General features: G+C 41.6%; 5 protein-coding genes across 8 annotated transcripts; all 5 read left to right on the top strand.

Moving 5' to 3' along the window:
- Nucleotides 1-21,428: 21,428 nt before the first annotated feature.
- On the top strand, nt 21,429-32,538 carry csf3r (colony stimulating factor 3 receptor). Its single transcript, XM_083988932.1, has 17 exons — nt 21,429-21,610; nt 23,642-23,730; nt 24,568-24,642; nt 25,566-25,862; nt 27,071-27,200; nt 27,344-27,510; nt 28,109-28,278; nt 28,444-28,594; nt 28,889-28,971; nt 29,096-29,303; nt 29,382-29,570; nt 29,797-29,898; nt 30,176-30,322; nt 30,457-30,597; nt 30,684-30,780; nt 30,874-30,952; nt 31,132-32,538. Exons 3-17 carry the CDS (start codon nt 24,579-24,581, stop codon nt 31,612-31,614), a joined length of 2,508 nt encoding a protein of 835 aa, XP_083845058.1. The 5' UTR covers nt 21,429-21,610; nt 23,642-23,730; nt 24,568-24,578; the 3' UTR covers nt 31,615-32,538.
- A 1,288-nt stretch (nt 32,539-33,826) lies between these two features.
- On the top strand, nt 33,827-38,431 carry mrps15 (mitochondrial ribosomal protein S15). The gene is made up of 8 exons (XM_083989259.1): nt 33,827-34,053; nt 36,587-36,655; nt 36,751-36,826; nt 36,947-36,995; nt 37,129-37,213; nt 37,335-37,393; nt 37,851-38,042; nt 38,164-38,431. Exons 1-8 carry the CDS (start codon nt 33,921-33,923, stop codon nt 38,257-38,259), a joined length of 759 nt encoding a protein of 252 aa, XP_083845385.1. The 5' UTR covers nt 33,827-33,920; the 3' UTR covers nt 38,260-38,431.
- Nucleotides 38,432-39,339: 908 nt separating this feature from the next.
- LOC310998699 (cornifelin homolog) lies at nt 39,340-41,528 on the top strand. Its single transcript, XM_083988865.1, has 4 exons — nt 39,340-39,604; nt 40,410-40,562; nt 40,694-40,830; nt 41,054-41,528. Exons 2-4 carry the CDS (start codon nt 40,451-40,453, stop codon nt 41,156-41,158), a joined length of 354 nt encoding a protein of 117 aa, XP_083844991.1. The 5' UTR covers nt 39,340-39,604; nt 40,410-40,450; the 3' UTR covers nt 41,159-41,528.
- Nucleotides 41,529-41,839: 311 nt separating this feature from the next.
- On the top strand, nt 41,840-48,461 carry oscp1b (organic solute carrier partner 1b). Its single transcript, XM_083988969.1, has 10 exons — nt 41,840-42,018; nt 43,466-43,620; nt 44,026-44,193; nt 44,696-44,776; nt 44,896-44,999; nt 45,357-45,485; nt 46,094-46,163; nt 46,413-46,552; nt 46,663-46,726; nt 47,465-48,461. Exons 1-10 carry the CDS (start codon nt 41,907-41,909, stop codon nt 47,582-47,584), a joined length of 1,143 nt encoding a protein of 380 aa, XP_083845095.1. The 5' UTR covers nt 41,840-41,906; the 3' UTR covers nt 47,585-48,461.
- Nucleotides 48,462-50,722: 2,261 nt separating this feature from the next.
- Nucleotides 50,723-68,421, top strand: stk40 (serine/threonine kinase 40). Of its 4 annotated transcripts, none has more exons than XM_083989905.1 (11): nt 50,723-50,933; nt 54,431-54,557; nt 55,084-55,169; nt 55,851-55,994; nt 57,065-57,289; nt 57,580-57,632; nt 61,280-61,395; nt 62,773-62,917; nt 63,329-63,448; nt 63,598-63,682; nt 64,699-68,421. In XM_083989905.1, exons 2-11 carry the CDS (start codon nt 54,440-54,442, stop codon nt 64,915-64,917), a joined length of 1,311 nt encoding a protein of 436 aa, XP_083846031.1. In that variant the 5' UTR covers nt 50,723-50,933; nt 54,431-54,439; the 3' UTR covers nt 64,918-68,421. The 4 variants fall into 4 exon arrangements, with proteins under 4 accessions (XP_083846031.1, XP_083846034.1, XP_083846033.1 ...); XM_083989908.1 differs by lacking the exon at nt 50,723-50,933 and adding an exon at nt 51,230-51,287; XM_083989907.1 differs by lacking the exon at nt 50,723-50,933 and adding an exon at nt 51,769-51,791.
- Nucleotides 68,422-70,541: the final 2,120 nt, after the last annotated feature.

Below are 70,541 nucleotides of genomic sequence, written 5' to 3'. Positions count from 1 at the left end.
ATAAAATAAATAAATAATAATAATACAATTTAATGCAGACTGTGTTCATTGTAAAACATTTATTTATTGATATAAATGTGGTGATTTCTGTACAGAGCCCCGAGGCGCTGCTCTTCTGTCCAATACACACAGGAAGCTTCACTTTTAATTCAAACAAACTAATGCTACTGCCACAATTGTTAGATTTCATCAATGAGACCAACGTTTATCTCCTAAAAATAATTTAACCAGCCGGTGGTAAACCTCTAAAAACCTGCAGGTAAGTTAATTAGTGATCGTTTTGTTCCCCGGGATGACGACGGAGGTTGGCCGGCCGAGCAGCTCAGGGGACGGGGTTGCTACCTCTGTGATGTCTCGGTCGTTGCTCCCACAGGTGAAGCTTCACTTCTCCGAAAAACATCGGAGCAGACTTCTAAACAGTCGTCATTTGGATAAACTGGACGTATATTTGAGATCTAAACAGTTACTTTCTCGCATGAAAAAATATTAAAACTTTACACAGAAGGAGGGCAAGTGACGTTGTTGTTGTTGCTATGCGGGATTCTGATTGGCTAATGTGGGCGTGAGCTTCTCGCTACACTGCCACCTACAGGTTTGGCATGCTCTTGACGGTGAAAACTTTTCTGAAAACGGACTGGTGTGCACGCAGTTTTTTTTGTAAATGGAAAGGGTGAAATGTCCGTTTATGAAAATAGCCGGGCACGTGTAAACGTAGTCTCAGGGACATGAGGTAGAAACGCAGGCATGAAGGACATGGGACTGATGCAGAACAACAGACATTCTGACAGGGACAAACACACAGGTTAAGGGAACGAGACTCAGGTGGTAAAATCAACACAGGTGAAACACATTGGGTAATCACAAGTGGGTGAACGCAGGAAGACAAGACAGACACCCTAACCCTAGTTAAACAATGGGGGTGCATTGTGCTCCACAGCATTTTGCACCAGGGGCAACAGAGAGCCCAAAATATTTAGAGTCAACAGTTAGGCTAAAACTTGATATTGGTTTCCCAATGAAGACGTCGTCAAATAAATGATGTCTTCTCCATGTCTGAACCCTAACAGTAATCATTTTTCATTGAGCACATACAAGCCCATTCAAATTACCCATAGTCGTGCTTTTCTGAATGAGGAGTTGTGGTCTGCAATACTGTTGAATGATGGCAATATTTTTTTTCCCATTCTGAGGTAATTTGAAATGCTTTATCATACAATGGCTGTGAAAATGACAGCATTGTACAGAAGGTGTTCGCTCAGTAATCAAGATCTGTGCCCTCTGATTGTCTGTTTTTGTCCTTTTGTTCACCTTGACTGGTCTCTTTTGTTTATTTCTACAAATGCGAGCCTGTCGTGAACAAGTTATTATATTGAAGTACTGATTTGAAATGGTTTTGTTCAGTTTTTTTTTTTCAGGTGGTTGTGTGTTTTTTATTTAAGTCTGAAGCAATTTACAACAACAAACACCTGATCGCAAATGAGAGAGCAATGTGGGAGGACTGTAGTAGTCACTTGTCGTGGCCATTTAGAGTTAATTAATGCCATTATGTTTTCCACAGTTGTTTAACTGGTGGACTGTAGCCAGGCACGTTTTGTGTCACTATTTATATCTGTAGGCTGTGACTCCACAGGTTCTCACGTTTCATTTTCCCTATATGGTAATTCAGATAGTCCATAATGCTTCAGTTGGTTTTTTGAGGTAGCGTGAGTTTGGCTGTAGTAACCCAATACGATGGATACGATGAATGCTTTGATTTACATTTTTGATTAACACACTCAGGAAACATTATTTATCAACGTACAGTATCTGACATATCACCAAGTGTTCTTTAAAATCATCACTGGCATCATACTGCATTTGTTTTTTCTACAATATCCCTGCAATCCCATATTTAACATCTAAAGTAAAATGAAACCACATGTTCAGGCATGTCAAAAGTGACTGAAGCAGGGCACACGTGCAGCCATACTCATGAATGTGAAGAAGTAGCCTAGTAGTGTGCCATGCACAAGAACAAATGTGGCCAGTTATTATCTACAGCAATCACATTTCCCATCAAAATGTAAATAGCAAAACAAATTAGTAGAGCGCAAACTTAATTTTTAGAAAGCAAGGATGCAGGAAATGAAGTTGTCCTCCATTTAGATGACCTCATAGTTGTGGCCAGCTTTCCTGAGCGGACCATGTTTCACACAGTTTGGTCGACCTTGCACCTGCTGCCTCACCTGGAGGAGAGCTATTCATGCACAGTTTGCTAGACTGAGGTGAGGTGGAGTTTGACCCACGGGGGTGAGTGATTTAGAGACTCTCCATTTGAAATCTCCACATCATTATAAGCAGCAGACATTTATGTTTTTATGCCTGAGTGATGTTTATACTGTAGTAGTGTTGTTTTCCATCAGAGCTGTGTTTAGTGCAGATCTCTCAACATCATTGACTTTTCCTGTCAGTGCAGATAAGACATGGCCCCACGCGAAGCTGCAGCCCAGTACATTTCCGCTGTATTTGCAGTACTGTCTCCTTTCACCGGGAGGACGCTGGCCAATTAAAAACTAAAAATCTGTGTATTTCAGCAGAAGCAAATGACTGTTGACTGCTGTGCAGAAGCCTACAGTGTGGAGGACAGAACCTCCTCTGAAAAGTTTAAGGCCTGGCTTCCAGATGGTCGACAGATCTGTTTAATGCACCGTGGGGGAGGATGTGACTACTGCTGCAACAAAATTACACTAGTCACATATGTCACTTACCAGGCATTGCTATGCAGTTATTCCTATAGAAAGCATGAACAGGAAATCTATTAAAGGTGTCTGATGACCTTAAAATGTCCTTGTAGAATTTAATATTTTAACATCTTTATTCTTTAGCCGATCCCTTATAGCAACAGAGAGGTTCACCATCAGTGAGAATGAAGCTTAGTCTTTGATGGACCACTTGTGTCATTCAGACAGCTCCAGCATACTTCAGATATTGGAAAATTACATTTACTTGCAGAAAGTGTGCAGTGAAAAAATAAAAGGTTACACACTGGAGGAAGAGCAAGACTGGCATTTGGTGTAAAACTGGTATTAAATACATAAGGGCTCTACATTATTCAAAAAACATTGTATTGTGATTATATGGGCTGACATTGCTATTATGCAATTGCGATTTCAGTCTGAGTGGTAATTTTTGGTTTTCATTTTCACCTACAAAAATGTCAAATTAATAATTGTGATATTTGCTGGGTATCGTGCCTAGCAAGTGTTGTCCCGTTACTTAATGAGATTATGGTTTGTTGTAGCAACACCTGTAGTGCTAACAAAGCAGAAGAATGTGACACAGTTTAACTTGACCAAAAAAAGAAGAGCTCCTGCAATTTGGATATCGCATTTGGCCATATTGTGATTTTATATGATAACACTGTGATAAATTGTGCAGCCCAACACTCAAGGGAAGCAAGTGTACAACATGGATGTGAGGAAAATCATGCCAGTTGCAATGTTGAGTTGCTAAGTTTATCTAATAACAATAATAAAGAGCTAAAAACGATTATCCTGCCTCTAACTTTCCACCAGGCGCATGATGTTAAAGGGAAATTGTCATTTGTGACCTTGCGTGATCCCCAGTATTTACAAAATCTTATCGTGTGCGACTAAAATCTCTGTGATTCAGTGACACATTGTCTTTAGATATGTGGGAGGGGGGGGGGTCAATCATGCTTTGGTCTTTTCAAAGTCTACCAATACATTATTGGCATGAAAAAGACTGAAATCTTGCGTAAACTAATTATTAGTTGACACAACATTTCTACATTTCAAGTTTGTTTCCTTTTCACGGTGTCTAAGCAGTAAAGCAGCGTTTGTTGCCAGGTCTGGAGGCAGAGAGGGGCAGGTGGGTGCTGACAGAGACGGGTGCACAGACACCATGAGCAGAGGGAAGGAGCCAAGACCTGCCAAGCATACACAGACACCAGCGAGCCCCCAAATGACACAACATATGGAGTACAGCTGAAAAAAAAAAAAAAATCCCCTCCACCCTTCTCCACCCTCCACCATCTCATCCTGCTTCCCTGCCGCACAGCAGCTTTGTGAAAAACAGGCACTGGAGCTGTGATAGCAAGTGGAGAATTTCAATATCTATTTCTGTTACAATGGCAAACATGTTAGGCATTCTCAGAAGACGTGCTAAATCGTATCCTGATTCATACTGAGAGTGCCTCCTGTTGAAAACATCTAATTCTGTATAATAAGTGAATCACTGAAGCTTGTTAGGCAATAACGTTCTCCCTGCAGTCCTGACGAGGATGAGCTGATGGCTGCATACCGCCGTCTTTTGAAAATAGAGCTTATATTAGAAATCAAAAGGGCAGCCTGTGATTGTTTATTTGTGGGCGTGCGTTTCTCTTGACATGAGCAATACAGCCGATGTGTTGCCCTCAACAACGACTGTCCGGCTCTCATTAATGAGGCAGAGGCCAATTACCACCTAGAGCACCTCTCACCCCTTCATTAAACCCATGACCCTTGTCTACAGGCCAAACAATAGACAGTGGAAGGAGCTCTTGACCTTGACTTTCCATCTCTCCACTTGTGTCAGGGCAGGTTTCAGCAAGAGAGAGAGAGAGAAAAAACTTTGCAGCCTTTATTTGCCAGCAGAAGAAATATTTGTCAGGTTTTCAGTGAGATAGATATGATGGAGGAATCAAGGCATGGCAGCAATCTCTGGGATCAGCCATCAGAGCCTAAGAGCTCTCCGTCTGTTTCTCTCCTCCTTTCTTAGGCTTATTTTTTTCCTTTAGAGACCCACCCCTGCTTCCCTCACTGTGCCACTTGGTGCAGTTTCATCGTAAAAGCCCCCAGAACTTTTTTTCCACCTACCAGCAGCATAGCTACGCCTGCAGGGCATGTCCAGATGTGCAGAGTATCAGACTGGCATTACCACCAGGCTCTACACCCACTGACACTTTTCTGATTCACTGGGTGTCACAGCCAGCCGGCGCCTGCTCCTGGCTCCTCAGTGGCGAGGCATTGGAAAGCTGATCCAGGTCTAAGTAACTCCTGCACTGCTGACTTGCTAACATGACTTCATCACCTCTTCCACTCAATCAAAACTGGTACACCAGTTGTTGTTGGGTTTTTTTGCCTCAACCCAAAAACTAAGTTTTACAGATGGTAAGTTACATAACCATGGAGGTGCTCACGGCAGTTGATGCAGTCAGTGTCCAGACATGACGCCATGACCAATTACACTATTCATCACTGCTGTCTTTTGTGCAGAACCACCGTCTGTAAGCCCCCACAAACACAAAGATTGAATGGTTTAGGATGGTAGGTACATGAAAACAGTGACCATGCAGACCAAGGTTCTCCAGTATGAGGCCTGTGAGCTCTACAGTGTATATTTAAGCAATATTGATTGATAAGATATATTGCTTTTATAAAACGGTTACCAATAATGACAATATGAAAGAGGAATACGCAATCAATTTCATGTAGTTTTATTCAACCAGAAATACATATTATCCAATAAAATAGCCTCACTGTGAAAAAATAGTCCCACCTCTCCAGACATTAGCTCCAAGTTAGCTCTGCATCTCGTCTTTTCCTCCGCTTTTTTTCAGATGAATCATTCATCTACCATTGTTAACCCTCCCCGGAGGTGAAAGTTCACATTAAACATGTGAATTCAACTACTTTGGTCCATTTTTTAACATCGTAAAAACATCAACTGTCTTTTGCTACGGACTGCAACAGTCCGTTGTCATGGATACATGACAACAACTTCCATTCATACTAGTCATACGTGCCTGACGCGGAGTGATAGCCTACGCTGTGATAAGGCTTTAGAATAGTAGCCGTGGTATATGCTCATTATACCACGGTTAACAACCAATCAGATTGCCGGATTTCACCTTTCCGTTTTATAATCACTGCAGAATTCACAGGCCTCATACATGTAGTATACATGAACACTTGTTGATCTAATGGCCTACAGTTAAGGCAATTGGCTGGTGTACACTCAATGTAAGCCAATAGACGGCATTAGCTAGGAATACCTGACATATTAATAGTGCCATAACAATTCCCCTTGTTAAGCCACACCCTGCTCTACCCAGCAGCATTATAGTCAGGTACAAATATGACTTGACCCTAAAAAAATTCTAACAAAAGGTTTCTCAGCTGTTTTTTATAGTATTAGATTTCCTTAATAACATACTAAAAGTTTACCAAAATTTGACCACTAGAAAGGTGTTATTTTCAAGATGGCGTCCAAGATGGATAGGAAGCCTGAGGAGACACCACAGGTGAATAGGGTAAAAATTTTAACTAACAGATATCACCATGAAACTTCCCAAGTTTATCACTTACATTAAGACAAATATTTTTTGTATTACAAGTTTTGTCAAATTGTATGTTTAAATATGTAAATTAGGCAATATCTAATTAAATATGCGCTAATTTGCATATCCGAAATCTGAACAATGGATAAAAGCCACTTTCAAAATTCTTGTTTTATTTTGTTGACATACTAGAGTCAGAAGTTTTTACAGAGGGGATTTTGGATATCTCTCTTTATCACTCTGTAAATGAGAAAATACTGTCACCAGCCCTAAAAATTCAAGTTGGTCGTGTTTTTAGGAGTAAAATGTTGTATAAATCAGGCTATGAATGATATATCAACAATCCCCTCTGTAAAAACCTTCAGAATATAGAAAGGGATCAAACTGGAAGGTTTGGTGTCTGTAAGTGCTGCTGAAGTGGAGATTACGGGCTCTTATACAACATTTTACTCCTAAAAACACGACGATATTTGAATTTTTAGGGCTATAGTATTTTCTCATTTACAGAGTGATAAAGAGAGATATCCAAAATCCCCTCTGTAAAAACTTCTGACTCTAGTATGTCAACAAAATAAAACAAGAATTTTGAAAGTGGCTTTTATCCATTGTTCAGATTTCGGATATGCAAATTAGCGCATATTTAATTAGATATTGCCTAATTTACATATTTAAACATACAATTTGACAAAACTTGTAATACAAAAAATATTTGTCTTAATGTAAGTGATAAACTTGGGAAGTTTCATGGTGATATCTGTTGGTTAAAAATTTTACCCTATTCACCTGTGGTGTCTCCTCAGGCTTCCTATCCATCTTGGACGCCATCTTGAAAATAACACCTTTCTAGTGGTCACATTTTGGTAAACTTTTAGTATGTTATTAAGGACATCTAATACAATAAAAAACAGCTGAGAAACCTTTTGTTAGAATTTTTTTAGGGTTAGGTGGGTTTTTTTCATATATGTACCCGCCTATTATGAAATCACACATGGATGGACAGGACCTGTCTATGGTGTAGGTATAGTTTGTTAGAGGAAGCCACCTCCGTGGCGTTACACCCTGCCGCCGCCGACTCAAACTGCAGAATCCTGACATCGCCAGATGGCAGACACAGCAGCAACTGCTCACTGTCTGATAGCACCTTTAATTCCCAGAGGAGCTCCAATTTAAGTCTTTAGTCTTGCCTGTATAAAACACTACGAGGAGGTGTGACAAGACAGCTGAAATATATCATTCCACTTATCTTGAAGTGACCAATTTTAGTTAATTATACCTGATTGCACAAATATATCTTTCATCTGCAAGACAACATGAAGACAGCAAAAAGTAATCATGAAAGGTAGTGCTCATGGTCTTAAGTTGCTTTGAAATCATATTTGTTCCATGCCTATCTGTTATTGCCTGCAGCAGTCAAAACACAAATGGTGTTGGCCTGTCAGTCTGCTTCTGAAATTGCTTGCTTGCTAGCATTTACTGTGCGTTCACACCAAAAGCTTCCAAAGCGTCAAAAACGCCGGAAGTCAATTCATTTTCAATGAGCGCCCGGCGACACCGAGCGTCCAAAGCGTCAACAGGCGTTGCCGCGCTTCCAGAGCGTCCAAAGCTTCCAAAGCGTCCAAAGCGTCACCAGATGAGAAGTTGAGCCAGGTTTAACTTTAGGGTAATTAGCTATGACGCGGTCAAGCGGCAACCGGCGGCAGCCTGTCAGAATAGAGATGTCCGTCGGCTGCCTTTTTTTTTCTTTTTTTGTATTTTCGGCTCCCCAATGACCAGCGCGATCGAACTTTGACATCAGTCACGTGACGAGCGGCCAAAGCGGCTGCAAATATTTCCCGTTTTGGGAGCTGTCTTGTCTGACGCCCACCCCCGAGCGTTTTTGACGCTTTGGAAGCTTTTGGTGTGAACGCACAGTTAGCCAGCTAGTGCTACAAAACTGGAAAAGCTTTTGACAAGGAAAAGCAAGTATATAATTCTAATTGTATTCATAAAAAGAGAAACATTTAGTAAAAAGTTGTTGAATATTTTGTAAAATTTGCTGTAGTATTGTCAGGAGGGGGGTGTAAAAGGGGCCCCCAGCCAGAGGCTAATGCTATTCAAGAGCCCTTCACATGGAAAAGTGCAGGAACCCATCCTGTAGCATATTAAAATAAAGAGTGAAAAAAAAACCTAAAATGAAATCCTGTTAGAGCAGAAAATGTCTACAACATTAAGGAAGGAGAGCTGAAATTACCTTGCTGCCCTATTTCCCATTACTGTTATTATTATCATTAATATTGTTATGGCAATAATGAGAGAGCTGCTATATTTATGAAACAATGAGAGGCTCAGACAAAGGCAGGTGACTCAGTCTGATTCTGCCTTCAAGCTAAAGTAATTGGATTCCTGACGTACACGGCATACCTTGAATACATAGATTCGGTGTGTGCTGTTGAAACTGTCATGCAGTGTGTTGGTAACACGCTGTAGGGAGGTACACAAATATTTTTAATTGACAAAATTATACAGTGGAGACTTGCACAACTATGAAATGACTTGCATAATTAGTTTGTCAGACTTTAACCATACGAAGGAGTTGCATATGGATTTGTCAGAATCTGCTGCCAAGCATCATGGGAATTAGGGTGATGCCTTTTGCTTGGATAGCAAAAAAAAAAAGAGACACTATGAGAAAGACACCGCTGTTTATTCATCATCACTTGTTTCTTTTCTTCCTCTGACCAGCTTGCTTGGGTGTCCCGGCCTCTGTACAGCCAGACATAGCTAATTAATCCCTGACGCTGAGCTGAGCGTGGGGAGATGGCGTGGGACAGCGCCATGCAAAGTGGAATCCACAACATGGAAATGAGGCCTGACAGGTGACTGTGTCCCTGATGCAAGCCACTGCGCGCATGCTGGAAACCGCCACAAGAGGCCTTTGTTTATGGATATCACAAGCAATATTTGCTGACTGCTCCTTTTCCTAATTAGTATGAAATTTAAAGGAGCCATCCTGGAGGTGTCATTCTTAATTATACTTTAGGCCTTACAGCATTTTGTAGTTGTTTTTTTCTCTCCTGTTTTGGAAAGCCTGGAGAGAGGGACAGATTGCAAGCAACAGTCTGTGTTCAGTTAGTTAAAAGATGAGAAAGGCAGGCTCCAAAAAAAGCCCAAATTAATTGTTGTCTCAAATCGCAGGCTCAGCATGCCTGGTGCAGGCAACACTCTATAATGAATGTTGTATGAACAGGAGATGGATTGGAGGGTTTACTAATTTGGTAACGTGGAAACGAACGCTTTGCTTCCTCCTGTATACAATAATACTCTGTCTTTTTCTTGTATATCTCACTATTTGTGCATTTTGACTGTTTCTTTCTCACAGAAAGCGCTGTTCTTTGTGTGTTTGTACTGCTCCTCTTCTTTCCCATGCTCCCTCAGCTGATTGGTATTTGTTGCTTTTGCCTGAGCCAGAGAGCTCAAAGAAGAGCTCTTCAGTGCCTGCTGTCCACCGTAGTGAGAGGGAGAATGAAGCAGTAAAAGAGAAAAACGAGACGGAAAACAAGCCTGAAATTCAGTGAAACAGTCACCACCTGCCAGTTTATGTCTCTAATAATGGGCCATTTTCATTAACATGGAGGTCGCCCTAATCGTGTGTTCTTATCCGTGAGGTTGAGAACATGAGGTTGTTAAAGGGAACAAGGTAAAAAAAAAAAAAAAAGAAAGATTGATGATGTCATTGTTAAGCTGCCATTGTCTTCGTAGGGCTTTATTACACGCATGATTTGCATATTTTTTTCTTAAACAGCATTATGTGTCACTATTTCTGTGTCAGTTGCATGATGCTTTACAGCCTTGTGCGCTTTATCTGAGCGATTCATCCTCCTCATCCTTTACAGTATGAGGTGTCGCATACACCACTTGGCACCTGCTGGCTGTCCAATGAGAATCATGTTGCATTATATTACGAGCCTAACAAATTTTTCGAGGCTTTATCATATGCTTATGTGCCTGAGATGAGAAACATTCTCTGGTACCAGTATATGTCCTTCGCCTTTAGCTGTGTTTGACTCCTAGAAAATTCATTGTATCACTGTTATGCACTTAAAAATAGCAAATCAAATGTCTGTAATTCCAGATTACCAGTTCTCTTGTGGTTTGCAACCTTCGTATCGGGGATGGGTGTCCTGGAGATACACTGACACGCAAAGGAAATGCACAAAAAGGTATTAAAGATTGCAAGGCTGCATACACTCTCACTGTTTATCTCTCTTGACTCGTACATGAAAACATGCGCACACGCACACACACACGCACGCACGCACAAACGCCCACACACAACCACTGGAAAAGATACTCTGGCAAATACTGTTTACTGATATGCGGATTGGGTTTAAGAGCGGAACGCTGAGCATTTCAATCTAAACAGTAAACACTCTTAATTGGATTGTGTGCTTATGTGCTTTGATGTGAATCCTCTAAGGACTGTATATTATTAGGCCTAATTGATTCTGATACATATTTACATGAGTTTAGAAAATTAGCCCAAAACAAATGTGAGTGGTTTCATCACGATTCTAATAGCGCTGCATTACGCACTGCTTCTTTGGTTGAAATGATCATTACAGGCGCATCGGGCCGTTGCCGGTGTCAGAGTTCACCGGTCATTTGGCGGTCCGGTGAGGCTGCCGAGTCCGTGTCAACATCCTGTGGAAGTGACACCACAGACTTCCCACTCGTCGCAAATGAGGCCCAGAGGGGGTGATGGGAACCTAGCGATGGGGCTCAGCATCACCCTGAGGTTGAGAGGTGGAGCACTGATCCTCTGTTGCTGACCTCATATACTATCACCACCGCCCCTAGAGGGTGCGTGTCAAGCGATTCAACCTTGTCCATGTGGTATATAGATCTGCTTTGGAGTCCTGAGAAATGTCAGCCAGTGCAAGGCGAATACAGTCCCTTTGCTAATGGACAAGCCACCACCACAGAGTGTATTAGACAGTTTGTGTGAAATCCACAAGTCAAATAGCAAAGTTCAAGACATGTCTAACGGCAACAATGTACAGTACTGAGGGTCTGGAGCGGAGGATTGGGACACAAGAATGGGTCTCTTTCTGGCATGGCTCCCTCCTGGGTGACAGTGTGGATGGAGAATAACATGAGTTGCTTGGTCAAGCAGGAATTCACTTCTTTGGTTTCACATCACCTGCAATTTGAATTCCATTACTTGCTGTGCCACACTTCAAATAAAGCCCGGGCCTATTAATTACCAAAGTATGGGTTCAGGGTAAAGGTGAACGTGCAATTACAGAATTAAATCAAGCCCCCGTTTAGCTTGTCAGTCCTGACAGAAATAATTTGGGTGAATTATTAAATGCTTCCACTGCTCTTGGTTGCATCACTGTCGGCTCAGACATACCCCTAGCTGCAGGAATCCAAGCTGTAGTGCTCCTTTATCCCTCAAATAAAACGATTAATTATATTTCTTTAAAAAAAAAAAAAAATTAACCTAAGTGTACATTTTCATGATAATCAACTGAAGAATTATCCACTGTTACTACTGGAAGTCTCCTAATGTTTCCTGTGCTCTTTGAACCGCTTAATAAAGGAGGTCAAGCTTAATGGGATCATTATGAATTTGTGGTGGTTGCGGTAATCAAGCGGAAATTGTTGATCATTTTCTCGGTTTTAGGTTGAGTGAACGAAAAGTTTTAATTAGCTACCTGTTCAGGTAATTTAAAGTTCTAAGGTGATGTTATTAATTATGCTGTGAGTGTAAAATAGATCATATTTGAATTTTTGCACATTTTCTGACTATGCAAACTTCTGCATAGCACATTTCAGAATCACGATTCAGCCCAATATTGCACCGAGCCACCACTATCTGCGTGACCATTATCTCTGCTGCGCACACTGCCATGTTTTAAATGTGTTTCACTTCACTAAAATGACATGTAAAGAAAATGTCTTGTTTTGTCGAATTCTGCTGCTAGCAAGCATTTTAACTAATTGCTTGTAATGAAGCAATTTGCCAGTGGCTGACTGGTTTCAGTGGTTGAGTTTCGGTCCCCATGACAACCAGCTGTCTGTAATTAGTAAATCAAGCCAGGCTGAGGTTTTTTTAGGGGGACTGCGTCAGAGTGGCTGCAAAAGGAGTCAAGAGTGGCAAGTATCTCAGTAATTGCCTTGCAATGAAGCTCGTGCTGACATGACTGCAGGGATGTATGTGCCACTGATGGTTTTTCTCAGGTATATTAAACTTGAATGTTTCCTGTGAAATATTAAAACACATACACACACCAGTGCTGCTCAGCATTGTGCTGCTTATTGTGCTACAGTGTTTGTTGTCTCTCTTCCAGCGCCACTGTGCTTCACTCTGTGTCAGCTGGAGGTGTGTATTGTGCTAAAACAGCGAGAGGTGCGTTGTGCGCTTTGATTGATGTCACTGCTTTCTTATAATTACCAATTAGCGGGTGTATTTGACATTTCACAGCGATGAAACTGCAAACAGGATAAATACAGTTTGTTAATGTTGCTTAAACAGAATGTTTTTGTTCTCTCCGTAGCCCGTGCTGCTGCCTTGGGTTTGCCGTATCCTGGGGTCCACGGAGCCCCTGATTTTCAGACGCCGGCTCACCATGTGATCCACCCCGCCGCACCGCTGTCAAGGCCTCAGCCGTATAAAAACAATCATCTGAAACCGGGTGAGACTGAATCTGACATGGTCCTCTACAGACGAAATCAGCCAGCGGTGAGAACCCTAGATGACAGAGCACACGCACAAGCTCACACCAGGAGCTCTGAATCCACATTTCTACTGAACCGTGGCACTCACAACCCAGTTCAAAGTGAATACACCATCAACCGAATGCCCAGCCTTCCCAGAGAACGCTCAGTCGGTGACCGCACGTCTGATTTTGAAGAGGTCAAGCATGTTGCCCCGTCCACACGGGTTGAAGCCCCCGGCCGGTCTGACCTTGTGAATAGGGATCCACAAGGTCGCAGTAAGCCGCTCTCATTTGTCTACAATAAGCTTGACCTTGTTGTTGATGAGTCTGTCCCAAATAGACGTGGCATGTCCCTGAGTGGACTCTCCCTGCCCCCAAGCAGGGGTCACAGCACTTACCAGAGGGGTCCAACTGGATTTGGCCTGGGAAGAGAAGTTCCTGTCCTTGCTTCATCTCGTTTCCCCGGCAAAGGCCACTTTAGACCGACGACTGGCCGGAGTCCTGTGTTCGGTGGATGGGAAAGGATGCGTTTCCCTCAACATGTCATTCAGCCCCGGCACAGAAATCTCAATGTCAAACCATTTGTTCAAGGAAACCCTATTCCCAGACGTCGAGTATGAGACCAAAATCAGACTGAATAAGTCATTGAACTAGAGGGTTTCACACAGAGTTCAACTGTCTTGTTGAATATTGTCCCTGTGAGGAGTTATTAAAGTTAACATCCAGCCTTCTGTGAAGGAGAATAATATGATTTTTGGTCTGGTTTTCTTTAACTTATCAACGGACAAGCTTCTACATTGCCATTGAACTCTTGAACAAGACACCTCATATATGCCTCATTGAATATAAAGGTGTACAAATGGTTATAATTCTCGCTGTTTCTCTTTTCCTCTTTCTCCACCTCACTCTAAATGTCTCACTGAGGCCGTAGTGTTACCAGAGTGCCATCTGTTGGTCTGAATGGGTACATATCCTTTTTGGCTCAGTGTTTGAACACAGGTGCTGCTTAACAGAAGGTCAGCCTTTGACAAATCCCATAATCTGTTTACAATCTGTTGTATGCAAGTACTACTACTGGTTATGTTAATTTCTCCAAATAGCCATGGTCTTTTAGTGACAGCATGTTTCACTGGTGGTCTGGCATTTTTAATAGAGATAATGAGGTGTTAAAATGCAGCTTCAGAGTTTGGATTTTGGGGCAACTGTCAGCAAATATGAAACATTTATCTTTGCATGGATTTTCTCTGAGACAAGCAAGATGCAAAACGCAAGATTAATTAAAGGAAAAACATTGTGTGTCAACAATTGGCTTTGATTTTGCACTGATGGGAGAGTTTGAGTGTGTTGGGCGGTAGGCGGGTAAGGTTATCCACTGATCGACCCATAAATCAATCAGTCAGGAGCCAGAAAGTGAGTCGGTTATGAGCACTCATCCGCAACGTGAATAAGGAAATGAGTGACAGAACAAAGTGAAGCAATCAGCTGTTTATGGGGAGCGGGGAGGAAGGCAGTCAAAAGTGGCCATACATCATACAAGATGTCAGGTTGGGAAGGAAAAAAGCAGCAGCAACAGCAGGAGAGAGTGAGTTTGAAGCCCCTACGGAGGCCACACATACAGTGATGTCAGGCTGAATTTAAAACCCACGTAATGGAGCGTATATGTTGCATGAATTATGTTGATCTCAGAACCACAAAGTGAAGGGAAGAACACCTCTAAAACAGGTTTCCATGCAGCTTTAACTGTTGTTATTGTAATACACACACACTGGCTGCGATACCCTGCTGTTGTTCCCCTCTTTACCCTCGATCAATGACTTAATGACCCTGTGTACAGTTTGAAAAATTGAGGCAAAACTTAGAGGGTAGGAGAATCAACAGTGCATAAACATCTTGAAGTCACAGGACAAGAGGTTTATTAGCATAACGTCAGCGAGAAATAAATCTGACTTATCAGGATTGTTCCCTTGAGATACGGTTTTAACTAATTTTAGGTGTGTTTAAGCTAGTTATTCAAATCTAGTGAACGGACAGGTTCAGTTAAACTCTCACGGTGTAATCTGAGTCATTTGGGGTCTGATAATCAAACAGTAGCAATAGGAAAAGATGTATTTTGATGACAGCATAAAACAGTGTCATGGTAGTTGTCTTCACCATCAGAGCTAATGAAAATCAATCTCACTTGATTGGAGCAATGTTCACAGATGAGTTAGCGTATTAAAATTGTATTCATTTGTTCTTTTCTGTTGCGCTTGGATGGCAAAACATGCAGGTAATGAGAAACTGTGATCACAAGTGACCCATACAAACAACAGAATGACACAAGCAAGAGTTCAAGTTCAAGTCTACTTTATGGTCACATATAATTACAAGTAATTACAGTGAAATTCTTATCCTTGCTCATTTGCATAACATAAATAGAGATACAAGAAAAAGAACGGAAGAAAAAGAGAAGGACTGTTGGGTTATGTGCTGGTAGTCCACCGACTTCTACTTTACTTCTGCACTGTGTCAAGTTGTGGGGAGATGCAGGACCCAAACACTTCACACATGAAATACAAATACTGTCATAAAATAAAAGCCATTTTAATGTTGAAAACATACATTTATAACTCCAAAAATGAACGTATTACTTCAAAAACATTAAAAACTAATTGTTGAGAGTGACATAAGAATCTAATGTAGTTACTGCACAGTAGTGTTACTGTGGAGTTTATGTTGTAAACCATTTGTTGAGAGATTTCAGTTCAACTTTGTGATGGCGTGCTACTATATATTGTTGTTTTTCCTTATTTTCCAGTAAATCACCACCACAAACTACTATTTTTCCCACCTGTTGGACTATTCTGTCGCTTTTTCAAGATGCTGAGGCCCCAAGACAGAGTTAAATCAACACCTCCTTGACAGTCTGAACAAAAATTGATCAAGTATCATCTGTTGCAGGGCTCTTGTATTGAGTTTTATTTCACACGTTTTCATTTCTGCACCTTCTGTAATTATATTGCAAGTTGTTCCTGGCTGCCTGTACCACTATCCATCGTGTGTGAGGTTGTGTGTGTGTATAGCTCAGCCTGAAAAGTGAGTGTGTTTACCTGGCAGTGAGTCTGTGCTCTTTGTCACGTCTGGCCACAAAATGCATCTCTCCTTGGCTGAAAAATGTGCAGACACTGAGGCACTGCATTTTCCCTTACAGGACCTGAACAATGGCTGCTTCTGTGCTTTTGAGAGAGAAGAGGAAGGTTAAACAATGAACACCACAAGAATAGTTCTGCAGCTATACTGGGCACATCTCGCAATGAGCAGAAAAAAAGAAAGAAAAGATAAATAACTGCAGACCAAAACGAACGCCGGTCACATCCACCAGGTTTCTGTTTATTGTTTGCAGTTTATCATTGGATAAAGTTTTAAGTTATCTGGTTTCATATGTTGGCACCGGCTGCGTGCGCTGGCATCCCCAACAAAACGCTCCACAGACGGGTTGTGTTTTTATTGCAGTCGGATTATTGTTCACAGACCAACACACAGTAAAAGTTTATAGAGCCTTCGGAGAAAGTCGTGCCACTCAACTTGGTAGCCAGTGGAGCTTGTATTTGCTTGTGTTGTCGGCTTTAAGGCTGTAAAGTTTCAGAAGTGTTTTCTCAAAAAATCGTCTTTAAAAAGTCAAAACACTGTACGTAAGCAGCTTTAATGTAATCCATGCATACTTGTCCTACTGTTGAGAACACAGGCTGTTCTGGGATGCTGTGTTCAGGTATTAATCGATATTATTGATGTTTACTTTTTACACCATAAAGAGGAGGAGTCCTGTTGCAAAGGGACGTACACGTAATCAGCCAATATTATAATGACTCATCACCGAGTTCAACATCCATTGCAACAAATTTGCTAGAGTTAGATTTGTCAGATTGACCACAGTTTGACCTCTTCTATAATGTGATGTATTTCACTGTGCTCAGGACACATATGCAAATTCTTATGTTGGTTCTGAATCTCATTGTATTCAAGACAGCAGTAATCTGAGTGGGCATGGGTTCCCCCAGCACTAATTTCTGAGTTCTGCACTGTAAATATTATATATCACACAACTCTAACATGTTCTTAGGGGCAGAAAAATGCTCTTGTCAGTTTAAAAATCGAATTCACCATCTGTTGATGTCAGAGTGTTTCAGAACTGAACGGGGCTGCCACAGCAAGAATGCACGTGGCGTTTTCTATAATGTGCGTGGCAAAAGCAGCATGTCAGCAGCAGCATCACAACATCTTCAGTCTTCTGTCTGTCACCGCGCAAAATGCACTCAGGCACGGCGTGTTGAGTGTAGGCTGCCCACATTTTGGCGATGCAAAAAGCTCAACACACAATCCCCAGCAGTTACATTCATAAAGAGGACAGAAATACATTTATACATGTGGCATGGGTAAAACATAAGCCCTCATGCAGCCTCTGTAGACAGTGTATTGATTATCACCATAGACATGACTTACCTCAAGCTTTTTTTTTTTTGTCTTCTGTTGAAGTACTGCACACTTTCACTTCTTCAAGCCACTTAAAGAGTTCCTATGAAACAGTCCAGGAAAGCACGCTCAGAAGTAGACATTATATTCAAGGGTGCACAGTGCACACACAAAAAAAGATTGAAAATCTGGGATACCTTCTCTAACTTGATCTTTTCTGGTTCACAAAACAAATCCCAGTGTAATTTAAGAGTGTAACGCACCAGGAATCACCTGCAGAGGTCACTGTGTCTGTGCTTTGATGTAGACCTGCCATAGACCTGGCTTAACTGATGTTTGAGGTCATAAAATACAACAGAAGGACAGACACTCTCTGATCATTTTTCATTCAAACTTGTTCTTTTGTAGGCTGCGCTATAATCAAGTGTGAATTTTATAATACAATTTCAGTTAAAAGCCTTGCTGGTTCTCCAATTACATTTTGATTCCAGAGAAAACTCACTTATTAGTTGACCAAACATAATAACCAGCTGTTAATTGCACCACCATCAGTGCGAGGCCTAAAGGGAGAGGGGTGTGTAGTCAGTTTGCCAGCAATGCTCTACACACACATGCTGAAGGAGATTTCTTTGTCTTCCTCCTTTACCCAAACCCAGACAACACGGTGGTTAATAAGAACATGTGCGTGTGCTTGTGTGTTTTGTAATGTGTGTGTTTCCCCCTCGTGTTCCGCTCCTCTCCTCTTGTTGTCCCGCGCGGGCCTCTCAGTGAGCCCACTATAGCCTGCCAGCACAACTGACCTGTGGTAAGGGGGAAATCAATAGTCAATTCCATTTTGCAGCCAGCGTGTGACAGGTACTAGATAGGAGTGGATTGGGTGCGTGTAGGGAGCAGGAGCGTGGGTTGGAGATTGTCTGACCCCCCTCTTCTCTCTCTCTCTCTCTCTCCCTCTGACAGTGCCTCGCTGGCTCGCTCGACCAACCCTCTTGGTAGAAGCAGAAGTGCAAGAGGCCATACTCCTTGGTGTACAACAACTCAGGGGTATGTAGACGAATTAAGCGTCATCCAGTGTGAAAGCTGAATATGACCAATGATTGTATCGGTTACAGGATCAATCTTAAATGCCAAGTAGCATGAGTGTGCAAGAGAATCTAACTTGTTAAACTGATCCAGACACTTTGCAAGAGAAACACGCAATAACATGACCAGGATTCACTCAAATTAAATACATCTGCCTGGACATGTTCTGTGCTATGCAAATATGATACATACAGATGTTAGGATTACAACAGTGATGGTGGGAACAAGAAGATAAGCCAATGCACCTTCCACACTGCCACTTTTCAGGACATATGTTTCTCAATCTGGGAGTTATAGTGATACTGTTGGCAGCTGGTAGAGCACACATGCTTCAGGCTACATGTCAGTCTCAGAGCTAGATATACATTTTTAGACATGTGAGCCAGTGTGGCCCAAGGGATTGCAGTGTATGTCAGACGACTCAGTCAGATGGTTCACCACTTTGGTCCTGACTGAAACGTCTGACTGGCTTCCTCTGAGGCTGACATGTTTGTTTGTATTGCAAAACATCTTGACAATTATCACACGGAAAGCCACAATGATAGGCTACACACAATATCCATGATCACAAATTGTTACTTTTTCAGTACTTTGATTTATGTCCAAATACATGCAGTGTATTTCTGTCACTAATGACATGCTCAGCTGTACTTTGTGTTTTAGTCAAAGAATTTCCCTGATAAACAGCAGCTAAATTCAGATTAACATCAACTTTATATCCGCTTAGCAGTTTAGCCTTGTACTTATCAGTGTTAGCATGCTGAGAATAGCATTATTTATTTTATTCAGCTAAGCCAGGCCAGCTCATACCGCTTCTTATACCTGCTATTGGCTGTAGTATTTAGAAAGAAAAAAAAAATACAACTCACTTACTATTTTTTTTTCCTTACAGATATGATCTCCTCAGTTGTCCAGGAGACGGATGATTTAATGGTCTGAAACTGGTAAAAAAAAAAAAAAAAAAAATCAAACAAGGACACTTGAGTGAAGATTTTCTTTTTTATGACAGCTGAATCTTTAAAAACATTTTTAAATGTATTCAGATTACAAGTTATAAAGTTAATTTAGTTTTTACATGACATGACATATTTCTCACTTAAACAAGTTGGTAAAACACGTAATGCCGTTTTAGACCTGAAACTATATGACCCAGCTTTAATAGGATTCTTACTGAATACATTAGACAAACACAGTCCAGTGATCGGTGACTCAATTTTGTGGTTGTAGGGCTGATTTCACAACAGTTTCAGGCGCTGTTTGTGAGTATTCAGGGTACAGTTTGTTCATGTTTGACACAGCAGGGTTGGGCAGAATAGTGGGAATTGCAATTGCTCAACAAAAGGGGGCAATTGAAAAACAATATATTTTTAGAAGTGATTGTAGCCGTGCATCTATGATGAGCAGAGGCCTTGATTGCTGCAGTTGTGATTGCAGTTAACTACTGTAATTCTCTGTGTAACATTGGATAGATATGGAAGGATATATCCAGCAGTGACTAATTTGAGGTTAGTCACATCTCTAATGTGAATAAGAATCTAAAGAGGAGACAGCGTTATATTAAGTACAGAACAAGGGCCGTAATCAAACCTAGCAAAGCTTCATCAGTTCAGCTTAGCTTCGGGGCCCTCAGCTAATTTTACTGCTCACTGAAACGTAGCATGTAATACCCAGTGGATGGAAAACACTTTGTTCATTACTGCTGATTAGGAAAAAGATCAAGCAAAATATGTCAATGCATGATAACCAGTTAATGTAATTTTAATTAGTGCTTGCGTTTTCCCTTCCTCCTGTTGCTACCTATTTAGAAACCTACCGCCGTGCGCCTCTTGATGAACAGTTAGCTTCCATTATCTGTTTGAGGGTGGCAGAGTGACCGGGCAGGGATAGCTACAGCTGTTAGATTAAAAGTTGAGTGGGTGAGCTCACTGACTCACCTCGCACACCATTTGAATTGAAGCGTCAGCCAGAGAATCATTTTACAATTTAATAAGCTAATAAACGTGATATGGCAAGTAGTTTCAAGTGCCCTTGGGGGGTCAAAGCACAGTTTACAATCCTATTTAAAAGCTTGTTCTATTACCATGCTCACAAAGGCTTGGACAGACGCAGAGAGGGAGATGGCAGCTTTTTGAGGCAGGCTGAGTGATACAGCAGATCCACTATTTAAAAGGTCACATTCAACACAGAGGGGTCAGGCCAAACCAGACTTACTGCGTTACTCTGGACGGCTCTTCAGAGTCAAATTGAAGGGCATTTGACAGCCCCCATAATAACACCTTGTGGAGAAAGACCATAAAATAAAGTCCCTTTGTAGTCACAGCAGCTCAGAGAGTTGTATAAGTCAGCCTCCATCAGCAACTACAATCCCACAAAGCCAATATCACTGAATATTTGGTCAGAGCTGACTAATTTTCATATATAGTTATAAAATGATGGACAACAAAACATTGAAAATTTACAGTACCTACAAAATAGACTGCTGTGAGAGTGCTCTTTATCTAGCTAGCTTTAATTAGCTATCACACTGTCAGCAAACCTTGGAGTTAAAGCTAATTCACCAACTTTTCATCATCCAAATCAGTCCTGCTAAAAGCTAATAGGCTACTAACTAGCCAGGCTTAGATAGGATACACTTTGCGTTGCCAAAAAACTAGACTGACTAAGAAGCCATTCTTAATTTCATTGTTGTTACCTATGTGAGTCTTTAAATTACAGAATATCTGAAGTGACATGTCCAATGTCATTTGTAGAATTGTGGAATTTAGATTTGATTGATTTTCCTGAACTACTCAATGATCCTCTTTCGAGAAAACCAAAACGACGCATGTTTCTCTCCTATAACTGGGCCCCATCAGTCATGTGTTCCTTCCTGGAAAATAGTGAAGTTTCACCAATTCAAAACAAGGATGTAGCTGCTGCTGCTGCTGCTGCTCTGGCTGCTTGGCTAACATACACATATGCCCTTACAATCTGAACCTCTCTGAGCTCCACCGTTTCATCTTCTGCTATCAGGACTGATGAGAGCCACTCGTCCTTCTGGGTCTGCTGCAGCTGCTGTGTGGTGAGTGGCAGCCCTCTCTGATGGCTCCTTTATCTTCACATCAAGCCTTTTGCTGCTTCTTTCATTTTGATCCTTGAGACAGATTGAAAAGAGAAACTTTGCAAAACTTATTCCTGGGTGACACAGGTTCAGGCTGGAGAGTTGTATCCTGATCCAGCTGAAGGACAGATCAACTTAATTTAATTTAAAACGCTTGCTTAATCAGATTTTTTTTTAGCCGTTCTCTATTGTACGTGTGCCATTTATCATCTTTTGAAGTTTCCTGTCTAATGAGGCCAGCGTTTTCTTTTCTTCTTCTTCTTTTTAAACAAACATGACACCCTAAAGCAAAAGATAATTAGGATTTAAAGATAAAATTATCCTTTTAAAATAATGATGCTTGAAATTCAATGGTAAAAGTGTAATTTAAACATACTTAAAATGTTCCATAACAGCATTTGTTATTTCTAAATTATTACAAATAATTTGTTCACTTTGTTTTTGTACATATGATTCACGTCATATAAGTTATGTCAGCTGCAGTCATTATGGCACAGCTACTGCGTCACTATGGCAGTATTATTAGTGTGTTAAAATATGCTAAACATGTTTATGGTGTGACTATCCCTTTGAAAAGCGGATGTGAAACTGATTTCTTTCCTCCTCTCTAGATTTTGGGAGTTTTACAACTGCTGACACAAAATGTCTCTGTGCCATAGCTTCAAGGAACTGTTCTTTCATTAATAACTGTCTTAATACACAAACAGCTCTCTTTAACCCTTTTTGAAATCCATATTTAAACACACAGTGCTTAGTGTGTGAAATAAGACCAAAAAAAGGGGAAACAGTGGCAAGTTTGTCATTGCACTCTGTGTCAAGGATATTGCCAAATCCTGATAGTGGGTGTTTTGTAACCTCCAACGGGAAAGGAAACAGCGGCTATAGCAAAATACATGTTTTTCTTTTCACTTGGTGACATGACTCACTGAGAGAAAAAAAAATGAATCTAGGAAACATCTTAATGTCAATAGATCTGCAACATGATTGGCCAATACACTGAAAATAGCAACTCTTAATTCACGCAATTCTTATTTTTAAAGAAGGCAAATTTTGTTTGTTGACAAAATACTCTCCAAATTTAATAGCATATCTACTCTCCCCTCACCACCACCCCCTCGCTCCTTCTCCTTTTCCCAGTTGCCTTTTGTCAGAGCCACAGGCAATTACCTATTAGTAGTAAGCAGAAACCGTATAAAAAAGAGAAAAAGAGGGAAAGCAGAGGAAAATGGAGGCCTTTATGCACACTGCTGATAAGAAGGAGGCAGAAATTCCATTTCCCTCACATCGCTAAACACAGACTTCACCAAATAGTTGGTTATTGTGGACTGAGGGCAGCGATCGGTCTGCGAGTTTGAGTGATAGTTACAAATTATTCAAGTAATACCTCCTCGTCTCATGGGGTCGCTTGCAATTTGACAGTCCAGACATAAAATTTCTGCTCAAAAGTGGAAGGTTATTCTGTACCAGAAATAAGCTGAATTGAACTCTCGAGAGTCTGTTGACAACATGAATTTAGATGTGGCCCACATGTTTTAGCCTCAGGAATACGTAATGTCCTTCAGGTTCTTCGACTTCTCGTCAGTAGACAAGGAGACAAAAATCACAGGAAGTTTCTCAATGCTGTGGTCGCACTTACTGGCACGACTGTTCTCAAACATGTTCATGACAGAAACAAATGACTGAAACGACTGAAGAAATTAATTAATCTTACCAAAAAACATGTTTCCATGTCTAAGTAATGTCTAGTGGATGTAATATTATGCAAAATGTCAAGTTTCACATGTGAAATCTTCCTCTTCACGTCATGTCTTGCTTGCGAAATGTCTTAAAACCACATCTGCTCATATGTGGCACCGTGGTGTCACGTAGCCTATCTCTAAGTGTTATTGTTCAGGCAACATTGTTGTCCAGTAATTTACTGTTGCTCAATTGAAAAGTCCCAGCCCTGCTTCAGACTTATCACTGCTTTGTCTCTCCTCTTGTTCGACACAGAGACACAGTGGAGCTGTGAAGGCATGTCTGTGTGTTATTGGTGGAGCTTTGTGAACCAACAAGTTTTAAACGTTCATGTTTGTGTAATGGTGAGTAATTCAAAAACAACACAGTCCTCAATATCCATTTGAACTTCCCTCACACCTGTACTTGTTGTACTTGTTTTACATTTTAAGAAGCAGGTTGTTGACTTAATATCAGACGTTTAATATGCCAGAAAATTGCTTCCATCTGCTTAGTGTACAAGCCCCCCCACCTCCCCTTCTGATCATGATACATGACCAATAAGCTATGGAGCACATGCCCAATGTGGATGATTACCTTTTAACAACTGGCAGTTACAATGTTCCTGTCTGCTTGGTGGGTTTATCCCTCTAATAGAAGAGTGCAGGTGGAAAGATTTGCTGTGCGTGAACAAAATACTTATTTTTTTTACTGTCGGCAGAGAATTGAAATTTAATTTTGTCACAACTTCGAAAGCTTTAATTTTAAAATATGTGTAATCATGCTACATAATTTTGGAGTCAAGCTGTCATGAATGTCGAATTATCATTATTCATGAGTGTGTCATGTATCGTTGCACGGGTTGGTTTTATTCTGCTCTGCAAACAGCTTACACAGGCAGCCCTGCAGATTCTCCTCCACTGTTTCGGTGAAGCACCGAATTCATCCTCCAGGTGTCTGTTTGTACTGAGATATTATGCATTATGGAGATCACATACTTGCTCACATCAGCCTGCCATACCAAACAGTTTGAAACACTGCACTGATGGTGTCTTTAGAAGCGACAGACGGTATCACTCTCAATTCCTCCTTCACACAATGTAGCGTGTCGCTGGGAAGGGACAGTAATTCAAATATTGTTTTGATAGGGCATGAAAGTTTGTAATTTAAGAATAATGCATTTCATTTTGGCTCCCTAACAGGTTTTATCACCATGATATCCATATGGGTGTTGGTGATTGTCATGCTGGCGGCATTTGTGAACGGAGCGAGGGCCGGTGAGTGTCGCTCTCAGAATGAAATAACAAATCTAAATGGAAATACCCAACCAGCAGTTACAAGGACAATTGCTATTACACCTGCTCTTCCTCTGACTCAGGGTCTGTCAAAACTCAATATAAAGCTGTTGATTTTTTTCATAACAGTAATAATTTATAAAAGGTGAGATGACTCGCATAACAAATTTGAGAACTTGGCACTTGCTTGATGACCACTGATAAAAGATTCAACCTGACTTTGACTTGTTATTCATGACTTTTTAACTTTAGACTTTGCTTAGAGTTCTGATAAAGGACTTTTTTGATCAAGTGTTTGCATTTTTCTTGATATTTTTTTTTAGATCAATCAGAGTTTGTCTTTGAAGCATAATTGAGTGTTCGTTTATGCACGGCCTGTGAACAGGCAATCATAACAAAGAGCTAAGTGTAAAAGTAGTGAAACTCGGATTGCAAGAGGAAAGAGAACGTAGTATTGCATTGCATAATGCAAGAGTAAGATTTTAATAGAAAAGACTGGAATAGCATTCAGCAGAGTGCATTCCTCCACCAAGGCCAAAAACTGACACATGAATGATTAAAATATTCAGCATTTATTGCTAATAAATAATGATAGCAGTGAAAAACATGACCTCCTTGGTGCAGGTAATAATAAGACTAAAAATATTAATTGTAGCAGTGAATGGATTAACATTACTACTGTCAAATGTCAAATATCATTCAAATTTACAAGTTGTAAAACCAGTTTTCACTCATTTTTAAAAGTAAGATAAACCTAAAAAAAAAAAAAAAAGGGGTTGATTATTGTGATTTATTTATTTATTTCGTCTTATTTGAAGGACTTGACTTGCCTGTGACTTACACTCCTAATTCTGCCACTGTATATCTTCAACATGGCTCATTCAAATGAATTTTGTTATTGTCAGAGAACGTCACACAACCATGTGCGGACATCCGGACCTCCAGCTCAGTGGTGCCTTTGGGGTCACCCGTCACTGCCACCTGTGTCATCAGAGAAGACTGCCTTCCTGTCACTGGGCAAGCTGTTCAGATAGAGTGGCGCCTTGCCGATCGCTTCGTTCCCAGCAGCCCCGTGGCCAACGAGAGCAGCAGGGTATCGGAGGTTGTTATACCAAGCTTTAATCACACAAGGGCGTTCCTCACCTGCTGTTTACAGACCTCTACTGTTCAAGTAGCAGGAGGAGTGGAGATCAAAGCTGGATGTGAGATCTATTTCTTCTTTTACATGTGTTCATTGCTAATTAAATGAAGCTGCCAATTTCACCAGCAGACAAAGAATTGTGAACATTGAACAATAAATTTTTTGGGACAGAAATTGAATTGGTGAGTTAAAGTCAACATCAGAAATGAGAGGTCAAAAATATTGTCATTAAATTAAATGTAACTAATCACTTTTTTCTAAACCACAGATCTGACATGTTCTAATAGATCTATGGATCAAAACATACATTTCAAGTTTATAGAAAAATAACAACTTTGTACAGTATCAATCCACGACATTGAAGAGAAGCTGTACTTTCCATTTGGAACAATTTTAAACTTTTCATCTGAACGTCATTTACGCAGATATGCAATGTGTTCCAGAAACTGCACTGCTAAACTTTTATTTCCAAAAATTGCATAAAACCATAGGAATTGCAGTTTTCTTGCATTTGTTTGTGAAGGACCAAGTACAAGAAACATTAAAGGGATACTTCACCCAAAATCGATAATTCACCAATTTTCTACTCACCGTCATGCCAAGGAAGGGTTTGGAGAACGTTCAGAATCATCAGAACATTTTTGGAGTTCCAGGGACGGTCCGGCTGGCAATGGATTTTCATATAATGGCGGCAGATAGTGCTCACTTTTGAATCGTCCAAAACAAACACTATGAAATGTTTGTCGTTGTAAACTATTGGAAGTATGATGTAAACAAACATCAACAGAGCCACTGGGAGATGCAACAAGGCTAAAAACAGAGATCAAATTCATTTTTTCCGAACAACTTTTTCATGTTGTGGCTTCAGGACACTTGGGTCAGTACGGACGAGCAGTATGGAGGTATTTGAATGTTTTATAGTGTGTGTGTTTTGGATGATTCAAAAGTGAGCTCTATCCGCCGCCATTATATGAAAATCCGTTGCCAGCCGGACCCCCTCTGGAACTCCAAAAGAGTTTTGATGACTCTGAAAGTTCTCCAAACCTTTCCTTGCCATGACATTGATTGGAAAATTGGTGAATTATTGATTTTGGGTGAAGTATCCCTTTAATCTCACATAGACATAGCACTAGTCCCACAGAGCCTCAGATGCCAGTTGGTCAGATCCACATGATAAAATGTGGTCGTTGAATGTACATTGATTTGTCACTTTCATTTTCAACTCTATTAAAAAAAAAAAACATGGTCACTTTGTTTTTCCATCTCTAGATGCACCAGAAGCACCACAAAACCTGAGCTGTCAGACAAACCTCACCACTGACACGCTGACTTGTAGCTGGGACCCTGGGCAGCTGGAGACGCACCTCCTCACAACCTACACCCTCCACACCAAGATAAGGTAATACTCAGACATACACTGAAAGAACTTACCAGAAAGAAGAAACATCATTTTGGTGTCATGGATGTCTAAAGTGTCATTTACAAAATATGTCTGCGAGGTTGCGCAACTGTGTTTCCCACAATATGATTTCTTCATTTCAGGGATTTAAACAAGAACTATACATACAAGTTACCGACAGGAGTCAACCACCATACCATCCCTCGTTCTCACTTCGGCCTCTTCTCTGAAATGGAAATATATGTGAAGGCGGTGAATGAACTCGGAGAGGCAGCTTCAGTACTCATTGGTTTGGAGCCCATCAGTGCAGGTGAAAATAATAGAGTATTTAGTTGTTGAAACACTTCACAGATTGTTTCTATTGTGTTGAAACAGTAACCTCCATTGAAAGGTCAAAAGAGGTGACCACTGGAACAGTGTTCGACAACAGTTACAGCTGTTGAAGTTATTTTCAGGATCCTCAAAGACACTTCTAACCATCTGTATGAAAAAGAATATCCATCTGTTGCATATAAAAAAAAGATGTATGACCTGTTTACCAACTTGCAACACACTTACTTTCCTTAAAAAATAGACCCAGTATTTTGCATAAAAATACAACAAAACTTTCTTTTATAGAGGAATGCGACAGAAAATACAATGCCCAACTGCCATCTTTCTTCAGGTTGAAACATTTTTTTCATCCATAAGATTAGAGGTGTCTCTGGGGATTGTAGGGTTACTGTCAGAGCAGCTGTAAGTGTTGTAGAAGGACTGTTTGGTTTTGATTTAAAAAAAGAAAAAAAAAAGAAAAGAAAATACTGAGTAGTAAGTGGTAATACCTAAACCAGGCTAAATTTAATGTGAAAATGCTTGAACTAAAATCCAAATAACATGGAGTGCATGCTTTCTTGACTGTTTAATTTCAGCCAAGTTTGACCCACCAAAGATCCTGACACTTGAGGCCGTGCCTAGGAGGTTCGGCTGCTTGAAGCTGAGCTGGAGCTTATCACAGCACCAGGCCTGGACGAGTAACCTCCGCCTGAACCTTGAGGTCCAATTGAAGACAGCTGACAGCAGTCAATGGAGTGAACAACCAGTGAGTGTAAATCAATCCACTGTCAATATCAACTGAAGGTTTAGTTGATTAACTTTGGATGTAGTAGCTACAAGCACCCTGTACATGTATCAGCTCTGAAGTTCATAATGTGGGCGCTGGGAGTCTCAACTCTGTATGGTTTGTGTGATCTTGTGTGCATGTTAGATGCTGGTGAACAAGACAAAACCGAGCAGATCAGTGTACCAGTGTCGCCTGCTTCATGGGACTCGGTATTTTGCCCAGATAAGAGTCAGATACCAGCAGAGCCCTTGGAGTGAATGGAGCGGCAGCCAGCCTGGTGTCACCTTGGAGAGTGGTAGGGTTCAGATCAATTCAGTGACACAATCAGTCACTCAAACATTTTCCAATCTATTGCCTTTTCTTCCATTTTCTGCCCTTTTCAATATATGCTAATGTCATGTTCTACATCTCCCATTGCTCTGCTCTATAGCCCAAGCTGAATTGATGTATTGAGTTCTTTTCCACACACTGTGGCAGTGAATCCATAGACCTGTCTTGTATGGAAAAGTTTTACTTTCTAAAAGAGTGAGGGGAGAAATGCAGGCTTTTGACGAGACTCAAAGCTGACAGCCGTCTCTTTTGTTTTCAGCTCCCACTGGACGCCTAGACTCGTGGGTGAAACTATCAGGGGATCACATGCACAAACAAATCAGGATACACTTGTTTTGGAAGGTGCACACATCACACACAGTGCTTGACACCTGCCATAAGCTGATGGTATTTTCTGTTATAGCTCTAGTTGGGTGTGTGAGGTCTGCCTTTAAAATGCCTTCTCCCTTTTTTTTCTCCATTTTAGCCATCAAAACAATTCCGCGGCAACAGCCGGAATGTGTCATATATCGTCTCGGTGCTAAAACTGCCAGGTGAAAAGGGAAAGGTGTGCTCCACAGCTGGGAATTACTGTACTTTCCAGCTTCCCAGGAAAGCAAAGAGAGTCTATCTGAGCGCTGTAAATGCAGCAGGGAGATCCTCCCCCACTGAAGTGCGGATTTACCAACCTAAAGGTAAAACTGACATCTTTGAAAGTGCTTCAACTTGTTTAGAAAAGGCCTCGGATATGAAATATATTTTTGTCCCCGTAGCTCTTAGGGTGATATCGGACGTCACAGTCCTTCCTCGTGATGACCAAGCCCTTGTGGTCCAGTGGAAAAACACAAACACATCAAGTGTCATCGGTTACGTGGTTGAATGGAGACCTTTGTTAATGACAGACCTCTCCTTCACCCAGTTTGAGATTGCAGACAGAAACGAGTCCAGCCTTATTGTAACAGGTATGTTTTATAGTATTTGTATTGCAGGTCTCAAGGTCTGTGTGCTTATAATGTTACCCACCTTTTATTTGGTTTTCCTACTCTGTCTCATCCTTTACCACAGAAAAGAATCAAACAATCACATCCTAAAACCTTATTTTGCCTGTGCAAGTCCTGCCTGCCCTGTACACACTGTTTTGAGTTTATGGGCACTGATCCACTCTAACTTCTTCACCTTCATCAATAGGAAGCTTTGAGCCCTACAAGCCCTATGGAGTCTCTGTGTATCCCCGGTTTAAGGATGGGATAGGCCTTTCTCAGACTGTTAATGCCTACTCAAGACAAAAGGGTAAGTCACCAAAGATGCCAAGAGAATCACACAAAGAGCAAGCAGAGGTGTGAGAGTCGGGCTGCCTCAACTTTGAAGAAGTGAGAGAAGAGTTTGCCATATGAGTAAAAAATACATGGATTGTGCAGTCAATCTGATATGTGATGGAATAATGCCCTCTTGTGGATATGAATGAATAATGATTTTTTAAAAACATAATATCAAGTGTCAAATTTTAAGACCATAAAACCACTGTGGCAGTAACAATCACTCACAATGAAGATATTTCTTTTTAAAGCTCCGTCTGTGGTTCCGAAAATACACATTAAAAAGACCTGGCAATCACATATTGAGCTCACCTGGGATGAAATACCATTAGACCAAAGAAATGGAATTATCCAGGGCTACAAAATCTTCTACACAGATGGCAAGGGACCCATTAATGGTAGGTGAAATTACTGAATGTCTGTCTTTTAAAACCTCTTTTTCTTTGTTCTTTTTATTTATTTATAATAAAACCTCTTTTTATTTCTAATGAATGTGGTGCTATCTGATGTCTGACCTCTTCTTTTCTTTCAGTTGTGATTGCTCACCCTGAAGAGAGAAGGGTGGTCCTGAAAGACCTCCACGCTGTGTCTCTGTATGAAGTGTTCATGATGGTGAGCACTTCTGGTGGAAGTCTGAATGGGTCGACTCTTCATTTTGAAATGGAGCCATTTGGTTGGTGTCATTTTTTCCCCCCTTTTTTCAGAGTGTGCAAATTCTCATATCAGTTGTTTGATTGTATGTATCTCTTCCCCTCTCAGATGCAGTCACTGTTGTGATGATTGTAATTGCGTCTGGTGTTGGACTGTCGCTGATGATGATTTTCATAGTCATGACTTGTTTCTCCAACCACAAAAGGTGAGATCATTTCCACGCTGTGTCACAGTAGGTGAGAAGCTGCAGTTGTCTTTTATTCTCAACACATTTTCTCTACTGCTCATGTGTCTCCAGGCTGAAGGGCCGCTTCTGGCCAGTTGTTCCTGATCCAGCCAACAGCAGCATCAAGAGGTGGACATCAGAATCAACACAGGTGCAGAAAACAGATAAGATGGTTTTAATGGTTTAATGCAACAAGCCTCCATGTTGCTCTACTCTGTATTTTTGTTTGAAAAACTGCTGCGTCGTTATTGTTAAAAATCACCTTTAACTAAGATATTGTGTATTCATTGGATGTAAAACACTGATGACCTATTTATTTTCCTTTGGCAGGACACACATGCTTCCTGGGACAATGACGAGCCCAATCCAATTTACCTGTCCCACCTCAGCTTCCTGGACCTCCCAATGAAACTGAGCAAACAAGATGATGATCTGTGGTTAAACAGTGCAGAGGACACCAGTGACCTGGGAGAGTCCATCTGCGGTTCACCGTTCATCCCTGGATACTCCGGTTCCAACAGTGACTCTGTCCCCTACGCTACTGTGATCTTCTCCGGTCCGTGCAGCAGCCCTCCACCCGAACAGCCCCACGTCTACCTGCGCTCTGAGTCCACACAGCCGCTCTTGGAGCATCAGGACTCCTTCAGTCCGAAATGCTACCAGAATATGTTTACTGATGGGATGCCGAGGGAGCAGTGTTTTTTTGGATCGTATGACGATTGTGTAGATGAAGAACAGCCGGACCCGAATGTTCTCTGGGACGACTTCCCTTTTCTACGAGCATTAGCCTTGAATGATAATCAAAATGACTAAAGTTCTACCTTGATTGTAAGAATAATTGATTTGCAAGATATTCATGGAGATCTGGGTTTGTGTATTGAATTGATTGTGATTAGCTGATCCAGCATAGCACACATAGCTGTAAATACTTGCTTCAATGAATGCTAAAAATCACATTGATATTTAATGATCATAACGCTCATGTTTTACCTGTACCAACCTTTGTAGATACATTACATCACCTCTATGGAAACAGTTCTTATCTGAAGAAAAATTAGATTGTTGATATGACTTTGTTGTGGGTTATAACTTTATCAAGAACTCAGTGCTTATTCACCCAATTAGCATCAATTAGCAAACACATCAAACATCAGAATGGGAACAGTCTCAGTGACTTTGACCATGGGATGTTTGTTGGTGCCAAGCAGGCCGGCCAGGACTGTGTGAAAAACAAAGAAAAAACATCCAGTGAGTGGCAGTTGTGCAGACAGAACTTGTTCACGAGAAGTCAGAGGAGAGTGTCCAGACTGGTTGGAGCTGACAGAACGTCTACGGTAGCTGAGATAATCACTCTTTACAGCTGGGGTGAACAGAAAAGCATTTCTGAATGCACAACACGCTGAACCTTGAGGCCGTCGGACTACAACAGGAGACCATGTCAGGTTTCCCTCCTGTCAGCCAAGAACAGAAATCAGAGGCTGCAGCGGGCACAGGCTCATCAAAAATGGACAGCAGTAGACTGGAAGAACACAGCCTGGTCTGATGAGTCTCACTCTGATGTCAACAGCATGAATCAATGGACCCAACCTGGCTTGTGTCAACAGTCCAGACTGGTTTGAGGAATTTCCACGGAACACTTGATACCAATCAATCAATCAATCAATCAATCATGTTTCAATAAAATGATGATGATTTCAGTGACCTTCAGTGGCCTCAGGGGCAAAGAGCAAAGCGAGGCCTTCCTCAGTAGTATATATAGGCTAAGTATGATAAATAATGAAGTGCTTGGTGAGTGTATGTGAATGTTCTCAAAAGTACTTTTATGCTGAAAGGACACGATCCAAGCAGTTTCTTTTAAAAAAGTAATAAACTTTATAAAGAAAGAAAGAAAGGTGGTTTTCAAACTGACTGGTCATTCACCACTATACCTCAACATTTGATGTTTACCAATGATTCTTATCCGAAGAGTTGTTTTCTGTAGGGAATGGATGTGATTTAAAATGGGAGCAGAGTAGCCTGCAGTTTCCAAAACACACACTGAGGCAAAGTAAAATCATCACTCAACAAAGCAACCTTACTGAACCTGGGGTGATCTGAGGAAAAGTGAGGGGCTTTTTTTGGCAAATGGGCTTTAGACTAAATAAATCCGACTAAGGTTTTGTTGTTTTTGAGGGTTTGTTTTTTCATTGACATGGATCTTGACAGTCTCAACCTTGATTGGATGTTTACTCATTCTTTTACTTAAGGTCAACTGAAAATGGTGTGACACTTTTTGACTTTATTATCAAATATTTACTCATTTATTTCAGTGAAGTCCAAACAGTGTTACATCAATAGTTGTAAAATATGAATGTTACATTGCATAAAGGGATTCAATTTGATCAGTTATAAACAATATTATTATTAGGTATTGGTATAGGCTACTTTTAGTCTCTTCCTTTCTGCCATTTGCTATTTCATGAGGGTCATTTAATGTGAAACAGCTACCATAGCAATTTAACATTATAGATATCCACTTTTATTATAAACAATACAGTTTAATTGTCATATAGCCTAATGCCATATAAATCTTTACTATTTTTATACCTCTGATTCATTGCCTTATTGCAAGAGTCTCTTTTATGAATGAATGGTTTCATATTGTTATTAAACAGAACTTGATGGCAACACAACAAATAATCACATATAGCTACTTCTCAAATGAATATGATGATGTTACAGTGAGTCCATCAATTATTGGATTTATCCTATTCAACCTGACACCTACGCTACTTGTCCCTAACAATAAAAGCACTAAAAATGTTTTCAAATAGAATAGGCTACATGGAATTGTTTAGAGCACATGAAAAGTGAATAAAAGGGATACAGAGCGATCTTTATTGTTATTTTGTGAGATAAACCGAAAGTAATCGCTCTCTTTTGACGTAAACGCTGCGGACCAATCGATGTGTTCTGAGGTCGATTCGTTGGGGCTGGGACGACTGTTCCTCCGTCCTCACTCGGCTAGTTTGGTCTAGTAAAAATGGCGAACCTCATGTAGGGGTCGACCACGGCTGCCTGTCACAATTCCTCCACTAATACAGAGTTTATCCTCCAACTTGACACCTCTCCTGTGAGCCATGTTCACTAACATGGCTCTGCGGACCGCCCTGAAGGCCTCGGCCGGTGTTTTGCGAGAGGTTTGCTCTGCTGCGCCGGTGAAGCCCTGGACGTGCAGCTCTGCGTTGTTAACGGCACCGAGAGTCAGCTGCGGTAAGTAGCCTAACGTTACCGAGCCGGGAGGAGAGAAACATGCGGAGGCTGCCCGGGTCTGTGCAGCACACAGGTGGCCAACACATCTCTAAATACACACCTGGCTGTTGACTGCATTTCTGTGTCCACGATGGCATCGTCAGTCACCCAACACGAACAGTAGTGGGCAGTGCTGAGAGGGACATCTCATCATCTAAATTAGCCTATCTTAGTAGGCTACCTGTCACTCATGGCATTGGAAGCAGTTTGTAAATTAAATAGTGAATTATGTTTGATTGAAAGGTTCATAATAACCATGAATACTGAGGGCTTTTGTCCCCCGATTTTAGTCTTTACCTGGTTACATCTTTACCTTAAACTGAACCTCCTAACAACAACAACAACAACAACATACAACATGTAGCCTAATCAGTGTTTACAAGTGATTGATTTTGCTTGTAGCCTAGCGTTACTCTTTAACTTGAATGTTGCTTTAACTTGTAGAATAGTTGTATTATAATCCTTTAAAGTTTTTAAGTCATCTAATATTCCCATCATGTTAAGTATCATGCCTGGCATGATGCTGGGCTTTGGTTACCAGCACAAAAGCTGCTCCACAGCCAGGAAAGATCAGATTAGTTCAATTTTATTAAAACATAACAAAATTCATTGAGGCAAATGAATTATATAGAATTGATTTAGAATTTTATTTGACCATTTCTTTTGTCCATATTTTGTATTTCTGACCAGATTTGACTATGATGATGATATAATGTAACAATACATTTTATTTATAAGCGGGTTCTTAGTCACCTAAGAATACCATACAATGGAGGTTACATAAAATAAAAAGCAACATACATCAGAGCTATAGCTACAATAGATAGAACACACAATATGATATTTACACTATAAATCACGAAAGGAAAGTCTGAACAGGTAGGTTTTTAGACATTGTGGACCCAACCACACTAAAGGAGCTGTCACCCACGGTGCAAAGTCCAGAGAAGGTGGGTGTTAGTGGAGGGGTGAACAGACAGAGATGAGTTGGGGTCTGAGATGTCTCTAATTATATGTTGGTGGGAGACATTTTCCACCTGTAGAAAACGCAGCAGTGGGTTGTGACCACAGGGGGCTGTTAAAACCATATTAGTGTAAACACACAACTGAAAGGGACTCTGTTGCAACCAAACAAGCATCTCAACAGCCCATCTACCCCCATCTCTGCTGTAGAGCTTATGTTGACGACGACTCAGTTACCTCTTTTTCAAATGTTGCTTGTGTGTAGCCTCTTTTTCTGCTTAATCTAATGCAACATCTCTTGATTCATAATAATAATTCTAGAGCAGCTACACTTTCATTTCCAAGTAGAGCCAAGTCAAGTAGAACACTATAACTTATTTTTCTCACTCTATTTTTGTCTCATTGTCACAGAGGTAGCCTACCTGAACTAACAAGGTGGTTTGGTCCCGCTGACGACCACTTCTCTTCATGAGTCATCGCATCAATAAACAAATCCTGTCACTTCATATTGTAATTATGACAATATTTCACATAAATGCCTTTTAGGATAAAACGATAATATTATCACATTTAATATTTAAAAATATATATGCATCTGGGCTGACGTAGAAAATGACATCACTTCTTGATGTTATATGACATGATATTGAAAACCACAGTCCCCTTTTTATCTGATGCCTCGCTGCTCTATTTGGTGGGGGGACGGACATGTTTTACAGATTATCTTGCTCGTGCTCTGAGCTGTGCTACTTTAACTAGATCAATAGATAAGTTATCATCCGGTGAAACTCTTCTCTCACAACGCAGTACAAATGTTTCTCTCACTACAGAGCTCACAATGGAGACGTATTACTATTATGCTTAGTGGCACGGAGGGAAATATTTAATACTTACTTGATGTCGAGTTTGGTAACCAACAGAAAACATGCTCTTCTCTCACCCTGGTCCTAAAATGGACAATTTATTTGCCTAATAAATTTAGATACGAAATATTTGCCTTAATAGAAACATGGCAGTCAGCATAATTTGAGATCAAATACTTTGTTTAACCACATGTAAACTATCTATGGCCTCCTTTTGAGTATAAAGCTGTATGGTTTAGAAAGGTTAAGCTCTGTCACTGCATTAGTGAATTGCATAGATCACACATTTAGTGTCCCATATTAGGTGTCAGTGTGGTAGTATTGACGTTCAAACCAGCTCTCAACACGAATGCATCATCACTGAAACTGTCACAGATATCTTGAGTCATCCTTGTAGTAGACGTAGTAGAAGTTGCTTTGCAGATCTGTTCCCATATAGTCAGTGTTGACTGGCAATCACTGATGGTTCACTGTGTCAACTTTTTTTGTGTGTGTGTGTCTCTGGCAAATGTCATGTGTTCCTTTGTCTGGCAGCATTAGATTCCCCTGTTCTTTAGGCAGCTGCCAGGCCTCCTCTGAGCTCATATTAACCATCAGCCCTTTGTCTATGTTGTCTTTTGATGCCTCTATTGTTTTGTCCACTCATGTTGTTTCCCCTCTCTCTTCAGTTGCAGGAAACTTTGCTATTCCACCACCGGTGAGGCATTATGCTCGGGGTGCAAAGAAAAAGAAGACAGGTATCTTATGAGGCTGCATCATCGCTAACTTTTCCATATTCTGGTATTTTTTTTAAATGTTCTTCCCTCTCACCCAAATATTTTGTGTCTTCCAGCCCCTCCAAGTCAACTCAGTGATCTCCCTCCATCAATGCTGAAGATGGATTACTCAGCCGTACCTCTCGCTCAAACGTACATGCATACCTTACATAAAATGAGTAGAAATAGCCTAATTGATATATTAATGATTCCTTACATTCATGTATTAGATTAATGCACTACCTTTCTAAATGGATGTTTTCTTGTTGACAGGACTGATGATGTTATCAAAAGACTTCTTTCACTGGAGTTAGCATGTCATGTAAGCTCTCTTATCTCAACAGATTGCTTTGCCATTTTCATGCTAGTAAATTTATTATATATAAAACAAAAAACTGCACTGATGTGGCAGTTACAGGTACAGGAAGCTGAGTGTTCTGTGTTCATGTCCTCAGAGTGAGAAGCTGCAGCTGAAGAAGGAACAGCTGGTTGCAAAAGTCCAGAGGGATGAGAATGACCGCAACTCGGTGGAAGTGCAGGGTGAGTTGATTTGCTTTGGTGTTGTTGTACATGGTGTTCTCCCTGAAGCCCAGAAATAAGATCTTCACTATTTTAATAGTATGTTGGTTGACTCCACTTTTTCCTTTGTCTTCTCCCTCAGTGGCTGTTTTGACAGCAAGAATCCGTAACTATCAGGAGCACTTGCAGAAACATCACAAGGTGAGTGAGGAAGTACAGCCAGCATCATCATCATCAAAGGGGAAATTTGTTCTGTGGCCAGTTTTAATGAAAAAAAAAAAATTGAAGATGACGTAACATTCAAGTCAGTTTGCACCATTAAAGCTGTTAACGTATGAATATGTCCTCACATTTCCTTTGCCTTCCTGTGGTGTTGAGTATGTGTGAACTACAGGATATCCTGTTTACTCCCCCACATGAAATACAAACATGCGTAGCACAGTCATGGTTGGAAATTTCCATGTCACATGATACATGAGCATTTTGGTTGAAAATGACATAGTAAAGGAATACAGGTTGTTTGAGTTTTTAGACTATGTCTGTTAGATTTATAATTAATTGTTGTCACTTGTTGTCCTCATTTTTTCCTGTATGAGCCCCTTCGAATCACATTAAATGTCCAACCCCAGTGTCTTTATTTTTTATTTTTTAATTCCAGGACAAAGCTAACAAGAGGCGGATGCTTATGGCTATAGACAGAAGAAAAAAGATTCTCAAACACCTGAGGTTGGTTCGCTATGATGCCTTTGAGAGAGTGTGTGAGCAGCTGGGCATCACCTACACCTTCCCACCAGAGTACTACAGACGTGTTACCCGCCGCTGGCTGGCCAAGAAGGCGCTCTGCATCAAGGTAGCAAAGACGTTAGCCCGTTGTTCCGCTCCGTGTAGGGGAGTGATGAACATGGTCGAGGTGTTGGGTATTGTGAAGGTGTTATATCTCTTCTGACACTTCTTTATATGTCTCTTCACAGGTCTTCAAAGAGGTGCAGAAGCAGAAAGCAGAGCAAAGGCTTAAGATGAAGCAAAGTTTATCTTCCACAGCGTCAGAGGCAGCCAAAGCCCAATAAAAGACATATAACTGTATATTACAACTAAACGTATTATCTTTACTTCTACACCTGTACATGTTGTACTGAGTCATGCTGATAACCACCAGGAAATATCATTTAAATTGATTTGGTTTCAGGTTGATGTCAGATGTGTCTGAAAAAGTCAGAATTAAATGCAATAAATGTTTAAATGAGACTTTGGATTTTATTTGTGCTGAAATAAATTACTATCAATTAAATGCATGATACAAGAGGAATCTGCATGAAGGTGGCTGTTGTCCATTTGTGCAAAGTGTAGCTAACTCAACTAGATACTACTTAGATCTGTCAAAAGCAAACTTCCTGTAGTGTCACTTTTTATCAAAAACTACTAAAAGATATGTCTTTTGACATACATTGCGTAATGTTAGATGTTGCAATTACGGTGCTAGTAAGAAACCTCTCAATGTGTCAGACCACACTCTTCAATGGCCTTGAAAGTAAGTGGTGAAAGGTCTATTAGATGTAACACAGGAGCCAGAGACAACAACAAGAACAGTTGTGCAATATTGTGGATCCACTGCAAAATACCTGCAATAAATAAAACGTTCATTACATAGAGACATGTTGATGAAACTCAGTTTATTCCAAATATGCCTCAGTTATAGCTTCAGAAATCAAAAACATGGTCAACATCTTGTTTCCAGTCTACTGGATAACAAAACATATACCAGAGATATCACAATCACTACCCTCTCACTGCTTTACATACAGGCTCCATTATATTGCAAATGTCCATTAATGAATCCAGTTACTTCATATCTTAGTTTTTCCAGCATTAACAAATTAAGATATGTTTGAATGTGACTAATGTGACATGTTTGTTTTTCATTTGGCTTAAATTAATCAGAAAACAGGTTTTTGGCGTTTTGTACGGCTTCAACATTTGAGTAAATGTAGCCATTACTTTGCAGAGGTGTCAAAAGTGGTTTGAAACCCCATGTGACACAAGGGACGTGATGCATTTGCGTTTTGAGTTTTGTGAAAATGTGGTCAACTCGATACTCGTCAGTTTCATATTTCTCTGAACCCTGCTGATGATATGCAAGGTTTAAAAAAAACATTAAAAATTGAGGCTCCTAACAGACACATGGACTTATGATCTGTCCCTATACCCACGATCAGCCTCAAAGGAGAGCAGCACTTCTCTTTTAAGGTCTACGGTCGGTTGCCAGTGAATTACCACAGATCTTTGTCATCTTTGGTGAGACACAGCAGTATGTGAGCAAAACAGGTTGTCACAGCTTTGGCTCATCACAGTTTCCTGTGCGGTGTGGAGTTTGTCAGTTTGATCAGTGTGAGTGCAGACTGACAGATTCTTCTGGTAAGTGACACCACTTTTTCCTCTCACAGTAGGTTAACATTAGAATTCATTGCAAATTTACTTTAAATGGTAATTGTTCATGTTCAGAAACAAGATTTGAAAATTGTTCACTTGTGTTAAAAAAAAGTTGTGTGTTCACATTATTACTATTCATCAGCATTGCTACAAGATAACAAGATAAACTGGAACTTTGCAAGTTTTTTTTTTTTTAAGTTTTGGTCAGCTAGTTCATTTTGATTGTTAAAGTTTGCACTCATGGCTCGTAGTTTGATCATTCTTACTTTACTGTATTGATATACCAGTCACAGTAGTGCACAGTATCTATATAGACCAATACTATGATCGATCTCTGACCCAAGTAAGGTTTTTTTTTTTTTTTTTTTTTTTTAAATATTTAACATTTTCTAGGTCAAGACTGTCAAGACTACAAGAGTTAGGGCTAACAGGGCTAACAACTACCTGAGCAGCCACAGAGACAGAGAAGTTGAGCTATTGCATACCTATTGTGTTTGGAAGACAATACAAGTGCATTTCTGACTTCAGGCAAAAGCTCACATAAACCAGTGCTGTTCAGAAAGAGGCCTTATGTCCGCTAATATACTATGTGTTACGAAGGGAAGCTTCATCAATGCTGACTGAGCTGTGGATAACAGATGTAATCTGCATTAGGGTTCGAGCATTGACGACAACTACTCATGGTACATGAAGATTGATTCAAGCCATTTCTCCCACAGCTTTTCCAGCTGCAACAAAGTGCACTTTTTCCTCTGTTCCAGTCCAGTAACAGCTCATTGTGTTCTTACAGGCAACTAAATCAACACCAACTAGGAAATCCAGTGATTAAAAATGTCGAACCCAGTAATCACTCATCAACCAGGAGCAGGTGGCTACGGGACAAATGTCCAAACAGGAGAGTGGAGCACTGGCCTGTGCTCCTGCTTTACTGACTGCTTTGTCTGTGAGTAGATGTATTTTGATATCGGTCGATTTCATCATACAGCAAAGATGCATTGGCACCACTTCACTTCTTTTCTAAACAACTAAAAACGTTTTGTTTTACACGTTCACAATTCAATTTCTGTTGTGCAGGTGCTGTTGGTTGCCTCTGTCCGATTGCACTGAGCTGCTACACAGCAAATAAATACGGAGAAAACTGCTGCTTGGGTTGTGTGCCAGGAGGCATGACAGCCATGAGGACTCACATGAGGCTGACCTATGGTATTCAGGTAGGCTATGTCCCACACTATTCATTATATTCTCCACACTTTTGCTGTGGTCACTGGCTGACTGCTTTCAGTATTACCTCTTGTGAAAAACAGAAACTGCACATGCTTTAGAAATACTGGGTGTTCCCTAAAATTAGGTAACCTCAATTGCAGAACTGAGGGTGGGCGTTCTGTGTTCTGATTTTCTTCTCTCCTGTCTCTTTTTGCAATCTCATGACCACAGGGAACGATATGCAACGACGCCTTGATGACTTTTACCTGTGGACTTTGTGAGGTGTGCAGGATGGCGCGAGAAATCCGCATCAGGAATGGAGATATTACATTGTAACATGACATTAATGAGTATCTGTTTGATTCCAGCTAATCAGAGCACTTAAATTCACAATTGTTCTGTCCTTTCATATCCAGATTGTAATTTCCTTTTGTAACCTTTACACACTTGTCTTGCTTTTGTAGAAGTGATTGTTTTATCTTGTCTCTCATATGGAGACGCTAGTAATCTTTGTAACCTATTAGCTATATTAGTCTTATGTGACTTTATTACAGTGTGATAAGCCCTATTCCGCTGTAGTGTGAATTGTATTTTTCACCCACTCACAACATAATTAACCGTTGAAACATAAACTGTACAATATTTTCAATAAAATCTATGTTTGTTTAATTGTATTTTCTCCTGTTTTTGCAAGTGATTCAGCTAGTTTTTTGATGTCCTGTGGACATAATTGAGAACAGTGTTCTGACTCTAAATAAAGTTCATGTAAATTGTAAGAGTTGTTTTTTTTTGTCGTTGTTGTTGTTTTTTTGTTTTTATCAGTTTGAGACTTTGCATTGCGGATGCATTGGATGCACAATACACTTCACACTGTGGTTAAATAGCATTTTCACATCCGCCTTACCCCTCCCCTCTCCTGAACGCCATAACGCACAGCCTTCTGATTGGCTGTTGTCTTCGTGGCCTGGCAACCAGAAGAGGCTTTACCAAACACACAGATCCCCCCCATCAACAAGCATCCGAGCTAGCTACACCCGCTAGCTGCCTCTGTTATCTGGAGACACCCGGCCGTCTAAGTACCGTCATGTCTTCACGGACTCTGCCGCTGCTCTTCATCAACCTCGGCGGGGAGATGTTGTACATCCTGGACCAGCGGCTCCGGGCTCAGAACATCCCCGCTGACAAAGCTAAGAAAGGTAGTTAGCTTAGCAGCTAGCCGGCTAACTACACAAATGTCACCCTGCAGAGAAGCGTCTTCGTTGTAATGAGATAACTGCACGTTCACTTCAGCGCGTTTCTCCTTCTACTGGATGGCGATTTCACAAGTTTAGAGAAAGTCAACAGTTAAAGTTATAAGTCAGTATGTTCTTTTGTAAATCCACATATGATTTGTGATCAAACCATAAGTCGCACAAACTCACAGTTTACGTTGCCACTGAAATCAGGAGCCCACTGTAGATTTTACTATGTCATTCACAGTGGTTAACAAATCACAGTAAATCCTCTGTCTATAATCGCAAAAACACACACAATGAATCACTTTCACACTTACAGCGTGTATGCAGAATGGTGCAAAAGTTATAGATTAAGTTACTGAAAGTAAAGTGAGGATAATGCAATGAATAGTTTTTATTAATCAACATCTTACAAAGTGGAGTGAAATCAAATGAAATCAAAAGGTTTGTCAATAGTTTCACAACTTTGGATGTGCGTTTTGTGTTTTTGCCTTGTTGTAGATAAATATAGAAGTGATCAGATGACACAGGTGGTGTTATTGTGTAAATGTCTAAAATGTCCCCCCAAAACCTTTTCCACACTACTATGTTGATTTTTATAGCATACATCCACATTATAAGAAGTCTTGAGATGTTTTCAGGACATTATTGCATTTATCTATTTCCTTTTAATTCATGAAGATTCCTCAATAGCTGGCTGGATAGAGGATGACAGAAGGAGAGGTATTATTACAGAGCTTCAGTTTAGTTATGCTACAATGCATTAGTAGCTCTTCACTCTGCTTTGGCCTAGACTGAACCAATGCGCTCCATAGACAAAAGGACTTGGAAAAACATCAGATGGGACCTCGTATGCATAGATCAGCTTTTACATAATGTGCTCTGGTTGTCTTTGAGTGGGTGGGACGCCCTTTCACTTACTTTCTGCATATTTCAAGAAGCTCATCTGAGGTCCCCCCCATGCTGTCTGTCACACTGTTTCACTTGTCACAGCTCCTTTGTTTTCAGTTGGCTTCGTTGTGGGTAAGTAGCTCTACAGACAATATGACCCAACATCAGCTTTGAGGAGATAATAGAGCATGAGAAATGTTTGGAAAAGGTGATTGTGATCATTTCTGTTAGTTGCAGCAGTAACTGACAGAAAGCACAGCTTGTGAAAAAATTATTACAATTTTCCTACCTGGCTGCAGACTTGCTTCCATATAGGACATATTGTATGCTGAGTGAGGGCTTTCTATGCTGCTGCTTTGTTAGGGCCTTCATGCTTTGGGTGAAATGGCTTTGGCCAAAATGTAGTGTAGAATGCTCATCTGCCTGCTTCTGAGCCCACGGTGTGGAAATTACACTTGTCTAACCTAAGTTAAACTTCTGTGGACTTCTCTGTTGTTGTTGTTGTTTGCCTCATTAGTTATGAACGACATCATCACCACCATGTTCAACAAAAAGTTTCTGGAGGAGCTTTTCAAGCCACAGGAACTTTACTCCAAGAAGGCTCTGCGGACTGTGTTCGACAGGCTGGCCCACGCCTCCATAATGAGACTCAATCAAGCTAGCATGGATAAGGTACAGTGATATGGGCCAGCAGCTGCAGACTGTTTTCTAACCAGTACATTTTGAATTTTTCTGTTCCCTTTCTCCTCTAATTTGAATTTCCGGTCCATTGCACAGACTTTACCCACACACTAGACATGTTATACAATCAACCACACAGTTGTCTTTGTCTTTCAGGTCATCAGTATACTATACACACTAGAATTAAATTGTAAACTCAAACATGCTTTGTGTCTACATGACATAAATCTACATATCAATGAATACTGTATATTTATAATACAAGTATGTAGCAGTAGTGGTGTATCTAGTCCATACATCTAATAATACACATGTGGCTCCCTCTGCTGTTTATTATGTAGCAGTTTGTGGATTTTGGTGCATGAGACAATCAAGTGATGCATGTCCCCCTTGCAGCTCTATGACTTGATGACCATGGCATTCAAGTACCAGGTACTGCTGTGTCCCCGACCGAAGGACATCCTCCTTGTGTCCTTCAACCACATGGATGCAATCAAGGACTTTGTGAAAGACACTCCCAGCATTCTCAGCCAGGTTGACGAGACCTACCGTCAGCTCATAGAGGTACGACACGTGTGACTTTACCCTTTTGACAGGAATGGGTAGCAACATCACACATTGCCTATTGATGTTTGCTGCAGTGTGCTGCTAGATGATTGAGGTTTTGGCTTTTGGTGAAATAAAGGTCAAACGTTGTAAGGTTAGGTGAAATGCAAAAATGCACCAAAACGTATGCAGCATGCGCAGCTTGCAACAATAGGAAACACATGTCAGTGAAAAAATATTATCCAGGCTAGATGAAATACCAGTCAAAATAAGGAAGATGGCGTAAGTCATCCAATCAAACTGCAGATAGGATACCAGAGTAATGATGTCAGCAATTAGAAGTGGCAGCGGCCCATTCATGCCACTAATAGAAACTGGCCTTATATAAATCTACAGCTGCTAGTGCATGGCGGTATGTCTCTGTCAAGTTCATCTCAGGTTTTGAGGTGGAGAGGAACTCCCCCCTCTTTCCCTCCAAGATGCCCTACATTTTTATTTATCTTTTATTTTCACTTCATAGATGTACACACCCTTGTGTAGTGGTGAATTCCAGCTGATTAGACAAACTCTTCTAATTTTCTTCCAAGACATGCATATAAGGGTAAGTCCACAATTTTATAACTTTTAACCATGGTGGTAGAATTAATTAGATGTTATTATTTATTGTTTGGGGTCATTTTCCTCACAAGCCTTCTGCTGTATGTCTTTCTTCTGTGCCAGGTGTCAATTTTTCTTAAGGACAAAGTGCAGAACTCCAATGGCCGTTTTGTACTACCCACTAGTGGCCCTGTGCCTCATGGAACACAAGTCCCTGGCTTGATAAGGTACCGCTGTTGACTGCTCTTATCCCCTCACTAGCAAATAATCTTCACTCTGATGATGAATGATCGAAATAGTGAGATAAAAAAGCTTTGTGTAAAAAAAAAACATACCTTTGGTCTAATGTTGTGATGGACTGTTTTCTGATTGTTCACATGCACTGTAATCTGATGTTAAGTAGGCCTATCTGCAGCTAATTGCATTACAGAGGGTTGTTGAACAAGTCTTTGCACTTACTAAATTTAGATGTGATGTATGTTTAGCTTGGATCATTGTATGTCTATTGTGAACGGACAGTTTAAGGGTGTCACATAACTTCTTTCATCAGAGAAATGTTGTGTTTCTGTGTCTGGTATTTGCAGGATGTTTAGCTGCACTGGTGAAGAAGTGAACAGGCTGCAGTTCAACAATGGAGGAAGCTACTCCTCTGCTGTCCGGGAAGGATCTTTTGAGATATTTGGAGACAGGGTCACCAAACTAGGCACAAACATGTATGACTTTATGTTCCTTGTGCAGTGACAATGCGTGAATGACCATGGCCAACCAGGTCATGAGGTATTTAAAGGTATTAAAGTACCCTAAGTCAAAGGAATCTAGACGACGTTCCACCACTCACCTAAGATATTTTATCATTCTCTAAAGTTCATTTTGGTCACCAGTCGACAGTTGAGAGATGTCGGGGTGTGTATATGAGCCCGTGCTGTTGCAGTTCATGGTCCTCCGTTTAACCTCCAGGCCACCAGGGAACTAAGGGTTTGATCACATGTGCGGACTGTTAGGGGCCTTTAGGCATTTGAACTGTGGTTTTAAATGTTTTCATAGACCTTTGAGGATGGGAAGTATGGGGAAGTTTAAATGCCTCAAACTCCCTACCTCTCTGCAGAACTGATGAAGTCACTTGGGTGAGTGGTTGCTTTGTGTATTATTAACCACCCTGCTCCTTAGCCCTTGAGTTTGTTTCTTATTTATACAATTATAGCCGAGATAGAGCATTGACATTGTATTTCCAAAGACTATGCAAAAGAACCAGCTGAATTAAGAATTTGAACTTCTGTAGCTTGTTATCTTTGACACTGTGTTGTCTCATCTTTTCATTCAGGTACAGTGTGAGTCGTCCGGTGGAAACCCACATGTCCGGAACATCAAAAAATTCTGCTCAGCACACAAAGGTAAAACAGTTATTTTTTTTCCCGTGATGCATACTTTTGCACTGTTAACACACAGCGTCTCTTGTGCTCGGAAAACAATGTTGACTCCAACAGGTTTGACCTATGTACAGTGTCCACAATGCCTGACATGCACAGGAATCTGGTGAGGTAATCCTGGTCCAGAATGATAGCCTGCTTCCTGGTGCAACATCAACACTAACATGTTTAGCACAAACATACTGAAGTAAACAATCTGCTGTGTGTCGACAGGTCAACGCTGCTCCCAACCCTCTGGCCAAAGAGGAGCTGAATCTATTGGCCAAGTTAATGGGCGGGTTGGAAGTTCAGAAACCAGGAAATGCAGACACTGGTTTCCGAGTCAATCTCTTTGCCACAGATGAGGAGGAAGAGTGAGTCCTTTGTGTTTTGCTGTGAAACTTTTAATTTCCCTTGTGTAAAAAAAAAAAAAAGAACTCATTTTAATTTTTGAAGCTGAAATTATGACTCTCCTTTATCACAGAGAAGCACTGATATCAAGACCAGATGAGCTTTTCTATGGAGTCATAAACATCCAAGCTACAAAGGTAAAGCTTTTCTCACAATCTGTTTGGTGCAGCAGAAAAAAAAGGACGTTCAGTGAGTGCAGACTACAACGCTGCTCAACCCACAGAATATTTGTATCCCTCACTGGTGTCATTTTGTCGTGAGAGTGCACAAACAACACAACTGATCTCAAATGAAGAGTGCTGATTACAGTGTTTAATGAAAGTACACGAGAAGTCAGCATGAGAGATTACTTTCTATATGTCTGACTAGAGGTGGTGTTTGATGAAGGCTGCAGTTAAACGAGCCTCCCCTCCATCTATTGTGTCCACACATTCTGCAGAATGCTAATCCCCATCTTTACCCTCATTGTAGCCATGATGCTTCTTTTGTTTTGCACTGTCAGTTTCCCTTTTCACAGCCTCTTTTCCTTGTGTGCCTTGATTGGATTACTGCTCTCCTCCCTCGACTACAAGTGCATCTTGTTTTTTGTTTTTCTGGGAAAGGAAATCATGGCAAAAACCTTAGTTTAGTTTACTAACATGCCTGCAGTCTCATAACTAGTAGGGTGTATTTTACCCTTGATAAAAAAAAAAAAAAACATGATTGGACCCCCATGGCTGAATGCTGCTTATCTCAATGATGGATTTAAGATTATACAAAACAGTGAGTGATCAGATATGCAAGGCTTTGTCATTCAAACAGGATTTACTCTAATGAGGTGTAAATGCCTGTGCCCACTCCCAACACTGTGATTGGTGGATAACATTGTCTTCCAGGACCAACAGGCCAATGCTGAGCTGGCCAAGATCATGGGAGAGTTCACCGAGTCTGGAGACCAATCTCCCAGTGCCAGCAGCAAAGGAGATGACCTTCTGGCCATGATGGATGGTCTGTGACATGGCACCCAGACAGAAATGCCCAGGGGTGGGGTGGGGTGGGGTGGGGCACAATGCACCGTCAGCAGTCCGCCCTACTGTAGACCAGTCTGCTGTCTGTACCTGCACCAACGCTGCAGCAACCTCACATGCGGCCGGAGAACCTTCTTTGGGTGCTTTTCACATGCAAATGTGAGAAGGTGTTTCCATTGGTTTTCAAATGACCAACTGCAATTAGCATAGTTAACAACAAATAATTTGTCATGAACCAAGCTTTAAGCTGTAATACACTGTAATAGAATGTTTGCTGTAAACGGAGGAGAGTTTCAGTGCATCAACATATACAGTAGGTCTATATCAGTGTGTTGAATGTGTGTTGTGATAGCGAAACATCTGTTTGTTTAAAGTCAAGATGTCACATTTTTTAAAATCTGATTCAGACTGTACGCTAAATGCACATTGGACAAGGTTGTGTCTCTTACGTCAATGATACGTTACAATTTTAGAGGATTTTCAGGTTCATCATCTGTTGTTTTGCTTTTCTTTATTACACAGTGTGAAGAGGGAGTTTCTTAACTTCTGTATTCACTGATAAACAAGTGATAGATGATACTGTGGGGAAATCAGAGGAAACCCAAGTGCTCTTTCTGTCGATGATTCAAATTCCGTCAGAACTTAATTTTGGTAAGGTATGTGTTTATCTGACATGCTGTACTAACTTAAAAATATTATAAGGATCAACAGTATGAGCAAGTTATTTCCCAGTATGTCATGTCCCTGAATATTGAGATATGGCCCAGATGTGCACTCATTATAGAGTGCATAATTATAGTAGAGATGGATGTAATATAAGGAATTGTCTAATATGTAAATATGTTTATGGCATACTTTATTTATTTCATTGTATTGTTTGTATTGTGTATAGGAAAGTGCATATTGCTGCAATTGTCAAATTGTTGAATTGTTGTGCAATGTAGGATTTTTAATAAATAGTTGAACATTTCTTCTTTTTTTTTAAATTCCTATTTCATACATATAACATGAACTGTATCATCGGCTTGGGTACTGATGCAATAGAGTGTAAATAATGGTATAAATCCTGTAAGAGCTTGTTGTAGTTGATAAGATGAAACAGTAGGGGGAGCTGTCAAACCTTTCTAGAAATAATACCACATGTGGTCTGTTCAAACCAACTATGCCATAGCAGTAACACTTTCTCAAGAATGCACTTAAGGTCATAAGTCAACTCCAGAGAACAAGAGTTAATACATTTTTCTCTAATTCACTTTAAGAAGGGAAAGACGCATGTAAATGAACACGTGTTACTTGAGTATATTTATTTATACCACTTCTATCATTTAACCGCCAAACCAGATTATTCCAAGCAGCATCTGCTTGAGTATCTCCCCCTGATACTCCCACAGATTTACAATGACAATTGCTATAGCAACAGTTATCTGTATCCACGATATTTGTGTGCAGTCTGCTTGGGAGTCAAAATGAGACTGATAGTCTGCACTCCCCCACTCAGCTACACTCAGACAAACACACAAACACCGTGCATACCATGCAGGTAAAACATGCTGAGACATTTCTCTGAATTGATTTAGGGGAGGAGGACTCTGGTGAGGAGGTCTTCCCAATAATCTTGGCAAAGGAGAGACAAGAGACACAACATGCCTTGAGGGTATAGCCAATTTGAAAAATAAACAGAAACTGGAGCTCGTGCCAGTCATCCTACAAGGCTGAACTCACAAGGAAACACCTCATACTCTATATATTCCGATACAGAGAAGTCTGTTTGTGTGGCATATTGAAAGAAAGAAAAAAAAACACAAGTGTGATTTTTGAGATTATAAGTAACAGTCCCTTTTTTGATGTTCCCCTTTCAAATGTTAGGAAACACTACAAAGCTTGTTCTGTTATGATCACTGGAAATGTTACAAATATAAAGATTTACAACCGTAAAAGTCTTTAATGTCCAGTCAACCTTAGTTTTCCCAAACACACCAAAAGAGCATCCAAAACACATTTCTCTGCAGAGACCCTGCATTCTGAGTTATGATTCAGTTTCCTCTTTAAAAACTGTGGGCAGAGCACTGTAAAGCCACAGGCTGACAAATGTTTCATGTGGCTGGGGGCTTATGCTCTGCTGAGTCAAGGCAGGAAGACTAGTGCAACTTGAATAACCCTGTGCCATTTCGCCTCTGCGTCTGTCACACCTGCCCACTGGTTTGAAACTGGTAGCTGTGGTTGGAATTTAAGGTAGTCTAAATTGAGAACACTGGTGGGCTTGGCTAAATGTTGACACCATTCAAAACTCTACTTGCTGAGTAAATGTCAACAAATTTTCTTTTTACTGAGCCGAACTGGTAGTTGTGTTAGCAATAACACCCTGACAGATTACAATTTCAAGTTTCAAATATTGAAAATTGTATGTGTTTATCAGGTGAAGTACAGATTGTCTCAGTGACACACAGTTTCGCTGAGTCATCTGGTTAACCTAAATGAAGTGCAATAGATGTCTCATTAAAATAACTACAGTGTGGAGGTAAAAATATTAGCAGTCAGCTCTCTCTTTGTGCACACATTAACAACAGAAATAGGTATTTCATGGTTTCCATCAACAAAAAAGGCTTCATGCTTGTCATGATAGGTTTGATATGCCCTTTAAATGATAATCTCCAGTCTTACCCATACTTTCTAGAGGAAGTAAATTCATTTCTGATGGCTGATTATGAAAAAATGTGCTTGAGGAAACCATTTGTGGCAGATTTTATCTGTAGAACTTAAGAAGAAATTATTCTTAGTTTTCCACTGTAATACTTAGTGTAAAAATATTATTTTCTGCCCAATGAAGCTCGAAGGGTAATTGGATAATTGCATGCATATGACATAATAAATAACAAACTTTGTTCACATAATATCATATGTCCACAATGACATTTACCAGCACAATAAACTGAATTGTATGTGTTGAACATTTCCCGTAAAGACAACTATGATGTAATGATGTTTCGTTTAGCAACTTTTGTTGTCTAAAGAATTTCATCATCAGTGCGCAACCATTTACTTGGAAAGGGCAGATAAGGGGTTGCCATTGGTCGATCGCAGCTGTCAATCAAATAAGTGTGTGCGTCATTTCCGTTGTCAGGTGGCGCTGTCGCTGTGGAAAGATGCGATCAGCGAAGAGCGGAGGCTTATCCTTAATTGCTCATTTCGGTAACAGAGGCTAAACAACCCGAAACCAACCCTCTGTGGTCTCCCTTGTTTGAGCGAGAACCCCCGCGCATCCACCACGGCGTTTACCCAAGAAATGTCCATGTTGTAAGGACACAACGCAGACTTTACCCGGCGGATTTGGCTCGAGGTAAGCGCTACGGCGGCTACGTTGCTATCTAGCTCTGTGGCACGGCTAGCCAGCTGTAATGTTGCCGACTTTGTTTAAATGGCCTCACGGCTGCTCTGTAGCCTCCAGCCCTGCGTTACCTAATGTCTCTCGCCAGTGCTGGCATTGTTACATACCCGGCACACGTACATGTCCACGTTAAAGCAGCCGACCTCTAGCTAACGACTACGTTAGCTCTCCGTAGTTTGCACCGAAAGCCCAACTCCGTGTTGTGTTGTGTTGTGTTGTGTGTCCCTTTGTGTGGCCGGTGTGCCCGCAGCTGTGGCAGCGTCTTTAGCCCAGAAATTCACAGAGCTTTGTCGTCGCACTAACTTTGTATGTGCACTTCAACTTAGTTTTGTTGCCTTTCGTTTTATTTATATCGAGAAATAACTCAACTGTGTAGTAATACGTTCGTGTTTATTCAAACAACCGTCTCGGTCAGACGTTGTCTACAGTAACGCATGCCGGTGTGAGAGGTTTAATGTGTGTTTTAAAAAACGTCACGGGGCGACCTAATGGTAATGGTTGTGGGTAAAACACATTAGCACCTGGTTAATCGAGTTATTAGCAGCTTGTCGAGTGGGCTTTTTCACAAGTTGAAAGGCATAACGTCAGCGTTTTACTCCACGACTCGTCTCGTTCACGGTGCTGCTCGCTGGCAGAGCTGAACGGTGTCCAGACCTTGTGGTCGCAAAATGGCACCAAACCCCGTGTGTGACAGCCTGTGTGCATTCGTAATTACCTTCGTCAAGTGATCTACAGTGTGACCTTGTGTCCACAACCTTGTTGTGCGGTCAAGGGCGTTGTTATTGTAATAATCAACAGCTGCAGTTGTAGGTATGAGCTTACATGATTGATTGACATTTCAGTCTTCAGTCAAGCAGCAGGATTCAAGCGTGTATGACCTTCGAGGAGCTTTACCTCTTTGTGCTGACTTTTATGTCAGATCTATTCGTGGATTTATCGATCGTCTCTCCTGCTTTATTTTGAGATCCTAGATATGTTTACTACCTGCTCCAGTGCCCTTTTGTTTTGCTTTTTTGTCCACTCTGTACTACCTTGATTTTGCAATTAAGTTGTTCTTGCAGAGCCAGACAAGTGACTTGGAGTCTGGGTGGGTGGATCTCGAGACACCTACGTGGTTGTTTTGTTCTGATACTATTTAAGGAGCCCACATTTCCCGTGGGCACCGGCAGCGTGTCTCTCCTCCTTTTGTGTGATATGATTCAGAGGCTGTATCTGTTCTTGTCCTCCCTCTGGTACAGTCAGAGGCAGTTAGAGGCAGTCTTGCTTGCCAGATCACTGCCTGTGCAGAGAGGCACAGCAGTGTCAGAAAAGGATAGCTGTGTGCTGTCATTGCGCTGATGTCATTTAGGTCAGTGTGCATTAGTTGGTTGCATTGACCTTTGCTTTTTAGATGTGTTGGGGGTTGGCTCCACAGTACTTCAGCTGGTGCTTAGTAGGTAGATGAACAGCCATGGGCCCTGTTTATGTGTATTGTGTAGCAGTTTCTGTCCATGAGTTAGACATTTGATTAATATATGCTTTTAAACTGACTAGATGAAGGTTATACATACATGGCACAATGGCAGAAAAACAACCCTGTCAGAAATTTAGGAAACTGAATTCCTGTTTAGTTGCTGTGCTCAATTTTACTCAATGCAGAAGTCTTTATAGCATTCAAACAACAATTGAAAACACATTTATCTGGCAGCACTAGAAGCAGTATGTACATTGTTGATTCTGCCAGCCACTTTGGCTGCTGGATGAAAACAACTTCAGATAATTTCCTGCCCAGGAGCCTCATGAATTGCAGTAGCTGACTATCCTCTGTTTTGTTTTTTTTGTGCTCCTGAGAAAGACGCTCTCTTACTATTGGCAGCATGACTCGGTGTCACTCTGGCTTGTGCCATAAATGCTCTCAGAAAACCTCAGCTCATCAGACGCAGTGGGTGATGACTAGTGGAGATAGAGACAGATGGGCGAGAGACTTGATGATGACACTGTCTGCTGTCTGGGATCACAAAAAGCCTCATGGAAGTGAGATTTCATACCAGCCCATACTGACTGCCAACTGTCCTGCCTTCTCCCTGCCCAAAAACGCCAACTGGCGAGTGGCACACCATTTAGTTTTGAAGTGGGAAGATGGTTTAATTCATTAGGAAACTAATTTTCTCCAGTTTGTTGCACTTGCAAGACTAGTTGCATATGACATTTTCCTGGCGTTCTCCAGCTCTGCACTCGACGTCTTGTTTTGAGTTTATGAGGCGCTTTGGATTTTATTAGTCTGAGTCACCTCTGTTGTGTTGTTGGCTGAAATATGCACACCTCAGTCCTCTATCCGTCAGTGACATTTTTACTACAGATGCGTCGCTTCGTGTTGTCGTTCCTTGTGAACCCAAGTCTCATGAGGTGTTTTTATTTTTTTTATATTCTTCAGCGGACATGGTGTCCATGTCAGAGGCTTGGGGACACGTTTAACTCTTATCAGTGTTATCACCTGGACATGAAAGCCTCTCTGTCCAATGGAAACTTAGAATGACAGGAGGATGAATCATACCTCTCAGTGTAAGGCACTACTTCCCTGTTACCAGAAACAAATGAGGCTTCATCACAGAGGAACTCGGTATCAGTAAACAAAGCATACCTCTTGCTCTCAGAAATCTGGGAGGTAGATTTGCCGTGGCAGTTAGAGTAGTTTGTGTAGTGATGATGTGTCACTCTGTGTCACTGGTTCTTCTGGCATGTGAATCAAGTGTCTTATCATAGTAGAAGGGCTTGGCTTTTTTTTTTGTTTCAGCCTTGTTTGAACATGCATGTCCTCTCAGAGGAAGGTCTGCACAGATAAGCCGGTTGTACAGATTTTGAGATAAAACGCGCAGATTAAGCGGAAGGATTTTCTAAACCCCTGTCCACTGCAGCAGGAAAAGCTAAAGATGGATGTGTGGTTCAGAGCTGAGATGCAAATCCAAGAGCCTGTGATTTTTTTTTGTTTTTTTTTAAACAATTTTGTGTTTGCAATGCAATTACGTGAGAGTGTTCTCCATTTAAATTGCAGATTGTGACACATTCGCATTTCTGTTGGGGAGATTGAATCTGAGGTGTTAGCCTCGACACCAGCAGCCATCACTCTGAATGGAGCCGTAATGGCCTCACATTCACACTGAGGTGTTGGTAAATGTGTGGGAGGGATATTTAAAATAGTCTGGGAGGAGCTGCCCTGAAGTTTACCTCCTTTTCCCTCCTGTTCACTAATCAGTTTTCTCTACCAGCCTGTAGGGCTACAGCTCCAGCTCCAGGTGAAGTCTTTATTTTTGAACAGGCTATTTATAAAACCATTGTCTGGTCACAGATTACTATGTTATTTTTTTTGTCATCAGCTGAGAGTTTGTTTCCTCGCGGTCGCATGTACGCACTTACCCTTTTGACTTGACTATCTTTATCCTGTGTACTAATCTGATTTATTCTCCCCATAGAGCTCCAGTATGTCCAAGCGGCGCTCGTCGGAGAGGGGGGCTGGAGAGACATCAGGCAGGGCCAGCAAGCTGCAATGTCCTGGGATATCTGGCAGCAAGGCCAAGAGAGCCGGCCCCTTCATCCTTGGTGAGGAAGCTACTAGTATTTGCCCAAGCCCCAAAAGTATCAAAATGGCATCCTGTGTGGCCAAAACTGCATCTAGCGTGCATTTCTTCTCTTTGTTTTTGTGAATATGTGTAGCTGTTACATGTGTGTGCAGGAAATCACTAATTGGCAGGTATTTGTGTGTGTGTGTGTGTGTGTGTGTGAGAGTTGTGGGGTGTCTGTCTGTGTGTATATGCATGCCTGGGACAAGAATGTGAAGAATTTTGCTGATCCCCATGACATCGGCCAGAAAGGTCTGAGTCTGTGCCGGAGCAGGGTTATTACTTCCCTCTGGAAAATGTATTTTTCTCCCATGCTCTGTCTTTTTACGTTCTCTACTATACAACTCCTCTACTGTTTGCAATGCAGAGTGCCAAAGAAAACATTACACCAGGGGTGTTAATGGGCACATGCACATGCAGCCTTTAATGAGTTGCAGCGAGAGCACACACTCTGGCATGTGGCCTGCCTTTTGGTCATGCAGCTGTTCTTTTTCTTGTTCTTGCAGGGCCTCGCTTGGGCAACTCACCAGTGCCCAGCATAGTGCAGTGTCTGGCCAGAAAGGATGGCACAGATGACTTCTATCAGCTCAAAGTGAGTGTGTCGAGGTTACCAAGTTTCTCGTGTTTTTCTCTCTCTCTCGCACACAAACGCAATAAGTTCAGCACAGATTTGATTAAATATTTTGAGCACATCTCTCACAACAAAGCTTTAATGTTCCAGTAGACTTTCTGAACCTTTGACCCTCCTTTGGTGGCGTTCACTTTACGGCCCCCCTGTTTCAGTGTGACGCAAACAACAAAACCTCAACCAGGCAATCTGTTTATAGGGGCTATCCGATGTCTGTCAGACAAGCGGAGGCTAATAGAAGAGGTGGGGGCACAAGGAAGGGAGGAAGGTAACGCCCCACCTGGAATGTCAACTTTTAACCCCCACGACCATGTAGTGAATCGGTTCGTGACCCTCCCCTCCTACCATGGCTGCAGCGCCTGAATGTCTGCTGCACAGCTTGTTTACTTCACATCAGTATATGAGCCACTATTTTGAAGGTGCCGTCCTGCTTTGCCACATCCACTCCACAGATTTTAACATCTTGTTCAATAAGTAGATACAACTTGATGTCATGTCTCAAGTCATTAAAATATTTAGTGGCAGGACAGAAGATTAGCTGCATACTCGATGGACCGAATGCTCTTTTCGCTGTCCGATCCTGTACAAGCTCTTGTCACGTGACCTCTAACGTTTGCTCTGTTCTTGTGTGTGTGATCACGGTAGATCCTGACGCTGGAGGAACGGGCGGACTCTGCAGGGGAGACTCAGGAGGAAAGGCAGGGGAAGATGCTGCTGCACACAGAGTACTCCCTCCTTTCTCTACTGCACAACCAGGATGGGGTCGTCCACCACCACGGCCTCTTCCAGGTAGACTAACATCTGTACACAAATCACTATTAACTCCGGTGCTTTCCAAGTAAACACTCAAATCATTCATTTCATGGGGGAAAAATAGTTTCTGGTCCTCCACTCTGCGCTGTGTGGGCGAAATGTTCTGCATATTCCAGACGGATAAATACACCAGCATCACCATGGAGAAGTATCTGTTCATTTCAGTTTATAATATGGTGTCCCCATGTAAGCACAAGTAGCAGCATGTTTTTTTTTCAGCTGTGTAATGGCAGAGGTAAGCTTGTCATTAGTCCGGCCAGCTGCATGTATTTTCCTTATCAGGCTTGTTTCAATAGAGAAGTGGGAGTACCATTAATAGCCACATTTATCTGCAGTCATTTTCTATTCACAGCCCCATCCATTCACAATGAGCCTCCCCTCCCTCACCTGTCTTCCCGTCTGCCTCCTCCTCTAACTTTGTTATTGTTCCATCTGCCTTCTCTCTCTCCCTCTTTCTGTTTTCCTTCTTTGTCTCTCTTTCACATCCTGCCTGCTCCACTCTGCCGGTGTTCTCAGAATAGCAGCATTGAGCCGTGCACTCTGATTCATTTAGGTCTGCAATATTGATTGGATTATTATAGTGCATCTCCACTGTGAGAGAACCAGTTAATAATGTACGCTTTCAGAGGTGCTGACTGAATCCAAAAAAAAACCTAACAACCTGATACAGAAATCAATACCAAGTGGTGACTCTGCTAAGACTGGAGTTGGAAGAAGAGGAATGACCTTTGTTATTCGTCCTCCACCGCTCGGTGTAGAGGAGTGGGATGCGTCTTATTCACATCAACTACATACTGGCTCGTTGATTGATGGCCTCTGCCCTTCTTGAATCCATGTCTTTCTAAGCTGAATGAATCGCCTTGATCAGCCTGTACAGTACACAAATCCATTCAGTTTGATGCATTCAAGGATGCCTCAACGTGTTATTGATTGGACACTGGAAAGTGCTTTTAAAATACATTCAACAACTCTGTCCACTTGCAAACAGAAGTGGCCTCCTGAACCGAAGATCATTTCTCACATCCCTCTTTGTTGTCGTTCCCCAGGATCGAGCCTACGAAATTGTGGAGGACATGGAGGCCAACAAAGTGCGCAAGATGAAGAAGCGGATCTGCCTCGTGCTCGACTGCCTGTGTGCTCACGATTTCAGCGACAAGACGGCAGATCTAATAAACCTACAGCATTATGTCATAAAGGAGAAGCGACTGAGCGAGCGTGAGGCTATCGTCATCTTCTATGATGTGGTGCGTGTAGTGGAGGCCCTTCATAAGGTGAGTCGAAGTTTGTTATGTACCCTGCTGCAGGATTATACCATCCAACAAGCTATTAGACGTAGTGCTACATTTCCATCAATGAAGAAAGCTTGGTCACTGTAGTATTTCTGTTAAATAGCAGAAGAAATTGCCTTGTTATTGTTTACTGGTAGCACATCCTTTCAGATTACTCATTTCCCATGTTGGTGTGCCACTCCCAGAAACAAACTGACTGTTTTTGATACCTATGAATCACTACAAAACGATACGACCAAACAGTTCTTTCCCCTTGTCTTTCCTGCCTGCAGAAAAACATTGTGCACAGAGACCTCAAGCTGGGAAACATGGTTCTGAACAAACGGTAAGATAAAGCTCAGCCCTGTCACTCAGCTAGCTGGCTAAAACCCTCTCTCATTCTACCAGGTCATGTCATTTTAGCCTGCCAGTAAGTCATCCTGTCTCCGGCCACATGTGTGAGAGTCCTCAGCAGGCCTCAGCAGCCCATATCTAGTGTGCATTTGGCGTTAAACCCAAGCAGGGGTCACATTCTCAGTCCAAGACTGAGATCAGTCGCAGGAACCTACAGCCTCACTCTCCTGTGCTTGTCTCTTGTTTTGTGCCTCTGTGTTGAGTAAAAGCTGATGATTCATTCCCTGTGGCTGGATTTTTTTGGAAGCAAAAGGTGAACTGGACTCTGGTGCAAAAGAGAGCAAAGAATATGCCACTGCTTTGTTCTCAGTGGGAGAGTTTTTCGGGTCTGGGGGGGCTGGGCAATGTTAAATAGCATGCAGGACCCTTTTGAGTGCACCTCAGGTCACTGAGTGCTGCAGTTCAGATAGGCCTCGCAGAATGGAAAACTACTCATCTGTAAAGCCCTGTCCAAACACCCTACGTGCTGAGAGAGGTGAAAGCCTCTCTCTCATGGTGAGAGCACTACTATTTTAGCTGCTATTTGCTTTTTTTATATATTAATTTGTCCAAGTTTGGATATATTTTGACAGATTTTGTGTTGATCCTGTGCACGGTTTCCTAGTCTGCACACACATTCCCTGGAGACTAATGATCCCACAATACCAGTCTTTTCATTTGAAAGAACATGATTACCACATCTGCTTACACACACCTCGCTTCTACAAACATCTCAAATGTTTACACCACTTGCAAGTGTCGTCCCACAGACTAAGTACATTCATGGACATGCAGATGGTATCATGTTATGGAAACTGGATAGAGATGTCTTATCATGTGCAATCTTTGTCTCAGGCACCAGCTCCCGTTGCCCCCACCACCACCTGCAGCATAAGCAGCAGCAGTAGCAGCAGCGGTGGTGGTGATGAAACAGGAGAGTGTTTTGGTCAGGGGAGGAGGGTAGTGGGGAGAGCAGCAGACAGGCAGAACACTCCGTCCCAGCTGGAGACAAAGGAGAGGCCTGCCAAAGGCCCCATAGCTCAGAGCTGACTCACACCACAATTCACGTCACACACACACACACAAACTACACACACATACACGTGTATAGTCATCATTTATTTACCCTCTACACTGCTTTTTCTCTATTTTCTTTTACACCCCAAATCCCTTTCCTGCCTCTGTTGTCCCGTTTGTCATATCCCCTTTTTGCTTTTCACTTTTCCCTCCTCCTTCATGCATCATACTTTGCTTGCTTGCATGTTTCCTCTGGCACTCCACCCTGTTTGTGTATGAATGTACAGTCAGCATGGGAAAGACACAGAGGCAGACCAATCCCCAAAATCCCCTCTGCTCAGTGCTCGTCATCACTCTGGGAAATGCACCGATGCCATCAACAAGCTCAGTAGTTTATGCAAGAATAATGTGATTTCTTCTTGCAGAGCCAGCTGTTATGAAAGCAGGATGTCATAAATCAGTCTGCAGGGTCATTGACAACGTATGTCACAGCTTTTCTATATTTTTAAAGGGACATACATAGTCATTCAGAGATGTGCACCACATCAAGGTGATTTTTGTTTTCTGCCTTTTTTTTGGTGTTCTTCTGTCGTAGTTGTAATAGCTGAATTACCACTACTTGCTTGTCTAATGGTATCAGTCAAGCACTAGCCATGATACAATAATGTGCATTGCCACAAGAGAAATGCACAAAAACATTTAGCCATAGTAAAGTTTTTTTTCCTGGTCTCTGTAGAGGTTGCCCTGCGTTTAACCTCCTTTCTCGTCAGCTGGTGTATTTTCAGCAAGACGTTGTGGGGAAGGAGAAGTCATTGGGGCATTGGGTTTCTGGTTTCCTGACTTACCCGGGGTCACATGACCAGGAAGGAGAGACGGTGTGGTCTCTCTTCAGTCCCCAGGGACCCTTTCCTCACGAGGCAAACATGCAATTTAATTTACCCAATCTCCGGTGCAAGAATAGAAACCTGGGTCGTGATGCACACAGACAAAAGGACAGACTCCTCCATAAAGGAAGCTTTTATGTCGAGGGTCCTTGAAGCATCACACTCTGTTCCTCTGGCCCATCCCCTCGCAGATCACAAGGCCACTATATGGTTAGAGAGACTTGCATCACAAAAGCTGTTGAAGCGGCTGAATCACATAAGTAGCTAGAAATTATGTGGACTGAATGTTCCAAAGGAAGATTGAGATTGGAGCATTTGGTTGAAAATTGAGTGTTTGACAGGAATTGGCTCCAGACGCTGTAATGGGAGCAGTGAGTGTGTGTATGATGGAGCAGGGTGTGAAAGTGAGAGAGAATAGGGGAAGCTGTTGACCTCAGGCTTTTTAGAAAGCGGATGTGGGTGAAAAGCGTGATCAAGGACCCAGGCTTTAGACCATGGCTGCTTTTGTGTGTGCGCTCGGGCATTTGGGTCCATTTTCGTGCATGTTTAGCATGGGAGTGATTGTGTGGGTGCTCTCAAAAGTTGTGCGTTTGTGTACATATTTTAACTCTTCTTGAGCTTAATATATTCGACTGCCAGCCCTTCACCATGCAGGCTTAGTCATCAGGACAATTATCCCAAGCCACAGGTTGACTCATATGTTTGTGAAAGTGCAGCTTTTTTCCCTCTCTTTCTAAAAGAACAAACTGATGCAGAACAGTCCATAGGCCTGCAGTTTTAATACTTTTAGGTTGAACTCTGCCACAAGCAATTTTACCTTGATGACTCAAACATTTAATAGGGCGACATTGTTTCCACAGAAACCTGTTTAATCAAACAACACTGGTAACAGCATTTGGGTCTCCACAGACTTGAAAGCGCCAATGTGTCTGGAGTGGTCCTAATCTTCAAAGCTAAAACAATGATGTTGGTGATAATAAACTCACTTTATGAAGAGCACTGGAGCTTGCATAGGGTTTTTATAGGACGGTACAAAACAAGAACAGAGGAGGGAGATGATTTTTCTCCTGAGTGTACTTTGTGTTCTCATCTACAATAAATTTGTCATGCTGAGTGCTCTAGAGTTTAAAGGCCCTCATGTCAAAAATGTCATCTGTAGCCCACGGAGGTCAGGTTGCATGAGAGGACCACGCTTCCTGATGTGTTGCAACCACTTCTGCACAATTTACCATATGCTTCTCTTGAAGTTGAAACTGAAAGTATAAGATCCTCAGATTGTGAATTGGGTGTTAAATCAAATACTTTTAAATCTAAGTATAACATACTTTGCACGCTGGGTGTGCACACTCGCATCTGGTAGTCATGAGATAGTGATGTATTTTTAAGACCAAGTGAACCATGAGATTATTAAAACAACATGGCACATTAGCAAGATCTTCCTGCATCTGTGTTTACTTCATGCTTTGGGCTGTGAGTGCAGTGTTTCACATTCTGAACTTACATTTTCTAAGGATGAGTAAGACTGTTTTTGCTGGTATACTGTATCGTCCATGGTTTAATGAAGTTAAAGTAGCGGATCCGAAGTGGGCATGTGTATATGTGCGTGAGAACCAGAAATACTGGAGTCGAGTTTGATTTAAAAATTGATTCCTTGTGCAAAATGAGGTATTGATGAGTCCGTTTACATGTGTGCTTACAGGACTCACCGAATCACTATCACCAACTTCTGCCTCGGAAAACACCTAGTGAGTGAGGACGACCTGCTGAAAGACCAGAGAGGAAGTCCGGCCTACATTAGCCCCGATGTATTAAGTGGTGAGTGAAACAAACAATATATAGCGTGCATGCCTTTTTTTTTTTTGTGAAAGTACAACTAAGAAGTTGCTTTTCAAAGTGTCTGCGTAGTTCTGATAATCTCGTTCCTGACATTTAGCCCTGGTGGATGTTCATCATCCAGGTTTTTGGCAAACTAACAGTCGCACTTTATTTTTGCAGCTACTGACCATCTGTGTACAGGTGTGAAAGTCTTCCTCGCCGCCCTTATCACTGTTGAATGTGAAACAGAATTGAAGTGAAACAAAATGATTGCAGTTATTTCTCAGAATGGCCGGCCGTTGTAATTAGACATGGAGTCCTTGTTGGTATGTGTCCATATGAGATGGGATTCTGCTGTATAGGCCATTGCGTAACATTTAGCAGTCAGTCTTGTGTTTGATTTTCCGGTTATTAGGCAACAAGAAAGAGGTTATGTTGCAATCTTGGACTAGCAAAAGTCAGGAATAGCTCTTTTCTTTCCGTCCTTGTTTTTGTTATCATGGTGATGTTGCATTTTCTCATGGCATGTGTCTGCACAGGAGGCTACTTTTCCTCTTTGTGTGAAACACTCTGTCTGTAAAAAAGCGGAAATCCATTTTTATTGTTCAGCCTTACAGTGCTGATTTGTCATGGCATGTGCAAACCTGAGCATTACAAACCAGCCAAGTTGATGCTTGAGCATGCACACATAAGACCACAGCTTTATCAATTTTTACGGATTTCCAGAACGGCATCCTGGTGGACAGGGGACAAGATTGAGAATAACAAAAATCGTTCACCTCCAGCCACTCAAACTGTAGATAAAACCCGGGCGTGTATATCAGCATAACGTGACAGGCACACAATTAAACAGAGCTTCAGTGACTCACACACTGATGACTCACTGGAGGGAAACTACTCCCATCTACCCCCTTCCCCTCCCATCCCCTGCCTGCGTGTGAGTGTGTGTGTCACAAGCTTTAACATAATTGCCTGCTGCTGTTGCTGCTGCCTGCCTGGCTGTAACAACACTGCCTATGGTCATGCACAGCCATGACGCTCCACCCTCATCAGCTCCGGTTTATTTGTAGCTGATCCACAGCTCAGGGTTAATTATAAAAGCACCTCTCCCATTTTAAAAGTCAGCAGTGTGCTGGGTATTTCTAGGAAAAAATATTGGAGTCATTACTTGTGTTTGTGTTTGCTTATCTCGTTAATCATTAGACTTGGTGACTTGACAGGAATTGAACTTGTTGAAGGGTTGATCACCCCTGATCACCCCTGAGTCACACAGGGCAAAAACTGTTATTGCACTCAACAAGTGGTCGATTCCAAGACCAAACAATCACTACATGTTGTTATCAAATGCATACTAATGTTCTCTTTCCTGTGTCTCAGGTCGGCCATATCGTGGTAAACCCAGTGACATGTGGGCTCTTGGTGTGGTCCTGTTTACCATGCTGTATGGCCAGTTCCCCTTTTATGACAGCATACCTCAAGAGCTCTTCCGCAAGATCAAGGCTGCTGAGTACCTTATCCCGGAGTGAGTGGTCGTCCTGTCCCTGTGGCATTTGGTGGAGAAGCATTTAAAGCAATAGCATATACTCTGATAACAATCAAAGCACAGTAAAAGCAGATAGACTGTACTGTACTGTACTGTTTCACCTTTATCCTTAGTCATTGGTTCATATTTCAGCAACACTGAATGAAATTAACTGTAACTGCAGTTGCCCTGACAGGGAGTTTTCTCCCAGAAGAAAAAGATTTGCATCAAACATGATAACACAATAGAAAGCCATTTGACAAATGATCTTTAATGCAAAATACTTTCATGTTCAGTTTGGACTTAAAGCAGTGGTACTAGAGTCTTTAATAGCTTTGAGGCCTTGTGACTAACTGTAGTCACATTTTACTAATAAAACTGTCCCTTCCTGTTCCCTCCACCTCCTCACAGAGATGGTCGTGTGTCAGAGAACACAGTGTGCCTAATCCGAAAGCTGCTGGTGCTGGACCCTCAGCAGAGGCTGACTGCAGGAGAAGTGCTGGAGTCGCTTAGTGCCATCATTGCCTCATGGTAATTGCACCCCCTGCTGGCCTGTAGATGGAAATGTCTTTATTGTTGAGGGGTTTAGAAATAATTGCAATGAAGGGACAAATGTGCTGCTGTTCAGTTCCAACAGCTCAGTGATGTTAATCATCATGCTTCTGTTCTCCTAATTACAGGCAAACTGTTTCATCGTTAAGTGGCCCTCTACAGGTGGTGCCAGATATTGATGACCAGATCAATCACCCAGAACATCTGCAAGAGGTAAATTACTAATTTACAGGCTCCCTGTTTCAATAGATAGACTTAACCCTCAGGTCCTATTCAAACCGACTTGCGTTATTCCTGCTATAAGGCCCAGTTTTGGACCCTATGGAAAACAACACATCACGTCAAAGTAAAAATAGGTATTGGGTTTTTTTTTTTTAGTTGTTATGTAATAAGTCGGTTAAATGTCATGATCACGTGTAAAGCGAAGCCATCCTACTACACACATAGCTGAGGTGAGTTGAAAGACCATCATACTTTTTACTAGACCTCAATCGACCAAGGGAAAGTGGTATAATCTGATATTTTAGATCAACGTTTTGAAAGAGGTTTCCCTCCTGCATCTTACCCGGGAGGCAACGTACCATTCTCAGGGAGCTCTCTGGGAGGATCCGCTGACAGAACCGGGCTGGTTCTCCAGATCTGGAGCTACTGTGACTGGTTCTCGTTTGACAGCTGCTGCTGCTGCTAATATTTCAACTCCCGTCGAGTCACACACACACATGAACGCGCCTGGGGGCACGCACGGTCACTAAAAGAATAAGAAAAATTTGAATCAGCTGGGCAAGTTTTGATAAAATGTTAAATCTGGTAAATTTCAGAGACAACATAATGTCCAGCAGCAGCAGCCCGAGGAAAACCCACAGCCCGGTCCCCTACAGCACACACCAGCTGCGGCTCCGTGGTTGGGGCCAGACGGTATGTCTGCTCCAGACGGGGGGGCCACGTCCTTGCCCTCCCTGCCTCCCCCGGGTGACCTGGGGGAGGCTCGGGAAAGCTTTGACCAAAATCACTGCCTGCCTTTTTGCTAAGCCGTCACAATAGTATTATGGAGTGATATTTTAATCAGGACCTGAGGGTTAAGATGGAGAATATAGACTTGCTAATAGGTGGATGCAGTTGTGTGTATCAATGTAAATGGCTGGTTTTACTCTTCATTTCTACACTAAAAGCTCATTTTATTCATCCCAGATGATGCAGAACATTGAACAGAATACATTTTCTCCCCTCAGGCCAAGGTGATAGAAGAGTCTTCACAGTATGAGTTTGAGAACTACATGCGCCAGCAGCTGATGCTGGCCGAAGAGAAGAACACTATCCATGAGGCGAAGAGCTTTCTCACCAAGCGCCAGTTTGGCAACATCCCACCTGTAAGGCGTCTGGGCCACGACGCTCAGCCCGTCAGCCCTCTAGATGCCGCCATCCTGGCACAACGTTTCCTCCGGAAGTAGTTCCCAACCATCCTTCCCAGCCTCTCCGGTCTCCCCAGGGAATAAAGAGACCTGTGCAGTCCAGAGAGGACGGAGGAGGAAAAACCCCGAAGCTGAACTTGCATTCACGAGGCCGAGCCTGAACCAAGGTGTAGGTGGCCCAAGTCGTACGTGGGCTTTGGGCGAGCTAGGCGGAGCAGTCATGAGGAGGGCATTAGAACAAACTGCCAACCCAGAACTTGACCCCCCATGTCTGCGTCCTCTAGTGAAATATGAAAAGGCCTGCAGGAAGATGTGAACCAAAGGTTCTTTGCCCTCAGGTCACCCACAGTCAGATCTCACTGTGCAATAAACCTGACGGCACAGTCTCACATGGGGCTAACACAAGGCTCTGCCTCGAGCGTTGAAAAGACTATTTAACCCCATACTCCTCCTGTCCCCCCTCCTTAGAGTCCCCACCCCCCCCCCCCACTCCCCATCCACCCCCCCACTGTAACACTTTACCCATCAACTCTGGATCCCCTAAGCAATACAGGACCAGAATCATGTAGCAACCCTTCCTCTTCCCAGTGGTTAATGGTATTGCCTCAAGTAAGATCACCTGATCACAGCCGTCACCCCTCGATACCTCCATTCCACCCTCCTCCTCTCACTTACCCTCTCTTCCTCTCTGTTTTCCTGTTTCGAAAGTGATCCAGACCGCTCCTGTCTGTAACTCTGACTTCAAATCAATCTACCTCTCTGTCTCTTTTCTCTGTTGGTAAACCATGCTCACTGTTCTGAGACGAGGGATTGTAACAAAGGAGTCTTGATGCCACCAGTGACATAAAGCATTAATGTTTTCTGTCAGTGATGATGCTTTGAAACCTTTTCAGTGGTTTCTAAAAATCTGAATAAGCTTTTTACCACATTCACCATAATAAGTAGCATTTTATCCCTACCTTTTGCTTTGAAGATATTGAATATCAAAGTACACACATCCTTTGATATTTACAGAACGCATTGTCTCTTGCTTTTGCTCACCCCTGTGGAAATCTATTTTTAGCATCTAGGCAGCTAGTGTGAGGTACCTGGAAGTCACAATGCCAAGAACTGAATGGGAATAACTGTCGGATCCTCCCTGCCAAGGTATAATGATGGTAACGCTTCCTCAGTGCCATTATAGTGAAGATCAGGCACTGTCATGTTTCTATTGCCAAAAAACATGTCTTAAAATTATTCTTAGCCAAGGAAACTGGTACCCACAGCCTCATTCAGAATCAAATGGCTTCCAGGTATTCCAACTTCCCTGTTTCTCTTTTATCAAGACAGATCATGGGACAAGTGTTTTTTCAGTATGAATGTGAACTCTCATTCTGTGCTTTGATACGTGTGCGGTATCCGTGAGTGCGTATGTGTGTGTGTGTTTTTTTGTTTTTTTCTGGCCAGACATAACGAGAGTCTGTGGAGCTGTGGAGCTGTTAACCTCTCACAGTCTCAGACCCTTGAAGCTATCCTCCAACCTTTGTGTTCTGTTATCTGGCCTGCCTCCGTGGCAGACACTGTGAAAACCAGAGCTGGCTTTGCGAAGACGAAACATTGACAAAATGTTTGAGCGACGGTCGTGAACGCTTTCTTAAAATTGGAATTTATCACCTATCCATTGCCATTCCAGAGCTGTGTCTCTCTCCAGTCGAACTTGTACATGCTTGTGTTATTTCACTCTCTAGGTTCTCTGAGAGACTAGCTGGTGACTAGTAATCGATACTGTGATATTTCACAGAGAAATGAAAATACATACTCATAGGGTTCAAGTTTAGTTGCTGGGTCTTCTTGGCTGTTGGTGCACTCCTCTCTTTTATCAAAGTGTTTCTTCAAACCATGGCAAAGCTACTAACCAGTGACTGTTAGGCATCTGTACACTGCAACCTGCCTTTGCATATTGGTACCTGCTTCAGGCTCTCTAGATTTCTTCCTATTTATATTCAATCTGATTGCATGAACATAGGCTCTGGAATATTTTCAAATGTCTTCTTTTTTCTTGTAATTTCATGTTGATTTATTTATTCATTAGTGTAGACCCCTCCTCCTCCTGACCCCATCCGCTCCCCTCCAACCCTATCACGGACAAAGATCACACTCAGTCAAAAAGCTTCTTTGTACATGAAAATATCTTTGAAGTTTCTCAGACTAAGACTGGGTGTAATTTATGTAAGTGAAACCGGCCCTGAATCTCTACTCTCACAGCTTTAAGAAGTGTTAAGAAGCTCAACATTGGCTCTACGTAAAGATCTCATTTTGATCCTTCCAGCCACATTAATGAACGAGTAGCATCTTTCTGTTTTTCTTTTTTTGGATACCTAAATCATTTTCTTGCCATTTCACCACTAAGTCTGTGGTCAACTTAAGCTACACTAATAACAAGACTGACTTTTGCATAGTTCTATTTTTTACACAATACAAAATGATACTCGCATGTCATCTTGATCCACGGGAGGGTTTTTGTAGTTTTTTTTTTTTTTTTTAAATAAACCCCCTCCACTGTCATGACCCCCAGTCCCTCAGTCAAGGCTGCACTCTTTGGTCAGTATGTAAATAATTACCATCATGACTGTGCTGGTCATATTGTATGTAGTTCAACCCAGTGAGACACCAACTCTGTTTCAACACATGCCGATTGACGTGCATTATAGGCCACGTTGGCCATCAACCACCACACCCGGAGGCTAAAATAATATGTAAAGAGAGCAGTCGGCTTTCTCCCACCTCAATGTGAATTCCATGGGTATACAGCAGTATTGTAGTAGTCTAGGTTGTTCATCAGAGAAGGGTGTTTCATGAACACCGTAGCCATTGCTGAATGCTAACATTAAGTGATCGTTCTGTGGAAATGTCTTACGCCATCTTCCATGATGCCCAAATACAGAATAGTACCTAGAGGTTCAATAGACCTTTGATGTAATGTTATTATCTGCCCCCCCTCTCTCTTAATCAAAAAGTGTTTCACTTCCTAGGTAGTGGATTGTACCACATTCGATGTTTGTTTTTACAGAGTCGTATTGGTAGACTGCAATGTGGACTGAAAAGCATGGAAATAGTGTGAGGTGAAACTCTGTGTAAAACATGTGACTGTTGCATGATTTTGAACCTGCAAGGTGTGCCAGAGCAACGGATGGAGACGCTGAAGATAATTTACTCATTTGGGTCTTAATAGTTAAATTCATAGCAAGAATTATACATGATATACCCCCTGAATTGGAATAATAGTATTAAAAAAGTTTTAATAAGTTTTTTTTTTTTTCTTCCCCACCCTGGTTCTAAAGTTATTAAGTTGTCAGTATATGTTCAATATTACTGACTGTTTCAACTGGAAACTTTGTGTAGGATATGAGATGTGGTGTAGTTTTAAACCCAATGGGATAATGTGTTGTAAGCTGCTTGGTCGGACATGGGCATCTAGATACAGAAAACTGCGTAATTGTACAGATGAAAACGCGTTTGTATAAAAAACATATTTTTCTACTTCATCAGATCTCTACATGCATGTCAGCAATAAACTTTGATATGGAAATATTCATCTGTCATGTTTGTATTCTTGTACTTCCTTCCTTTACCACCGGGTGGAGCACTTTCTTAAAAAATGAAACTAAAACCAGCAATAGTGTGTAATGTTGGCAATTTAGACGACATAATACTGAATGTTCGTCTTTGTTGGTTTCCACACATTTTTCTACCATATGTGGACAATACAACCTACAGGATATGTTCAGCTGTACTTCTGCAGCTATGTGCATGTGTTTTTTACATGTTGCGGTTTGTGGCCTCACAGGGTGAAACCTGTGTTGAGAATGAACAGAGTATAGAATAATCGACTCTCTGTGCGTCTAAACCGCCTCAGTCTTGTGGTGAATCGGGTTTTTGGACCAGACTGAGGTAGATGTGCCCAAACAGGAAGGCTCCTGCTGACGCTGACAGCACCGCAGGACCCTGTGGGTTGCTCTCCTGATTTCTCCCCACATCACCTCAGGCCTTTGAACACACACACACTCACACACCCTCCCCCCTCTTGAACAGGGCATTAATTCCATTAGAAATCATGTCAGGCCTGCCAAAAACTACACAGAGATGCACATGGAAATCTCATCATAAACTGCCCTGACAGACATGTTGGATTAAATCTGTGGTAATGGTTTGTGCAAATCTTACACAGGCACATTGAAACACAGTGGAATTATCTTATTGTTTTTTGCTTTTTTCCTTTTTATGACCTCAGTGATGCACATCTGTATCATGTGTATTGTGGGTGGTGAATTAAGTCCAATCAAGTGGCTCCCACAGAAAGTCAAATCTTTTGCCTTCAGTAAGTGGCTGCCAAGGACAAAAATGCTGTGCTGGCGCACTCAGAAGAATAATGTAATACTGACTAACCTTTCCCACCCTTTTCTGTCTCAACTGACTCTCTCCTCTGGGTCATTACACCCCTCTCCCGGCATGTCAAGCTAAGTAGAAAAGTCCAGAGATCTCAAGGGTCAAAGTTCCACAGATGCTTTGTCACCATAAACTACATCCAGCTGGACCCGAGGAGGTCCATCCTGCATCCATGTGAGTTTCAAACAAACGATTGTTAAGACATGTGCAATGTTCTTGCCTAATTACCTTAGAGAGCATTACGTATTCAGTTTCACTGGAAAAGAGCAGGATTGATCCAGCTGGACACGGATGACAACCGGTAAACAATTCACATTTCCAGATGTGTGTATGTAGCAGAATTGTCACATCTCTTGAGTGTGTGTGTACTTTTACTAGTAGCAGTGTATTTAATTGTTTATAAAGTGTTTGCAATAATTGATGTAAGTGCACAGCTGCGTTACGTCTTAAGGTGTTTATGTCTGTTGGAGCGTGTGAATGTGTCTGCAGCTGTGACTACATAAGTTTTATATGACCGCTCCTGACAGACACTTGAAAAAAAAAACACACAAACTGAATTTATGCTGCATTTGAGCAAAAAAAACAAAATATATGACTATTTACAATGCTGAACATTGTTCTCACAGCTGCCTTAAGACAAGACACATGAAATCAGATGATCTATGCCTCAGAGCGTTCAACATCAGATGTCATGCAGTTGAATAGTTAGTGGCTGGTTGAAGTTCCTGCCTCTGAACATGTGGCTCTGCTGGCTGATAATCAAACATTGTGTAACACGGTGTAATCTCTGCTGTTTATGTTCTTCTTTCTATCTCAATTTAAAACCAACCCCAAAGAAGAGAACTTCTGTTTCTCTGTGGCAAAAACATTTAATTTCCAAAGGCCCATAGGGATTTCAATGAATGTTAACACCACAAATTGAAAATGTTGGATGTCACAAAGAAGAAATACTTAAGCAATTTCGTGGGCCTCACATAGGGAACTGCTATCATTACAATCATTAGAATAAAATGTTGTTATTCTCCAGAGAGTGTTTAAGTGCTTAGAGAGCATTCCTGTTACTTCATGAGATGTTTTTGAAATTTTGACATAGTAGAAACAGTTCATCCTCTGAGGAGCAGGAATGTGCATACTATACACAATTGCTATCTGTGCAATAGATTTGAATTGTTCCTCAGTGTTTTTTGTTCCAATGGGGATTGTTAGTCTTTCCAATAGTTGTTGAGATACCCTCATAA

Source organism: Trachurus trachurus (genome assembly GCF_905171665.1).
Source record: "Trachurus trachurus genome assembly, chromosome: 16".
NCBI lineage: Eukaryota > Metazoa > Chordata > Actinopteri > Carangiformes > Carangidae > Trachurus > Trachurus trachurus.
Note: the sequence above shows the minus strand (reverse complement) of the source record. Positions and strands in the feature narration are given on the sequence as shown.

Coding starts and splice junctions, on each gene's coding strand:
- csf3r (XM_083988932.1), top strand. CDS start 24,579: ATGATATCCATATGGGTGTTGGTGATTGTCATGCTGGCGGCATTTGTG. Junction 28,279..28,443: donor GTCAATGGAGTGAACAACCA/GTGAGTGTAAAT, acceptor TGTGCATGTTAG/ATGCTGGTGAACAAGACAAA. Junction 28,972..29,095: donor GGATACACTTGTTTTGGAAG/GTGCACACATCA, acceptor TCTCCATTTTAG/CCATCAAAACAATTCCGCGG.
- mrps15 (XM_083989259.1), top strand. CDS start 33,921: ATGTTCACTAACATGGCTCTGCGGACCGCCCTGAAGGCCTCGGCCGGT. Junction 34,054..36,586: donor GGCACCGAGAGTCAGCTGCG/GTAAGTAGCCTA, acceptor CTCTCTCTTCAG/TTGCAGGAAACTTTGCTATT. Junction 38,043..38,163: donor AGAAGGCGCTCTGCATCAAG/GTAGCAAAGACG, acceptor GTCTCTTCACAG/GTCTTCAAAGAGGTGCAGAA.
- LOC310998699 (XM_083988865.1), top strand. CDS start 40,451: ATGTCGAACCCAGTAATCACTCATCAACCAGGAGCAGGTGGCTACGGG. Junction 40,563..40,693: donor CTTTACTGACTGCTTTGTCT/GTGAGTAGATGT, acceptor TCTGTTGTGCAG/GTGCTGTTGGTTGCCTCTGT. Junction 40,831..41,053: donor GGCTGACCTATGGTATTCAG/GTAGGCTATGTC, acceptor TCATGACCACAG/GGAACGATATGCAACGACGC.
- oscp1b (XM_083988969.1), top strand. CDS start 41,907: ATGTCTTCACGGACTCTGCCGCTGCTCTTCATCAACCTCGGCGGGGAG. Junction 45,000..45,356: donor CAAGTCCCTGGCTTGATAAG/GTACCGCTGTTG, acceptor TGGTATTTGCAG/GATGTTTAGCTGCACTGGTG. Junction 46,553..46,662: donor GCCACAGATGAGGAGGAAGA/GTGAGTCCTTTG, acceptor CCTTTATCACAG/AGAAGCACTGATATCAAGAC.
- stk40 (XM_083989905.1), top strand. CDS start 54,440: ATGTCCAAGCGGCGCTCGTCGGAGAGGGGGGCTGGAGAGACATCAGGC. Junction 54,558..55,083: donor AGCCGGCCCCTTCATCCTTG/GTGAGGAAGCTA, acceptor TTGTTCTTGCAG/GGCCTCGCTTGGGCAACTCA. Junction 55,170..55,850: donor ATGACTTCTATCAGCTCAAA/GTGAGTGTGTCG, acceptor TGATCACGGTAG/ATCCTGACGCTGGAGGAACG.